The sequence below is a fragment of the Cupressus sempervirens genome, chromosome 7 (assembly GCF_028749045.1).
Source record: "Cupressus sempervirens isolate cs-2001-9-10 chromosome 7, ASM2874904v1, whole genome shotgun sequence".
Taxonomy (NCBI): domain Eukaryota; kingdom Viridiplantae; phylum Streptophyta; class Pinopsida; order Cupressales; family Cupressaceae; genus Cupressus; species Cupressus sempervirens.
Window position 1 is genome coordinate 561,822,750 of NC_143124.1, and position 72,089 is coordinate 561,894,838.

Sequence of the window (72,089 nt, forward strand, 5' to 3'; positions counted from 1 at the left end):
AGATGTATTAAATGACCTGTTAATGATTTCAAAAAGGTCATTCTCATTGCATTTTTTTAGATCTTGAAAAATAATTTTATTTTTTAAAATTTCTTTGACACGTGAAAAAATACAACCCATTTTTTTCTTAAAATTGGCAATTATCATCATACCAATTGTTTCTTGATACTGAAAGATGCCAATGATTATTGTTGACTATTTTCACCCCCATTGAACCCAACATTGATAACTGATCATGTTTTTTTTGTTAGTAGCTAAAATTTTGTGTTAACCTAGTTTTTCTTCTCCCAAGTTGACTAGCTTGCATAGATCAATGAGCCTAACATTTTTGTGTCAAAGCTCAACATCCTCACAAGAATGTGAGATTGCCACATTTCTAATCTTAGGTTGGTTAGTTGATGCTATTTAAATGGGTGGTTGACTTGGCATGTTGTCCTATGTCATGCTGACACACATCCCCATCCCAATGTTTCCTCATACTATAGTGCTTCTTCAAGACTTTGAAGCTTAGAATTATATCATGTTGCCACACGTCTTCATTCCAAAGTTTCTTCATGATGCAACACTTCTTTGAGGCTCTAGAACCTAGAATTATGACACGTGGCTAAGGGTCTCACTTCTTGCATTATCATCAACCCATTATGCATATGCATAGATTGATGATGAAGATTCAACAAAGGATTAAAAGATCACTGTCCATTCTATCAAACAAGAAAAAACATTGAAGACTCATTTTTTTGAGTGCTATTTTCCCATCATCTTGAAAGAAGGAGATGCTACCACACATGCCCATTCCAACATTTCCTCATATTGTAGTGCTTCCTCAAGGCTTCAAAACTTGGAATTGTGCCACATGGTGGGGGTCCCACCCTTCGTGCTATCTATTTACTTCCTTGCTGATATCACCAAATCTGATGACTCTTGTGTTTTTGCATCTCTGCCTCAACCTCTTATGAATATGTGACAATTATTGGATCTAGAAAATATTTGGGATATCCTCACTACATCTCAATCATCCATTGGAATAAAGCTCATATTAATTGATGACTGTGACTTAATCCTTTGTTGGGGGATATTCTTGCAACATCTTCTCTATCTATTTAAAAAGGAAAATCTTCATCAATGACCATGATTCATTTCTAGGAAAACTATATTCCCCTGATGGTCAACTTTGGATTTTTTATTGGGCAATTAACACATCATGTTATCCCTTGTAGTTTTTTGCTAGCGGTGCAAATCAACTTCTTACGGTGATTTCTTACTATCAAGGCTAATGACTTCTAGGGCCTTGTTCCACACTACCAATGCATCTCCATGCCTTTTTAATGCATGTAATGATCAAATATTTGGTGATTTGATCTCTTATAGTTGGGAGTATTATTTTTCCCCTTCCTATCATGTCCATCATTAGATTGCACTTCACGATCATATTTCTTTCTGATTCTTAGTTATTGCTCTCCTCTATAACTCAACTCCACTTGGTTAGGGTTTGAACTCCATGGTTAAATTAGATTTATTCTTGAACTCTTTAAAAGCTAGTCGTAAATTTTTTTTTGGGTTCTTCTCTGCTTGCATTTTGCAACAACATCATACTCTACAACTTTTTCCTCCATTAATTAAATATCTCTACTTCTTACCTCTTCTTTCCATTCATTATTTGTGCATGTTTATTTCCTTTTGTGGATGTTTCCCTTCTATTTTCTTAGATTTACATGTTGTGTTCAATTCGTTGGTGAAGTGTTGTGTTGTGAAGTCTCTCCTTCCTTTTAATAGCCAATCAGTTTCCAACCTACACATGAGTTCTTTGAAGGTAGATTAGAGATTATATCTATGCAATGGATTATTTCATTGATGTTTTGTGTAGTTGTGGGAAGATTTGTAACTATAGTTCTATCTTGGTGCATCACCCCCCTTTTCCCTATCTATATTTTTAATTTATGTTCTCCTTCTCCCATTTACTATTAAGAAATAGTTTAAGTGCACCTTGATAGTAAGGAAGCCAACCTTCTCCAGAGAATCAACCTCAAAGTGAAAGTCCCACACTTGGAGGTCATTTCCATGTTATACAAGATCTCTTGAGGGTTAGACATCAAGAAAGGGTGTAGAATTTTGTGTCAACAATTACCAAGAAAAAACTAAAATTGAGATAAAATCATCTAACTTTTTCTTTTTTGATGTGATTGTTTACAACTCAAATGCTCTTCCATTGGGTAAAAAAAAGTGATCTTGGGCTTGACTAATGGAGTTGGAAAGTAGCACTATCTAAGAACCTACAAAAAAAATCCAACACTACAATAATTTTATTTCAAAAATACTTTTCTTTCATCAGAGAGAGAGTACTAATAGGAGAATGATGATCTCTAAAAAATATTTAGTCAAAAAATTTATATATCTTAAGAAACCTAGAATCTACATTATAACACCTGGTTATCTAAAACCTCTCTCATACATCTTCATTATATATACATAAATTATGAACCTAAGTACAAGAAAGGAAAGAAACAAAAATACAAATTGAAATCAGGCCTAAGCATTGGATTTCATGCATATATTCTTTCTTACTAGAGATGACACTTGCCGTGAGTTTAAGAATTTGATCAAAGTGGACATAGTGTCACTACAACCTTGTCATGACAAGGAGGTGTTACAATTTTGAGCCTAGGTTTGGATGTGGGATGAAGTATATTAATATTAAATACTAATCATTATAGTTAGAAATATATGATATATTTGAGTGGAAGATTATGATATTGATGATGGTATGATGCAATCATTTAATGCAAGTATTTAGATGATATTTTTATTGTTATATTGTAAATTATGAGTAAATATGAAAGGGGTGGCATCATAACATTCAAATACATAATAAAGATTATATTTTTATATTTAGCTTTCAATCAATTCAATTATTGATATTGTACTTTAACTATTTTACATGCATGAGAAGGTATCATATCCATCAACATTTCTCTACCCCTTACTTTCCTCAATCTTGTGGTCAAAATAAGGCTTCTAATAAGGTTATTGAGAAAATACTTTTGAAGACTATCAACAAGCATGCTAAGGATTTACATTCACAATTAACCTATGCTTTATGGGCTTATAGAAAAAGTGTCTGTAGAGTGATTGGGACATCATCGTATAGTCTAGTTTATGGAACAAACGTGGTTATACCTCTAGAGCTATAAATTCATTCTTTAAGAGTTTTGTTCAAAGGTATAATTGATAAGGATACTTTCAAAGAAAAATTACTACAAGAGTTTTCTATGTTAGATGAGAAACATATTAATGACAAATATCTCAACAAAAGATACAATGGTAAATTAATTGAACACTCCTTTTTAGTTGGTGATTGAGTTCTTTATGAAAATAATAGGAATATAATTGCTCCACCTGAAGAAAAAGGAAAGTTTAGATCTAATTAGATATGTCCTTACATTATCACATAAGTATATGGCTTTGGTGCCTATAAAATCACTGATATGAATGTTATGCCTCTTAACAAACTTATTTAATATTATATATTTTCATCATTTTTATGCTTAATCATTCATCCATACTTTATCTTGTGTTCTTGCATTCTCCTTTTAAGTATTGTTATGATTTCTCAAATGTGATGTATAATGTTCATTAAGTATTATACTTTAAAAATGTGAAGTGTATATCTACTTTTTGCCTCATTTCATGTTTCTTCTTTAATTTTTATGCTATTAATGATGCAATAAGATTAATCATAGAAATAGTAAAAAAGAGATAGTAAACATCTAAGTCTATCAAAAACACAACACACACACACACACACACACACACACACACACACACACACACACACACACACACACACACACACACACACACACACACACACACACACACACACACACACACACACACATCATAAAATGGTTTTGGTATACAAAGAATGTAGTTTACAAGATGTGCTTAATTTCAAAATAGTATGTCTTGCATCATCCACATGATGGTATGAGCTGGATCTCTCAGATCTATGGCAAGATGATGGTGCTTCTCTATGAGTAGTCAAGGTGAAGGTATGGTTCTTGGATGAGCTCCTCCCTGACTATCTATGGGACCTACACTATTACTCCCATAACTAGTACTCTAACTGCTTCACCCTCTCTGCCAAAAACTATGGCTCCATTGCTACAAGCATGAAGATATCCCTATGACTCCAAAGATTTCATGTCCCCTCATGGTATACCTATGATGTGAAGGGAATCCTTAATGATACATCCATGCCAATAAGTAAATTTCTCACAAAGGATCTCCACTCCTCTATGCTAGTTTCATATCACATTTTTAGCATAGATCATTTATCAAAACTTCATAAATTTTGCATCTAGTAGCTTTTTAAAAAATTTCTTCATAATCATATTTTCCTCATGAAAGATTAAATCTATGTATTAAAGGGTTTCTATGGATGTTGGTCATATAAACTCTCCTTGCTTCTCTTATCTATTTGGGATGGGGGCATATTGACATAGGCTTGTGCAACTTGGGATTGTAAGGGCTTGGTTGCTACAGGAGATGGTTGTCATATGGTATCTGCCTATTTCCAACATGTCCTTCTCACCTTTAACTCCATGGAAACTCTTCCTAATGGAATCTCCATATCCACCACCACATCCTCCTCATCCTCATCTCCACATTGAAACCTGAAGTACAAAACTAGATCTCAAGTAGGATAATAATTCAAGAATAAGGGTCTCACGCCCTATACATTGATGTACTATAAGTAGTCCCTTGACACTCCTATATCTTTAAATACAAGAGGTACCTCAACATAATTTGGAATCTTTGTGTCCATCATCTTTATATCTTCAATAATGAACCAAGGTGTCATGTTGAGCCTCTCTATATATCTCTTCTTGTGTGTGTATTGAGGTACCTCTGTCAAAGGACCCTATAGGAGATCAAATTGTCACATCACCCTATCTGAATACTAGGGAACCACTATATATTAATTTCTACCACCTAGTAGCTTCTTTCATTTCATTCACCTTTGTTTTTCTACTAAGTCTAGCAATGCTAACATGTGATAGTAAGGCCTCTATACAACCTCTGTACCTGGTAGTTGGTCTGTCCTGATAGTACAATATAACACATCACCAAATTGCAAAGGATGGCCTAATGTATATTCTATTATCATGAATGATGATGATATTCATAAGATGGAGTATATTAGCATTTTTGAAGACATGATTCAAAGCTCATGTGTTGCATTCATGACAATGTTTGTTATTGATGGCAACATACTAGTTATTCTATGATGATTGACAAAGTTAAAGAAGTAGAAGCATTTGGAATGGTTCAAGGATTAAAGATTACCTTATGCAAACTTGGGATTATGTTCTACAATATGTCTAGATGCTATAATTAAGAGTGTGTATGGAAATATGAAATTTGGACATAGTTATAGAGATTTTAGTGAAGGCAACTTTTAGACAATATTTCTGAAAAGTGGGTACTATTGTCTTTATTCTATCTTCTCACAGTGATGGAATTGACATAATAGACCTAAGATAGAGGTTGAATACATGTTAAAGATTCTTTTAAAAAAAAAAAAAAATCTAAAGATCATCGAGTGAAATGTTATGAAGACTATGAATTGATAGTTTGCATGTAATCTTGGTTAAAGTGTAAAATTGTAATGTAACATGTATTGTAATGTCTTAAGATACTCCTACATTATAATTTTAAATTGAGAAAGCCTTAGGGCCAACTCAATAATTTTTTTAGGAAATGGTATAAAGGAAATATGTTTTCCTTGGATGTATTGTATGATATGTAGTCATATCTTTGTAATATCTATTGTGTGAACCTAGTATGCAATTTTGTGAAGATCAGAGTAGAGATTGGTGTAGTTGAGGCTTGCTAAGCTTATAAGGAACTATATTTGAAAAGAAAAGTTGCTGATTAGGTAGTTTTTGTTTCACATTTTTATATATAGAAGGAATAGTACTAAGGCTATTTGGATAGTGGGTTTAATAGTCTTCATTTCAACTCATAATAGGGTTGGCACAACTTGTAATAGGGTTGGAATCTCATATCTGAGATTTAGTGTCTCCTAATAAGAACTCGTATGTATTGATTATATTTCATTGACTCCTAACATGGTCTATCCTCTAACAAGGAACTTTTATATGAGTACACCATTTTGTGGGTACTATCCCCACCAGGTGTTACAACAATGAAGATTTGTGTGTTTCATCCCCACCCTAGTTTCACAATCACATCAAAGTATTTTTGGGTTACCAAATCATGTGTTATGTGTTAAATATTTCATAGATGTGATGTGTTTCATTTTGTATTCAACATTACAATTTTTATTCTAGATCTAAGATATGAGAGATGAATTAGGTGTGAATTCAGTAATTTGGTTTTATGAGTTAAAGTTCAACATCTTGATTCACCCCCCCCTCTCAATATCTTGTTTCCGAATAATCCTTCCAACAATTGGTATTAGAGCCCAATTCTCTTGAAATAGTCTAACAACTTAAGATGATCAAATCATGGGGATGGAGGAATACATGTTGAAAAAATCATTGAGAACTAGATGATTGAAATCTAGATCATATTGCAACAAATTGAAGGTGCAAGAGAAGAGTTAAAAAAATTGATGAAAAAAAGGAGAGATAGCAATACAGTGTAATGCTACTCAATACAAGCAAGTAGACACAGAAGGACTACTTTACAAGGGAAAGACTGGTGTTAATAGTGAAGTAGTAACAAAACTACTGGAAAAGAATAGTCCCTAAAGAAAAGAGGTAAAAGAACTCAATATAGAACAAGAAACTCAATCAATATTACTATGCAAAGTAATAAAAAAAGAAAGAAAGATGAAGAAGGAAAAATCATGGCTGAAGAAGACAAAAGATATATGTTAATCAAACTTGAAGAGAGATCTTTTCAAGTACAAAATCTTACAAAAAATTAGTTGGACATGTTAAATCAATTGATAGTTTCTACTTAGGAAGAAAGCATAAAAAACTTGGAGATCACAAACTTAAGGTCACAAAACAAGCAACTGAGAAGTGAGTTAAGGCATGCAAAGGAATTTATGCAAAGAATGAAAAAAATATATCAAACACTTAGAAGAATTGATGAGATCACCTAGAAAAAAAGACATCTCTGGACTATGATACAACAAACACTTTTCATCTACTAAAAAAGGAGAATCATTAAAGAGTGGAGAACAAAGGAGTGCTAAATTCAAAGGAAAACCTACATGACATCATTGTGGTAAACTTAGACACATAGAAAACATTTGTAGAAGAAAGAATTGTATGCAAACTTCTAAACCTAAGTCTACTAGTAATTGTTCTAAATGCAAGAAGGTAGGACATCAAGCACATGAATGCAAATTAAAGAAAAATGATTCTTTCACTACATTTAAAGGACACTTCTATAATTTCTAGAAATATGGACATAGAACTCATGAGTGCAAATTTAAGACAAAATCCAACTAGACACATGAGAAACAAACACATGCACCAAGAAAAGGCAATTCTTACAATTGGGATTATAATACATGGTATAGTTGTCCATATTGTGGAGAATATGGTCACATCCTAGAAAATTGCATAAAGGCACTTTTCTGAGGAAATTACAAGAAGTGGTTGAATGCAAAAATAATATGTTTTAGTTATCTCAAAGTTGGACATATCAGTAAAAACTACTATACGAGAGCACCAACATCAAATAATGGAAAAGAAAAAATTAAAGGAAAGAAAACATAGATAGAGATAGTGAGAGCTAGAGGCCATCAAGAATGAAAACTAGAGATTAGCCAATCCAATGGATTAGGTCATCACACCACTTCTAACTAAATAAAGAAGGTGTTTAGGAACTATATATTCTATGATATATCTTACATTAGTTCTTAACATAGCTGTGCTAAAAGTTCAAATCAACATAAGAAAAGATACATTAAGAAAAACTCCATAGAAGGGAAGGAAAAATAAAATCATTTTCTACATAATGTACTGAGTATCAATGGTATAGTCTATAGTGACCAAGCTTCATAGTATAGATTGAGTGATAAAGAAAGTTGATGTACTGATCAAATGAATTAGTGTTGGCTAAGTAAGGCAACCATGATCGAGCAAGTATGAAGATCGAGCCAACTGTCATACATCAACCTAGTATGAGAGCATTTATTATAGACCTAGAATGAAAATTTAAATGTATTCATCAAATTTGAGCATACATTTTTATTTACCAAGTGATTCAAAGGAAATCAAGGAAATTTCAATGAAGAAGCAAGAAAATCACAGTGGAGCATTGACAAATTTGTGTACAATAGTAATTGTTACTTTTGGTGCTGAGTAAATTGTTTTCAAAAGATATCATAGAAGAGTTTAATTTTTTGAAACCTTGGTCAAAATAGAATAATCAAGTGAAATGTTGAAGGAAAGAAATGCTCAAATTGTGAGGAATGACCAATGTCCTCCACCAAACTTTAGGGGCAATATAATTGTTGATAAAATTGAAGATGATATTGATGCCCTGTCATCGATTCCACCCAAAGTTTTAGCTATTAAGGATGTAATATCATATTACCTACACAAGGTAGGAGAGATTGGAGACTTTGAAATAAGAACAATGTATGAGAAGTTGTGCAAGAATGGAGTCCTTAAGGATGAGAATAAAGGAGTTGTCGAGAAAGGGATTACCTATACCCTAGGGTTCCCTAAGGTTTTCAAGGTTGAATGAATAAAGGCCATGCTTAGTTGCATCTACAACATGAAGGTATGGTTAAAATGTGGACCTATCAATATTAACAAGGCTATATTACATTGAGTAATTGGTTGCCCTAGCTTGGATTGACCCAAAAGCATAAGGAGTGCAACAAAGAATGAAATTGAAAAATTGACCAAAGCAAAGTGGAAATGCCAATTGATGGGATAGAAGATCCTATAATTTAATTTTCCATTCATGTGATTTCACACAAGTTCTACCAATCTAGTTGACTAAATTTCATGCCATGCATTGCAGTTGATTTGGGATATAAGATTATCAAGAAGGATCATACTTATGACCTTGCTGAGATACAATTGTAACAACTATTAGAGAACCTAGAGGCAATCAAGAAAGAAAAGAATACATCATGTGAGTTAAGATATTTTATAGTATGTATATTTTTCTATGTGTATAATTCATTTCCTACAATTAGAAACTGACCTACTATTGAGAAATGAAATGAGTTGATTAATAGCTCGGGAGACAATTTTGAATCTATAATGGATAAATATTTTTGAAGAGTTCAAAAATAAATTAAAAAATATCTCAAGGATACCTAAGTTAGTTTTTGATAAGTATTATGATGTAGTATATTTTGTAGAGGACACATATTTTGTACATGTTCTGGAAATAATACTAAGAATTGCATGGTTAAGGCCTATGCTTTATGAAGTTAATGTTAATGAGATTACAACATCAAAGACTTCAATTTTAATCAAGGATCTTGATGTGAATGCCAAGAAAATCAACACATATGAAATAATAATGACATGATTAAATGTGAAATCCAACACTCCTAAGGCCGAGAAGAAAAGGAAGAGAAACAATGGCAAGGACAAAAAGAAATGAAGTAGGGGAAGGATCAGGACAATACTCAAGCTGAGGAAGGAAAAGGAAATGAATTGGCTATTGCTGAGCCCAAGGAAACAAAGTAGAGAAAGGTAATAATTGTTGATCGTAAGGTTAAATATGATCTTAGTAGAGTTGTGAAGAAAGTTTTCACACCTCAAAAGCCAAAAGTGAAAATATTAATAGGATCAAAGGCAACCCATCCCCCAGTTGTAAAGAGTAAAGGAAGCCCATCAAAGAAAAGATTGGCCAACTCACCACATAAGAGTATATAAGAGAGGTTGAGGAGAAAACTAATTGTTACAAAGGAGGAGGAAGATGATGAAGAGGCCGAGTCAAATGAATCAAGAAAAATACAAATTGTTAAGAGACTCATTCTAATGACTGTAGATAAGGCATGTGAGAATATCAGAGAATTGGGAAATTTTGTAGGTTTTAAAGATCCTAATTATAATTATCTGAATAATGATGATCAAGTTAATCTTGAAGAAGCTATGATAGATATGATGATTAAATTTAGACATACACCCTTGGAATTGGGAGATGGATTTCCATCAAGTTTGTACAAATGAATAGATGCCAAATGGAAGTGGGACTAATCCATAGAGAAGAAAATAAGAGAGACTACATTGGCACAAGCTATGCCAGATTTGGGGAAGACAAATATGTCTATATCCCTTAAAGATTTAATGAAGAATTTTATGCCAAGAGATAGGGAATATAAAATTTTGAAGAATAAAGCTCATGAAGTTGAGAAGGATAGCATCAAGGTGTGGAAAGAGGTATTTGGAGTGAAAGATCTAATAGTAGAAGCCAAGAAAGGCATAGATGTAATTGAATTTAAGGATGCACATTAGGAATAGGTTGCAAAATTAACTAAAGAGATCAAGCTCAACTAGTGCATAAATATGAACAAAAGGAGGTTGTTACTATCAAAGACATACCTAACACACCTCCATAGAACCTAAATGTGATCATTGAGGAAGATATGAAATCTCTCATGATAGACACAACTCTACCTTGTATAAATCCAATTTTGTTAGAAGAGGTAGATTATCCAAAGATTGAGACTACAAAGACAGATAAAGCAAAAGTTACATCAGTAGTAGAGGATACAAATGCCAACCAATAGGAAAATGAAATAATTATGTTACATAGTTAACTTATATGCCTATCCTTCAAACAAAAGAGGGGAAAGAAGATGATAAAAGCACAAGGATGGTAGTAGAATAGGTAACACCAAAGATGTAAAAAATAAGAACAACTAAGGAGAGAGAAAAAGAAGAAATATATACTACACATTGTAAGAGACATTTTTGTGGATGCATTTGGCATAATTGACTTAGATGGTCAACATCCAATCTTGGATCAATTGGTTTATATAGTTGAAAAAATTTAGGTAGAGGATATAAAGACTAATGATAGGCTAATGTAGTGGTCTGAATGAAGAGTTGAACACAAAGTTTTTGTGAAAGTCTCTCCTAAATAGACAAGTAGAGCTTTCCAAATTAATTACCAAATTAGAAACAATTTTGAAGACCATTCATTCATTGTATATGAAGTTGAGTGATGTTGAGGTATTTACACCAAAAAATCAATGTTCCATTGATTTATTGAATTCAGATATAAGAGAAACAACTATTTCATTGTGCAAGAATTTCAAGTACAAGCTCACTCTTGTATAATAAGTTGACAACTAGTTAGCACCAGTTAATCGAGATTGTGGCTAGGGATAGTGAGATAATAAATAAGTTGATTTTAATTCAATTTCAATTACTACCCCATTTGGAAATAATAAAGAGAGAAGTATCTAATGCACATGATATTTTAAAGAAAGATACACATTTTACACATGTTGAAGGTTTCATTGGTCTAGCTGCTGAGCTATAAGTATAGTTTTAAGTTTTGGAGAAGATAAATGAACAATGGAATAAAGGCTATGAAGACATTCTATCAAGCCATAAATATTTTTTTGATAAGCACCAACTAACCCTAGCAACCCCAAGCCATTAGTGAAAAAAACAAGGGGGAAATTAGAAGAATAAAGGGGGAAATGAAAAGAAAAGGGAAATATAAATGAGAATTAAGGCAAAAATCAAAGATATCAGATGTTACAACATCCAAATTTTACAAATTCACAACACCTAGATTTTAAAAATTCATATTGTAGTCTCGGGGGGAGTGTTTATTTTTAAATGCAATGACTATGCTTGACAAAGTATTTTTTCCATAATGTCAAAGGAGGAGATTATTGATCTCTAAGCCTATGTTTTCTATTAGTGTCTAAACACTTCGTCATCTACTAGGAAAGGATGAACAATCATTACTACAAGAAAGCAATCTAGCAAAGGCCAAGCATATCAAAGGACCTATTTATTTTGCATTACATGCCAAACAAGTTAGTGATAGCTGAGAACCCTAGTTGAGATCGAGCATATATGCAAGTAGAGTTATTTTAGTGGAGACCGAGTAAATTGGGAAGACAATATTTGCCAAGGAAACATAGAATATACGTATATAGAAGCTAAGTGCCAATATGAATGATAATGATGACTGAGTGTCAACATATTTAGATGCCAAGTAGTTCAATTTTTTCATATGAGTATGTCACAAACAATTTTGTAAACCATTTTTGCTGACTTTCATACGAGATTTAATATTTGTAGAGATAGATTATGTGTCATTATAGAAGGTTATAATCCCAAGGAATAAAAATCAACCAATTAGAAAATCAGTAATAAATGATAAAATAGATGAATTATGAACTATCGATTGAGATCTTGAATTTTCACATAACATCTATTTAAGGAGGATTTTAACCCTAGAATCATATGTATGAGTGATAGCATGAAGGAGAGAATGTGAATGTGTATGTAATGAGAAGAAGAAAACAAGGATAAAATAGAGAAAGAAAGCTGAAGTCTGGAATTAGTTCAAAAAAGGGAAATTGAAGTAGTGAAGGACTCAAAGGAGATATGAGATTGAGAGGTCAAATTAGACATTGTACAAAGGAGATCTAAAATTAGCTTGCAGATAAAACTGAGGATCAAGTACTAAAGATAATTTGAATCAATGTAAATCTCTTGACTGAGTGTTCAATATAGGTCTTTGTAAACCTCCTAACTGAGTCCTTACTTAATTGTAAGTGTGAAATCCTTTAATAGGGTAGGACTTAACAATATTGAAGCTTTTAACAAGGCATATCCCTCATAGGATAGATCATATATTATGATCAAACATTGTAACCCTAATAGGTTAACTTTATTGTTGCAATAATGAAGACTTGTGGGTTGAGACCGAGCATATATGCAAGTAGAGTTATTTTAGTGGAGACCGAGTAAATTGGGAAGACAATATTTGCCAAGGAAACATATAATATATGTATATAGAAGTTAAGTGCCAATATGAATGATAATTGATGACTGAGTGTCAACATATTCAGATGCCAAATAGTTCAATTTTTTCATATGAGTTTGTCACAAACAATTTTGTAAACCATTTTGGTCGACTTCCATATGAGATTTAATATTTATAGAGACAGATTATGTGTCATTATAGAAGGTTATAATCCCAAGGAATAAAATTAACCAATTAGAAAATTAGTAATAAATGATAAAATATGATGAATTACGAACGATCGATTGAGATCTTGAACTTTCACATAACATCTATTTAAGGAGGATTTTAACCCTAGAATCATATGTATGAGTGACAACATGAAGGAGAGAATGTGAATGTGTATGTAATGAGAAGAAGTGAAAAAGGACAAAATAGAGACTCAGTTCAAAAAAGGGAAATTGAAGTAGTGAAGGATTCAAAGGAGATATCAGATTGAGAGATCAAATTAGACATTGTACAAAAGAGATCTAAAATTAGCTTGCAGATAAAACTGAGGATCAAGTACTAAAACAAATTTGAATCAATGTAAATCTCTTGATCTAGTGATCAATATAGGTCTTTGTAAACCTCCTAACTGAGTCCTTACTTAATTGTAAGTGTGAAATCCTTTAATAGGGTAGGACTTAACAATATTGAAGCTTTTAACAAGGAATATACCTCATAGGGTAGATCATATATTATTATCAAATATTGTAACCCTAATAGGTTAACTTTTTTGTTGAAATAATGAAGACTTGTGGGTTGAGATCGAGCATATATGCAAGTAGAATTATTTTAGTGGAGATCGAGTAAATTGGGAAAACAATATTTGCCAAGGAAGCATAGAATATATGTATATAGAAGCTGAGTGCCAATATGAATGATAATGATGACCGAGTGTCAACATATTCAGATGCCAAGTAGTTCAATTTTTTCATATGAGTTTGTCACAAACAATTTTGTAAGCCATTTTGGCTAACTTCCATATGAGATTTTATATTTGTAGAGATATATTATGTGTCATTATAGAAGGTTATAATCCAAAGGAATAAAAATTAACCAATTAGAAAATCAGTAATAAATGATAAAATATGATGAATTATGAACCATCGATTAAGATCTTGAACTTTCACATAACATCTATTTAAGGAGGATTTTAACCCTAGAATCATATGTATGAGTGATAGCATGAAGGAGAGAATGTGAATGTGTATGTAATGAGAAGAAGTGAACAAGGAAAAAATAGAGAAAGAAAGGTGAAGTTTAGAATTAGTTCAAAAAAGGGAAATTGAAGTAGTGAAGGACTCAAAGGAGATATCAGATTGAGAGATCAAATTGGACATTGTACGAAGGAGATCTAAAATTAGCTTGCAGATAAAACTAAGGATCAAGTACTAAAGAAAATTTGAATCAATGTAAATCTCTTGATCGAGTGATCAATATAGGTCTTTGTAAACCTCCTAACTGAGTCCTTACTTAATTGTAAGTGTGAAATCCTTTAATAGGGTAAGACTTAATAATATTGAAGCTTTTAACAAGGCATATCACTCATAGGGTAGATCATATATTATTATCAAACATTGTAACCCTAATAAGTAACTTTATTGTTGCAATAATGAAGACTTGTGGGTTGAGATTGAGCATATATGCAAGTAGAGTTATTTTAGTGGAGATCGAGTAAATTGGGAAGACAATATTTGCCAAGGAAACATAGAATATATGTATATAGAAGCTGAGTGCCAATATGAATGATAATGATGACCGAGTGTTAACATATTTAGATGCCAAGTAGTTCAATTTTTTCATATGAGTTTGTCACAAACAATTTTGTAAACCATTTTGGCCGACTTCCATATGAGACTTAATATTTGTAGAGATAGATTATGTGTCATTATAGAAGGTTATAATCCCAAGGAATAAAAATCAACCAATTAGAAAATTAGTATTAAATGATAAAATATGATGAATTATGAACCATCAATTGATATCTTGAACTTTCACATAACATCTATTTAAGGAGGATTTTAACCCTAGAATCATATGTATGAGTGATAGCATGAAGGATAGAATCTGAATGTGTATGTAATGAGAAGTATTAGAATTATGATATATTTGTTATTAGTCACAAGACTTATTCAATTTTGAATGCTTACCGAGCTCATCACCTAGTCTACAGTTCACACTGAGCATTCAGCGGTTACCTTATAAATTTCGCAGGTAAATAGTTGATATCGAGCATTCCTTTGGAAACTGAGCATATGGGAAGTTCAACAGTATTTACCTAGTTCACAGTGGTTACCGAGTAGAATAGTGTTCTCCAAGCAGTTAGTGGTTACCAAGTAGAACAATGTTCCCCAAGAAGTCAGTGCTCACCGAGTCATCAGAAGAACTTAGTGTTTATCAAGTGATCAAGGTAAATGAAGAACTTAGTGTTTACCAAGTGATCAAGGTAAACAAAGAACTTAGTGTTTACTGAGTGATCAAGGTAAAAAAAGAACTTAGTGTTTACCAAGTGACCAAGGTAAACAAAGGAATCAGTGATTATCGAGTAAACAAAGTAAATGAAGGAATCAATGTTTACCAAATGAAGAAGGTTATCAATGGATTCAATTTTTACTGAGTGACACAATATTCACCAAGTCACCAATGGTTACCGAGTTCCAAGCTACTTAGAATGATTAGTATGGATTGTGCCTCTACTCTTATCAAGTGCATGATGATGTAGAGTATTATAGTGGATGCCAAGTATCAGAAGGTCACTGAGTCATTTTTTGGAACCCGAGTTTTCTACCATTTGGTCGACTCAGTAATATTTGTTCACTTGTGTTTGGACGACCTTGCCAGTGTAAATATTAGAATGGTATATATCATTTGAAATGATGAGATGTTGAATATGGATGGTTATGATGTGTTGCAATAATTTGAGAAGAGGGAAAGCGAATCACTAGCAGAACAGAGGAATACATAAGGGTCAACATTGATGTAGAAAAGATATATCCATCACATTAGGTGATCAAAGCACAAAGGATCTTATCAGCATTCAGTTATAATTAGATCCACTGCTTCATCCTAATAGGTGAATTAGTTTGCTAAATCTTTTAACAAGGTAGACTTAACAGTCTTTTGTAAATCTCCTAACAGAGTGCATACTTCATTGTATGTTTGTAAATCCTTTAACAAGGTGGATCTAGCAATCCTACTTGCTCCTAACAGGGCAGATCATTAGAAGTGATCATTGTAAGCCTTAATCGGCCAACTTTATATTGCAGTATTGAAGTTTTGTGGGTATCATCCCCACCCCAGTTTTACTTTCTAATTGGTTTTTGGGTCACCAAATCTGTGTGTTCATGTGTTACAAATGTTTATTTTTTCATGCATACAGTAGATTAGATGGATGAATGGTAAAAATATTATATGCAAAAATTGAATTAAAGTTTTAGAGTTACTAATTCACCCCTCCCCTCTCAGTAACCTTGTTAGTCTTGATTATTTCCAACAGAGAAAAAGCAAACAAGAAAAAAATAGAGAAAGAAAGGTGAAGTCTGGAATTAGTTCAAAAAAGGGAAATTGAAGTAGTGAAGGACTCAAAGGAGATATCAGATTGAGAGATTAGATTAGACATTTTACAAAGGAAATCTAAAATTAGCTTGCAGATAAAACTAAGGATCAAATACTAAAGCAAATTTGAATCAATGTAAATCTCTTGACTGAGTGATCAATACAGGTCTTTTTAAACCTCCTAATTGATTCATTACTTAATTGTAAGTGTGAAAACCTTTAATAGGGTAGGACTTAACAATATTGAGGCTTTTAACAAGGCATATCCATTACAAGGTAGATCATATATTATGATCAAACATTGTAACCCTAACATGTTAACTTTATTGTTGCAATAATGAAGACTTGTGGTTTTCATCCCCACCCTAGTTTTACCTTGACATTGAAGTGTTTCTAGGTTACCAAATCATTTGTGTTATGTGTTAAAATTTTCATGGCTATGATGTGTTTCATTTTCTATTTAGGTGTGAGTTCAATAATTTGTTTTATACGTTAAAGTTTAACATCCTGATTCACCCCCCCTCTCAGTATCTTGTTTCCCAATAATCCTCCCAAAAAGTAGCATCCAAATATGAGATGAATAAGACAAGAGGATTTAAGAAGGGCATAGCCTACTTATAAAGAGGGAACCTAAAGGTAACAAAATTATTGGTTGTTTGACATGTAAAGAATTTAGTCATTATTCCTCTATATAACACCTCTCCCATTTGATTTCTATAAGTCATCCTGATGGATGCAACCTTGATGATCATTCCTTGTGAGTGACCATGATTAGGACCATGAGTGGTCTATACCTTTGGGGAGTTTAGATTTATGTTATTGTATTAGTTGCTTTGATTATACTAATGGCTGATTTATGAGATAATGATGTGTTAGATGGTTTGCTGAAGTTTGTGCCAATGGTTACTAGGATTAATGTGATATCATTGTAATCACCTAAAAATGGTCATCTAGACTATTAGCCCCCTTTTCAATATTTTGGCTAAATTAATTTAATCATTTACCTAGACCAAATTGCTAATAATCAATTTATTTGATTGTAACCTATAGTTTGACTATGCTATCCTAAGTTCATTATTTGATTAAAAGAACATGTCCCCTTTTAATTAAATAAAAGACCCCATTCTTCTAACCCACTTAAAGTGCACACATAACGTCCTTTTTCTATTTTTTAATTAAAAGAAAAGGCTTTGTGACTTTTGTCTTATATGACAAGTCAACTTATATTCTATTGGTTGACTTATGTGTGCACATGGATCACTCCTCTTTTAAAATTCCACTATTGATCATCCACCATATTCATCTTGATCTCTACCATTTGTACGACTTTAAAAGGGAGAGAGATTTACCCCTCAAATCCATCTTTTGAGTATTGTTATGCTGCAAGTTTTCTAACAAGTTTCTTTGGAGCTTTGTGGAGAACTTCTATTTCTTGTCTACATTCTCTCATACCATAGCATTTTAGCTTAGATTCATGTTGCATGTTAGTTTAGCTTCTATTTTGCAATAATCTATCTCACATAGCTTAATATTTGGATTGTAACACTCTCATACATATTTTAGAATAGCTGCATTTTGCATTCTCATCTTAGCTTAGTTTCTATACTTGCATTGCATTCTTGAGGAACTCCTTGAGACATTTGCATTCTTGCATCTTATCTTTGGAACCTCCCATTGCATGGTTTACTAGCAAGAAGAGTATTCCTAAGGCTTACCTAAGAGCCCTTGAACTTGAAATACACTCTCTTGCACCCCATGGATAGGGAGCTCTAAGCTGACATCCAAGCATTCTAAACTCATGGAATTGTTTGGATAGAAGGGTTTAGAGTGGGACACTTTCGAGTGTACATTTTTAGTGCCCACCACGGATCTTGAATCAAGTTTCTAGCTCCATTTGATTTCATTTCTTATCTCTGGTTTTTTATAACAGCATATTGGATATGATCAAGTGCTTTTGTAGAATTACCACTTTGGTTTTAAGGCCAACCCATAAGTAGATTGGTTTGAAGGCCAAAAATCTAGTTGGTTTGAAGATTTGATCATATCTTTTAAACCAGTTGGAGTTTGGTCCTGAATTTTTTTTTTCAAGTTGGGTATTTGTCCAACATGTCTCAATCCTATTTTCAGAGAGTTTTGATGTGATTTATGGAAGTTATGATTTTTTCTTTTGTTTTCATAAAAAGTCATTTCTGATCACAAATCAGTGCATTTTTCAAAAAAATTACATTTTCAGAAAGGTTTTTGAATTATAAGAGGGGTACTATATTTTTGTTTTGACTTTTGAGGTCGTATTAGAGATCAAAAACTCAATTTGATAAATCTAGCCTATTTTGACAAAATGGGTCTCTAGGGCACAAATGAAGAGATTTTTTTGAATTTCTTGCATTCTTGAAATCTCTCTGATTTTTAACATGGGTATCTTCTTTTCATTTCTATTTTTGGATCCAAAATCATAGCAAAAAAGTCTAATGTTGTTGACTAGGTCAAAAGCAAAGAGTAAAAATGAGAGCATTTGTGATTAGTTTGCACTTTCTTTGCATACACTTGATTGGAAGATAACTTGGATATTTGAGGCAACTACACTTTTTATTTTAGTTTTTAATGTTATTTCACACTAACTTGTGGTGCTAACAAGTTGTTATTATAGGTTGCCATCCTTGTGAAAAAAATTGAAACATTGCATAAAAATAATGCATGTGAAAGCTTCAAATGCACAAGGGCTACTAACAATTGTTTGCAAGGTTGCCCAACACATAAAAACCCATTTTTGTTTATTCTTTACTTTTATATGTGTGACATATACTAGTTGTTTATTTTTAGGCACATTAAAACTTACAATTGGGATCTTTTGGTGACAGGAGAGTATGTTCTTCACCCTTATGGTGAATCAGAAATCTTGACTTACCATTTGGTTTTAAGAGTAAGAGGCAACTAAATCTTCTTGGCATGTTTGAGAGAAAATTATTGGAATAGGAGAGTATGCTCTTCACCCTTGTGGTGAATCAGAAATCTTGACTTCTAAAAGTTGATCTACTCTTTGTGTAGTTTAGAATCCTTTAGAGGGCCTGCTCTCAGACAACTTGAGAGGAACGACCCAAGTGGGGACAAGTAGATTACCTGGCTCTTCCAACCCACTATAAACTCAAAGCTATCAAAGACACAAAACCTTGGTAGACGTAGTGTTTGTCTTTGCCTAGTGTGATCGCTTATGGGATTTTGACCATAGGGAGATCACTAGGCAAGAATGCTTAAGGTACTCTTCTGGTCATGAGATTGGTTACTCATCGCAAGGTGAGGTGTCCCATAATTGAGAGAAGGAGTAACACCATGAATGGAAGCCCTATATAAACACCCTAAGTTAGTAACTACCTTTTCTAGTTGCTCAACTTCTTGGTGCAAGGATCGATCCTAGTGGACTACTCGGATCACCCCAAGATTTTACACTCACCATCTATGTTCCCTTGGTTATGGTTATGGAATTTCCATGACAAAGCCAATATCTCTTGTGGGCAACCACTTGGTGTGAGGTGAAGGAGCATCAAGCATGGGCCAAGTTGTTGAGTAATAAACTATGATTTTTAGATAGATATTGCTTGATGTGTTCTCAAATGTGCTAGACCTGTGGAAATCTTTGGAACATACACACGATGATAGTTCTAGGGATTTCTTTTTAGACCTCAAATATTCCTATATCATGCAAGGTTGTTTTGTCCCTTACTTGATTTTTTGAAGACTACTCCATGTGTCACTATCTTTCTTGGAAAGAAATTTCTTTTGAACATCAAATTTGCTATGCTATCAATTATTGTCAAACTTTGTCAACCAAGTCAAAATGTCAAGTGCAAAAATTTTCTTGTGTTACTTACTAAGGGGGGTTTCATCATTTGGCTATGATTTGTTATGTCTCTAGTGCTTAAACATGCTTAAAGTGGCTCTTTGATCTTAGTGCTCTTGGACTTTTTGTCTTCATGGTCTATGTCTTCTTGCTAGTTATCCTTTTGCTGAAATGGTTACCTTGATTTCTTGACTGCACTCTTAGGTTGGGAAAGTTGTTCACTTGTCACCCCACTTGCTCTATCTACTTGGCTATTGGCTTCTTGCCTAGCTCTTGACTTGAGTCACTAGTGTCATAAGTAACTTGGACACTTTCTTGACAAGTCAGTTTAGTGTATCTTTACTATATTTGCAAGTGAATAATCTACCTCTCTAGTTTGGACATCAAGTTATCTTGTGTCACCTTATTAGCTTTCTCTAGTCTCCTTCATGCTTGATTATCTACCACTATGGAATTCAAAGCTTGTGCTACCAAACCTCAACCAAATATAGATGATCATGATATCCTCCATGTCACTAAAAAGTTTCAAGATCTATATGCACAATACAAAGAACTAGAAGAGACAAATGATCTTTCTTACCTTCATCTCTCTAATCGCATGACAAAAATGAAGTCTAAACTTGAGAAAAGGTCAGAGGAGAAGATTGCACCATTACATGAATCTTCCTTAAGGTCTTTACATGCATGTGAGTCACCTTCTTTAAGGTTATCCTCTTCTTCTAGGTCTGCATATTCTACTCCAAGCCATCAAATGTCTTCATCTTCTAGATCTAAAGACCTCCTTAGAGAGAAAGAAAGTGATACCTCATTTGATCCTATGCCGAGTTTTCATGAAAAACCTATCTTTGACCAATATGATGAAGACATGGATGCATGCTATTCACTTGAGAAACAAAAAGAACATCCTAGACATATTTTTGAGAGGACTTTTACTCCCTTGGAGCATTCTTATGATGACATTTTACAAACACTTCTTGGCACTAAGATCATCATGTTGCCTAAGTCTAGCTCCTATGGAAATCCATTCTTGGATACCTATTGTGCCTATCATCGATCTAATGACCATGCTACTTTTGATTGTATAGAGCTGAAACATAAAATCCAAGATCTCATTGATGATGAGATTGTTGATCTTGGAACCTCTAGTGACTCATGTGGTGAAGATACTTCTCTTGAGAAAGATCATATTAATGAACCTATGTCTAGTGATGGTTTCTTTGATACCTCCACTTCTTCTAACACTCATGCATCTCCCAACACCTCAAAGCTTTCCAACATGCCTCCATCAAATAAAGAACCTAATGCTTTCCACATTGACTACATGTATCCTCAAGGGCTACCTCTAAAAGAAACTCAAGCTAACATTCACTTGGCTGCAAACCTTTTCCATGCTACTAATCCTAAATATCCTCAACCTTCATGCACTACTATGCCTAAAGATCCAAGAACTACTCCACTCACTCTTCATTCTCACTTGTCCTTAGAAGTGGCTCCATGTCAAGAGGACTCCCAAAAAGAAAAAGCTACAAATGTCAAGAAAGATCAAGATCAAGCACCCTTTCATCTCCTTTAAAATTTCACCCTTCCGTATCCTATTTCTTTTCCATCTCCTAAGTATGATGAATATACCGCTTCTAATGTCTCCCTTGAGCTTACTAAAAATTATGAGAAAAGTTTTCTTCATATGCTATCTAAAGCTACTTGTCAAGATCAAAGCATCCCCTCATGCTCTACTTCTCCATATCCACTTCAAAATTATGCTCAAGATTCAAGTGCTTCTATTAAAAATGTTGTTCCTATCAAAGGTATTCATGAATCTATTGATGGCTTTGACCATGTTTCTCACTCTAAAGATGTTGATATCCCTTCCCACTATCCCTTTGCATCTTCTAAATCTATCCTTGGTCCTTATCCATCTAAGATAAAGCATTCAAACCTTCCATCCATTTTGGGGCCTCATGTTCCTCCATCTCCTACATTCACTCCTAGCTCATTCCCTAGCTCTCCTATAATACCTAAAGATCAACAAAGACACTCATCCTTGATACATCTAAACTAGTCATATCAGCCTTATTCATCCATTAATGCTAGGTCCTTTGGAAGTGAGAATAAACATAAGAATCCATTGAAAAATGAAGATCACTATGTCCCATCTAATTGACATGTGAATGCTAAGAAGGAAAATGCAAAAAAGAGACCGCAAAGGTCCACTATTAAGAGAGCTAAATCAAAGCAAATGTGGGTTTCTAAATCCATCATTGAAGAAATGCACTCTCAAGAACCCAAAGAAAAAGGAAAATCTAAAGCTATGTGGATTCCCAAGTCTCTTTTAAAAGACTTGAATATTGAAAATACTTCAAAGTTGACATTCAAGCTGCCAAAGGCTTCCATTCCATCTTCTTTCAAAAATCTTCCTAAAAATATTCCAAAGCCTTCCACTCCACTTTTTTCCAAATCTCTTCTACCACCTCATGCATCTAAACCTCAAGCTATTTCATTCATGATTCCTCCATCATTCCAATGCCCTTCAAGGTGTGTGTCAACATTAATCTTGTCCAATATTTCAGCTACCCTCATGAAATCCTCTAAAGCTTACACTTACTTTCTATACATGAACTCTTATCCTCAATATATTCTTCCTCCTACCATTTCTCTTTTATCACCCTATCAACATCTTTGAGCATACCTTTAAATGGTCTTGGCTTATCATGACTTATCTTTTCTATAGTAGTACTATCTACATTCAAAAAGCTTGAGCTCTTTCTAAAATTCAAAAAAATCAAAAAATTCAAAAAAAAAAGGAAAAATTAAAAAAAATGAAAATGTGCCTTGGTGAAAAACACTTCTTGTGGCACCTTGGTAGCAAAAGTAAAGAGAAATAAATTTGTCCTATGGTGAAAACTACATCTTTTTGTACCTTGGATAAGTACCATGATGAAACCCTGATAAATAGGCATCATGTGTAATTCTTCCATCATCCATCTATCCCCTCTTCTCTCTTTGATCTTGACAATGTTGAGCCATCTTTGCATATTGGCTATCTTATCCACAAGATTCTCTATTTGTGCTTTCTCATTCACTCATAGCCTCCATCTTGAGCTTCATTCTTCTTGCTCTATCCCATCGCTATCCTATCTAGTTGACCCCTTGGTCTTGATCACAATAAAATAAATCATGGTTCTCATAGGTTTCTTGACATGGCTACTCTTTTGGACTACATGCTTCATGCTATCTCACTTGTTGGATTTACTGCTTATTCTACATGCTATCTTGCTCATTACTTCCATTGCTTATCCAAAACATACTTCATTTGACTATTTTACCTCTTTCCCTAGCTTGGTTACTCTTGAGGAGTCAGTCCTTGAGGATCACTTTCACTTGCTTCATACTCCTTTCTTATCCATCTTTGTCTATCCACCAACTTTCTGCTCCATCATTTCCTACACCTTGCTAGACATTGGGAGAAAATGATGTGGTCTTTCTTGAGAACTAGTGATCTCTAAATTATTCTAAAAAATCAAAAAAATCATATATGATGCTGAAAAAAAAATCCTAAAAATCAAAAAATGCCCTGAAAAAATGATCATCTTAGTGAAAACCTAGCAATAGGCACTTTGATGTATCACCAAAAAAATAAGAAAAAATCAAACATACAAAAAAATTGAAAAAAGTCCTGAAATAAATCTGTAAAGTGGTGAAAACTTGGAAAAAGGCACTACTTGAAACCCTTGCACCTATGTCTATCAATCTCTATCACCTACTTCGCTACACATTTCCTAGCTTGGAATTGTTTCTTTTCCTAATCTTGGGGGCACAACTAAGCCTATTGAGGTATTCTTGTGCATTAGGGTTTCTTTGACAACTCACAAAATAGTGTTTTTGAACACTTCCCCCACCTTGACATCAAGTGTTTTTCAACACTTTTTAGATAGTTTACCTACGATCTTCGATGTCGTGATATTTCTCACTATTAGAATCAAGTCTTGAAGAAATGGCCAAGTGACTTACACACACACACTTTAACACTTAAATGACTGAGCTATGCTAATCTTTATCTACTTTGTGTGTTATCCATGATGATTTCTTTACTATGTGTTCCCTCCCTAATAGTCTTTCAAGGATGTCATTGACTAGAAGAATGGGGGCATGGGACATGCTTTCTTGATTTTTTCTTGTGGGTATACTTCATTTTTCTATAGTGTTGTAAGCATTCATGCTTGTCCTATTCAACACTTTGACTTATAAATGTATCATCCTTGATTGTTTTGCAAGACCACACTCAAGGTTATCTTGGTGCTTATGCCTTGATACAGGTGTAATCTTGCTAAATCAAACTTAGGGAATCTAATCACATAGTTATCATGACTTACATGTCTTTGATGATTAGATTAGATTTTCACATGACTATTTGATATCGATCATATTCATATCCTCATAGTTATACTAGTGATGGTTGTATGATCTCATGATGTCCATAATAAATGCTCAATGATGAAATAAAGAGTCTAAATGTTATGCGCTTCTTGTTGGTAAACCACTTTGCATATTAGCTTGCATTTTAGGTTCATTTTCTAGCTTAGTCTTGCATTCTTGCAAATGGGGAGAGCTCTCTCTTCATCTTTTCACAGACATATCAGCTAACTCCTTTCATGTATTTCTTTACTTTCTTCTTGTTCATATTTTTTCACCTTCTTAATCTTTCATTTCATCTTTTCTATCTTATCATCAAATTATATAAAGTTTTGACCTCTTAAACAATTTCAACATCTTGGATTCATTTTCGGGATCAAAATCAAAATCTGAGTTCATCTTGATGGTCAAAATTGTCTTTTGAAATTCTACTTTCTTCTGAGTAGTTAGCTAACCTTTTGAGGTCTAATCTTCGAATCATCACTGGGGCATCTTCATTTCTTCATGTCTTCATCATTTTCATACTTCATATCTACTTTAATTCACTGCTTCATGTCTAAAATCACCTTTCTACTCATTTTGACCTAATTTTTATGCTATATCCTTCAAGGTCAACTCTAGTCAAATTGGGGCATTTTATCAGTCTCTTTAATATTCATTCTTGGGTTCTAATAATCTATCTATCATCTTCAACATTTCTATATTCTAATTTTCTCATATCTAGCTTGTTTCTATGTCCTCTTATGTCATTTCAATTTCGATCCTGATGGGTCAGAAATACTCTATCACTACTTAGGAGCATTTGTTTGATCTTCTCACTTGCTATCACTCTATCTTCTTTTCTAGGTGTTAACATTGTTCTTGAATTCTAGCATTGTTCTCTTCCTAGTGTTTAGTACTACCACTATCAGGCTATACATTCAGGACCTGCTATCTTTTTCTACATTTCGTTCTTCAAAATTGGATATCTATATCTATCACCACCTACTTGACTTTCTATTTTATTTGGCATAATGTGTTCCCAGATCGATCATACATTAGTCAAAGAGGGGCAAATTTAATCACCTAAAAATGGTCATCTAGACTATTAGCCCCCTTTTCAACATTTTGGCTAAATTAATTTAATCATTTACCTAGACCAAATTGCTAATAATCAATTTATTTGATTATAACCTATAGTTTGACTATGCTATCCTAAGTTCATTTTTTGATTAAAAGAACATGTCCCCTTTTAATTAAATAAAAGACCCCATTCTTCTAACCCACTTAAAGTGCACACATAAAGTCCTTTTTCTATTTTGCAATTAAAAGAAAAGGCTTTGTGACTTTCATCTTATATGACAAGTCAACTTATATTCTATTGGTTGACTTGTGTGTGCACATGGATCACTCCTCTTTTCAAATTCCACTATTGATCATCTACCATCTTCATCTTGATCTCTACCATCCGTATGACTTTAAAAGGGAGAGAACTTTCTCCCTCAAATCCATCTTTTGAGTATTGTTATGCTGCAGGTTTTCTAATAGGTTTCTTTGGAGCTTTGTGGAGAACTTCTATTTCTTGTCTACATTCTCTCATACCATAGCATTTTAGCTTAGATTCATGTTGCATGTTAGTTTAGCTTTTATTTTGCAATAATCTATCTCACATAGCTTAATATTTGGATTGTAACACTCTCATAAATGTTTTAGAGTAGCTGCATTTTGCATTCTCATCTTAGCTTAGTTTCCATACTTGCATTGCATTCTTGAGGAACTCCTTGAGACATTTGCATTATTGCATCTTATCTTTGGAACCTCCCATTTCATGGTTTACTAGCAAGAAGAATATTCTTAAGGCTTAGTTGAGAGCCCTTGAACTTGAAATACACTCTCTTGCACTCCGTCGATAGTGTAATACCACACTAAACACAAGAAATACATTAACCAACAAAGAACAAGTAATTTTTTTTTTATATAATGCCACATAATCCAAGTACAAGAACAATGAATGAGCCACTCTCAATTCATAAACCTCAAAATAAAAGATGATATCATCCATATAAATTTCTACCATGACTTTTATACATATTGAGTACAAAACAATAATGAAGAATGATATCATTCTCAATGCCTATGTCCAATATATGGACCCTATAAGAAAAAATTCTATTTCAAGATACAACTTTAACAGTAATCCTTTAGCTACTTGTTAATCACCTTGAAGCACCTGAAAATACACAGTGTTGCAACACAACATAAAGAGGGCTCAGTATACAATGAGTTAAAAAGTATAATCCACCTGCATAAATGTTAGGATAAACATATACATAACCATAATGTAGATTTCTGTTCCATTTAACATAGTGCAACTCTAAAACTAATATGCAAGAAGTAAACATTTACTTAACAATGCATAATTAAACTTGCACTAAGAATAACCTATAAATGATTCATATATATACTGAGTTGTCATCACTATGGTGCTAAGGTTCTACATCCATGAACGGTATGCTCGTATTCAGCTCATAGCGGAATTCTCTATATACTCATCAAACGATGTAATAGAGTTTTGCCCTATTCTTTGTACTCAACCGTTAAGGTTCAAGTCATAGGTAAGGCCATTTATCTTTACTTATGTATTTAACCCACCCAGTTCATTTTAATGTTTTCACTGTATTAAATAATTGAATAGGATTAACCAAATTTAGGCACCCTGATATATGTTCATCACAACTATTCTTACAGTTCGCATCAAACAAATATTCTAAGAATGTATATGCAATGGATATCAAATCAGTTAACAACATGATACTACATTCTTCATCTAATTGTAACTCATCTTATTCTACCAATTTCAAAGGTAAATTTTAGGTCATTATAGAAACAAGAATGAAATCTATAATATTAAGATTACATAAATATAATTAAACTGTTATATCAGCTTAATAATACTTACATATCTTAATACGATAAAATCAATTTCAGCTGCCATAATCAACTAGATTTATCTTCCAGAATGACTAAGATTACAAAATTCAAATGCATATGATATATTTGCTTAGAATGAAGTTTCATCATTCATATATCATAAGTACCTCTTTTCCATTTGAAACAGTTTTGAATTGATAAAAATAATAGAATACATCTGAATAATAAAAGAATTCTATATCATGTTATTTTTATTTCAAAATCATAATAAAAATGCTAGTGAAATAATCATAGCAAAATAAAACATAATTGAAAGATTTCCCTATTTCCAAGTTCAATCAATGATTTAATAGAAGATCATTTACAATGATACTGTCTACTTATTTTAAATTTGCAAAATTCTAATCTCTACCCACAATCAAGTTTCAGGCTATTTAAAACCTTTCAATCATAATTCAAATACTTGATCACAAACAAATGAAATCATGTCTTAGCATTAAGATGAATAACCAATTTTAACTAAAACAAACATCATTATTTAACTCACCAATACTTCAGTGTTTCATACTGTAATAGCTAGTATCTTAATTTTGTTATCACAAGAAACCGTTGACAGAATAATATAGTTCTTTTCCATCATAGCATATGATAACTCTAAACTCGTCAATATAAATATCCCCTTTGAAGTTATAAGAGTATTCAATACAAACAGGGAATCGGTTGATGTTAGTTAATATAAATTTGATAATGGTTTTATGCAAACTGATTAACAAAATGTCATTGGTATCGAATAACAATAGCAAATCGAATTTCCACATATCCTAAGAAATACCTATACATTAATGATTGATTGAACCATATTAAATAAGAGCAGATGTCATCTGTTTTCATATGACATTCTCTTCAAATTCATTGACATATTTAAAAAACTTAGGGCGTCTCTATGAATTTCCAATAATGATTCAAAACCTCATTTGCATTTTAGATTCCAAATGACAGTTCGATACACTGTATGCTTTTCTTGCTAATCAAAAACTTATATGTGTTGTTAAGATCCGATATCTCAAATCCAAATTGAAGCTTTGTTTCTCCACACCTAAATATGTTTATTTTTCCAAATCAAATTTGGGTTTCTCATTAAAGCTTTTGTGCATAGTTACCCACAAACTGTTTGACATAATGCTTGAGTCACAATTTCCATGATTATGTGTTTAACACAATGACTATTCTTTTTAACTTTAAACAACAATTTAACATAACGATCATGACTAATTTTCATCTAATCTATATGATATAATACCCTACCCAGTTCATATAAATCATTAGGGATTTATGTTTGTGCCTGTAGATTTCATGCAATTCATTTGACAAAATAACTTACAATAATTAACACAGAGGTATGGTACACACTAAGCTCATCTCTATAGTAATTGATAAAAACATGTTGCTACACATTTCCATAATATGAAGCAAAAACCCAAATGCAAACTTTGTTATTAAAGCAACGTCTCCATACCCACACTTAAGTATGAGAATATACAAAATTCAACAATATACATGTCAAACCTTGCATACTTCCAAGCTCAGGTTTTGATATGAACCGTTTAAATCTGAACAAACTATATTATTCATATATTTCAAAATCAAATGTAGTATAAACAAAAATAAGAGAGTAGGGTAAGAAAATGCCCCTACATGAGATTCAACAGACAAAAAATGCTCAACACAAAGCTCTACAATGAAACTTGATGCGAAAGCCCCAAATGCCAAATCAAAACCACACTTCCCAAATGCTGTAACTAAAAAAAAATAACTCACATGCAACCTTGGCACAAATGAAACTGAATGAAATGCAACAGAATATCTCGTTGTGAGCAACTTAACCGCGTTTATCCTCATAAGAAAGTATCTCCTTCCAACCAAAACCCTTCATAATGCCGAATCTTCAGCAACAGAACACAAGTGTTCTACCAAGCAGTGCAAAAAGGCCAATTCTCGGCATAGCTACTGTAGAAAATTTAATTCACAAATGTAAAGGCCAACAAAACCTTCAGTACATTATTTCATGATAAACATGCATTCAATACACAACACATGTCACAGAGCCATGTATACGACAGTCTCATTGCCACCACCATTTTTGGTTTTTTAAACAATGCAAATTTTACCTTTTTTTAAAGCATTCAAAACCCATTAATAAAACAAAATAATGTGTACGCTCTACCAACTGTGGTTGATTAAACCCTCAATAAAAATAAGTGAACTAAAGTCATGAATCAAAACCAACTTAGGGTGAGATGAAATTAGAGATATTTAAACCCTTTCTATATCATTTGCATACATGTTATGCCAAATTCACCTCCAAGGAAAATAATTGATCTTTTAACAATATATATATATATATATATACACACACACACAAAATGTAAAGTTCAACCTTAGGAAAACATTTGATACCCTAACATCATATATTTCTATATGCAAGTTTTCAAACCTTAAAACTTAAATTTAAATTAAGAACTTTTAAACGTTTAATCCTTCCAAGCAATCTAATTTTTGCAACAAGAAATGTCAGGTATATAAAACCTCTCAATTTAACATAATTATAATAACTATCAAAAATATTAAACCTTGATAGTATTAAAAATAAATAAATAAATCAAAATCATAAGTCATATGTCAAATCTAAATAGAGTAATACTGATACTAAATACATATTCAACAAAAGTTTCATGTTCTGCTAAATAGAATATAACCAAGTTCTAACTATTTAATCAACGTATCAAACTAAAAGAAACTTAATAACAACTAAATCCTAATAAGCAGAAAAATAGTAGTAGTGGTCAGGCATGATAGATAGGGAGCTCTAAGTTGACATCCAAGCATTCCAAACTCATGGAATCATTTGGATAGAAGGGTTTAGAGTGGGACACTTTCGAGTGTACAATCATGATGTTGTTTCATGATTACCTTGAGATGTGTTTAGAGATTGCACTATGTATTATTATCCTGCTATATTTGACTAGGTTCCTATACAAGTGGTTAGTCATGTATTTGACCATGTCCACTTATACATTTTAAGTGCCTTTTTATGTGTTTAACAACTATTATTAATTTGATTATTCAATGATTAAATAATTAGAAATGAATTTTCCATGTTGGATTCATTGGTTATATGCTATACATATTTACCTTGTTCATTTTAGTAATTTATGCAAAATGGACTATTTAAATGAAATTAATTAGATGCTTTCATTACGTGATTTCACATAATTATCACTTTGGCTATTATTATTGGGCATCTACACTTGATTGTGTTTATTTATTGTGCATGACTTATATCCCTGGTAGTGGAACATTGAGTTAGTGATTAGACCTTTTCATGTTGAGCTAATATCATCCCTATATGGGCAATGTATCTTTATGGTTATTTTAATCCTCTAGTAATTGGTAAAACTCAATTCATAATGCATTATGTGATTAGACCTATGAGCTTGTTTGTGCATTTAGGATTTCACATTAGTTAAGGAAAATATTAAATCAAATGATGTTTAATGGGTTAGAGGAATTTTAAATATTTGATTTAATCTTTATTTTAGTTCCAGGTAATTTGCTGTAGTTGGATTCCAATTCAATTGGAATCACCTGATTTAATTTGGGTTAAGGGAGCCAATTAGATTTTTTAATTGAAATAATATAATAAATATGTCACTTTGCAAAAGTGCAAATGTTGGATAAAATTGAGTTTATTCTCACTTCTCACTTGGTTATTTGAGAGTTTTGGAGAAAATTCCTCCTCTTGTGAGAGATCACAGATCATTGTGAGATAAGTCTCATTGGATTCATATCAAGATTGCTCCACTATGTCGATGGTTTCATTTGATTTGATGTCCCTATTATTTTATGATAGTATTTCTCATTTTTCCCTCTTGGTTGTGAGGTAGGGCTTTGGAGTTTTATTAGTTTTACTTTGTTTCAGCTTCTATTTCTTGTTGCTAAATATTAGCAATTGGTGAACACGTGTTCTCCTCTATTTTTATGCATTCATATCACCCAGTTCGATGGGGGTGAGCATTTCCATTTTTTAGGAAATTAGAAATGCAAGTTTAAGCACTATTATGTTGCTGGATTTCTATGAAGTGTTCAGGTCCATAATTTTATTCCAAAAGTGTGATGTTGAGTAGATTTGATTAGTGGGTTTTTGATTTTGTCAAATTCCAAGATGTTTTAGTTTTGGGTGTTTTGGCATTATCTCATTTTGTGTGTCATCAAGGTTTTCACTCATTTCTTTATTTGGCTTATTTAGAGTTTTGATCTCATAGCCATTTCCTTAACAATTAGGATCATGGAATCAGAATGGTTATAGGAAATCTAGAGTATTTTATTTCCTGATTTGAACTCATGTTTCCATAGTGAATTTTGTGGACTTGCATCTTTTGTTGGATTTTCTAGTTTGGGAATCTGAACCTTTTTGGTAAATTTTATTGGACCCTTGGTATTGTAATCATATACTTGAATTGAGGTTTTAGTTTAGTTGTTATTTGAGAACTTTGAGTTTTGGGCTTTTTATTCTTGCCTTGATTTGTGTACTGCCCATACTTTGTTGGGATTTTGGCATTATTTCCTTGTATAGTGGAAATAGATTATAATCCATGTTTCCTTGCATGTTATGTTTACCCTTCATGGACATTGGGATTTATGTAGAATCCATATTCTTGAATTTAGGCTAGTTAAGTGAGTTCGTGATGCTTGGTGATTTATTGTGCATTGGGATTTGTGTAGAATCTATACTCCTGGATATAGGTCAGTTGAGTGATCTTTTTATAATTGTGTTTTATATGTTTCTCATCTATCCCATGTTTGTGATCATCATGTAGTTGGTGTTCCCACACACAAGCATGTGAGTGTGCACTTATTAGGGTCTTGTGAGTTTGCTTGTTGGTTGAATTATGTTCATTGGGGTTGGGTTGGGAAACTAGATTTTCTATGGGAACTCATCATGTGATGAGCATTGGTATGTAGAATAAGGTTAGTGGAGGGGACTCTCTCATAACCCTGGGTTGTGTTCTTGGCAAGGTGTATGTGTAGAAGTTTCTAATACATGACAACTAAATAAATTCATGGGTAATTAAATAATATAAGAAAATACATTGTCCACATGAATCGGTTGGGGACACAACACATCGGCCTCCCAAGAGTATACCGAGGAGAAAAATTTTTGACGAGTTTGGGAGTCCAGAGAAACCTAATCTCTACTAGAGTCCTTATATAGTAGACCCATGGAGTGTTTTACCAGGACCTATTGTATTGGATTGTATCATGCTCTTGGTTTCATCCTTTGTACTATTTTGTGTAAGTGTTTTCCATGGTTGGATGATTATGTTGTGTGCCTTTGGTTGGATCATTATCTCCATTAACATGGTGGGAGTGGTCCTATAGGTACCATGTGGATAGAAGGTGTAGCTACCTATACCACTACTAGAGACCAGTGTACAAAGATGAGGCTGATGCTAGATATCCACTTGGTACTTTAGTGTATTTGGAGTATGTTTCCTTGTGATTTATGTTTTACCTTGGATGCATTTGATATCATGTTTAGATGATAGTAGTTGTTACTTGATGCATTCCTTATTATGGTGTTTTATCTTATGGTTTAGATGAGATTCCTTACCATTCCTTTGGATAGTGTCTCTATTGATAGATTAACATGTTTGGGTGTATTTTTACCTTATGTTATTATTGGTAGTATTGTTAAGAATGGTCTCATTATACAACTCTAACTATCTTGTTGGAAATTTGAGATTCATGTTCGAGGGATGGATAGGGCCTTTGAGGTCTCATGATGCTATTATGGATGAGAGGAAATGAGCATGATTGTTTTTAGTTTGGCTTCATTGTTGGTGATTTCATTCTTGTAATATTTGATTTATGCTCATGTATGTTATTACAATGTTACCTTTCCACATTGTTACTTGATGCAATGGATTAGGTGATTAGATGTTTGATTCATCCCTTTTAGCATGCTTAGTTGTTTTACATTCATTCAAGTGTTTGAGCCTTAATTATTATGGATCCAGTACTCCTTGGTGTGGTGGTTCTAACTCTTTTCCCCTTCTGATTATTCATTGGGCTATTTCTTTGCTATCCTAGGTGATACTAGAAAAGTATCACACACCTTAAGGAAAAATATCCTGTGACACTAGAAAGTATCACAAGACACTAGTAAATTATCACATGGTAGTAGTAAGGTCTATTGCATGCTCCCTAAAAGTGTCACGTGGTAGTAGTAAGTAGTATCATGTGATACTGGAAAAGTATGACCCAGTAGTACTGTGAAATATTGTACAATACAAGAAAAGTATCACCTAATTTTTTATGCAAAAACCTACTTGGTCAAACAATAGGTATCTCCACACTTGTTAGTTGAAATTCAAAGGGTGTTTTGGATACCCTCTGGGGTTGTGCCCCTTCCTAGGTCCCAATAGACTAGAGATTAATGGTTTCTGGTTTGTATAAACTTTCATAGATGGTTTTGGATGCATTGGTAGGTAGTGATGCTTTGAGATCATTGGTTGCTTGGATTGTTGGTTAAAGTCTTCTACTATGAGCTTTGTGATTAATTGCATGTGGATGTTGTATCTATCCATCCTTAATAGCTCTTAAAAAAAATGTATTGGCTTTTATTTATCCTTGTTCCAAGGATCTTTGGGCGAGGCATTACACTCTAAATATCCTAAAAGAGAAAATAAGTTTAAGAAAAATCCCTACAAGTCAAGAGTACCTAAGGATTTCTTTTATTTTAATAAGGATGGTGGATTTGATTTCAAAATAGTAGACTTCTTGAATAATAGTCATAATGATGATGATGAAGAAATTGGATTTGTTCTTATTGAAGAAGAAGAGGGCTCTACAAAAGAAGAAGAAAAAAGAGACGAAAGAGCATTAGTATCACCAGTTGAAAAGAAAAAGTCTAGTTGGATTATAGATAGTGGTTGTTCTCGTCATATGACAGGAGATATGATCAAATTTGTTTAGTTTAATAACTATGATGGTGGAATAGTTAGATTTGGAAATAATACAAGATGCCACATAAAATGGAATAGATCTATTATACTTGATGGAAAGAGTAACACTAAAGATGTTTACTTTGTAGATGGTTTGAAACATAATATTTTGAGTGTTGGAAAACAAGTTTATAAGGGATATCAATTGCAATTCATATAAAAGACTTGTACTATTAAGGATAAGAATGATAGATTAATTGGTACTGGTACAAGAACAAGAGGTAATGTATTTGAGTTGAATCCTACTGAAATGATATGTTTAGTTGCTAAGGTGGATGATAGTTGGCTATGGTATAAGAGATTTTGTCATATCAACTTCAATAACATTGTGAAGGTTAGTACTACATTTTTAATTAGAAAGTTGCCTAAGATTGTGAAACCTACTAACATGATGGCACTACTATAAAAACAACAATATGTGACTGAAAAACCACTAAAATTTGTATATATGTGACTAAACTTAGCCACATGATTAATAGTAGTTAATATCCAGTTATTTTTAACACTATTAAATTTACTACTTAGCAATTTTAGTCATTTATTTGATCACTAATTTTGTTAATTGATTTAGTGGTATATTTAGTAGTACATATAGTGGTATATTTAGTAGTATATTTAGTAATTGAATTAGTAGTATATTTAATCATGTGTCTAGTCACATATTTAGTACTATATTTAATCACATATTTATTTGTATATTTGATAGTTGATTTAGTCACATATTTAGTAGCATATTTAATCATATATTTGGTCACATATTTAATATATTTAGTCACATGTTTAGTGGTATATTTAGTAGTATTTGAGAAAATATAGTAGCATATCTAATAGTGTATTTGGTCATAATGGGGCATGATGAAATCAAACCACCATCCATCTACTTGTAAAGTAGGCGCTCTTCCATTGAGCTAACATCCTTTAAAGAATGACCATACAATGTGTCACTTCCTAGATTGTCTTGGTTCTTATCTTTTGAGTTAATCCCAATAATTTCTTTAATTATTTATACATAGTTTCTTTATGTAATTAGTGTACCTTCATCTTGATTTTTTCTTAGATGGAATTATAATTGATTATTGTATTTAGAAATAGCTAATTTCCCTTTATTTATATGATGTATATTTCCCCTTAAGTTCTACATCATATAGTTAGAAATATCAATTAGCATATTAATTAAACATCACCATTGTCAAATTTTTTTAAAACATCTAATCAAAACTCACAATTAGTCTTAATCAACACTTGATTATAACAATGTTCATTTTTCTCTAGAGTTCAACCTTTAAACCTAATTAGACCTACCAATGACGACTCCATCTTTTGTTGAAAATTCCATATTCCTTTAACACAAAGTCTTTAACCTTTTGTTATTCTAACACCCTAGTCTCTGATCACATTGAAGATTTAGAGTCACATAATATAGATAAAAATATTCAAATGGTACAATATGAGAACTTGCCCATACACATCACACACATTTCTTGATCTTACTCAAATCCTTAGCCATCTCTATAATTACATTAAATCCCTTTTATGCCTTTGGAACATTTCTTCCAAAATAGACCTTGTTAGAACTATAGCTCTTGACCTTTAAGCTAAAATGTATATAAGACTTTGCATTCATAGGTTTTTCTTAGCCCCTTGCAAAAGATTGAAGATGTTGTATTCTACATGTGATATATTTTTATGTAATTTGAATTTATTTATAATATATGTATCTCACATAGTTATTCATACCTATGTGCTCTTAATGCTAAAAAATCTCCACAATCCATGAAATATCTAGCTATTGTTTCTAGATGTTAATGTGTGAATTTTTTTGCATCAACATTTCAAATAATACTCTATGATGCATCATTGAAATAAAGGAGAGCACAAGGAGAATGAAAAAAACCAATAACTAGAATTTATATGCTTTGTATAGGCTTGTACACACACACACATGTATAATACATATACATATACATATACATATACATATACATATACATATACATATACATATACATATACATACATATATATATATATATATATATATATATATATATATATATATATATATATATATATATTACACACACACATGTATATTGCACACACACATATATATTGCAAGTTTGGTGTCCAGATGTGCCCAAGCTTAAAAAAAAATTACCCTACAGGCATACCCAAATTCCCATACCGAAACTAGTAATTTAGTTCTAGTTTTTTACTAGTGACTTCCATGGCGTTCTTTTGAATATGATTCTTCTATAATATTTGTGCTCCCAAAAAATAGTTTGTACTCTTTGAAAACATTGTATTAATATTAAAAAAATAAAATGACATAAGTATAGGAGATAATATCACAACCTACGCTAACAATAATTTCTTGACATAGTGAGAAATAGACTTTAAAATCATATTTATAACCTATTACATTCAACCAAGTAGGCTTACCTTCTCAATACTATCCATCATAACACCCTTCACTTTAGAAACCCAAGCCTTTACTTTTGTAGGCTTGTTGAATGATCCACATAATATTGTATATGTTCCTTTAATTTTGTATGGTAGAATTTGATACAATGTTATTCATAATTGATGGCATATAGTTAAAAGGGGAAAAACACCTTTACTTCTATTATGTATACATTAATATCTATAAAATGAACACTTGAAAAATAAAATATGAGGTTAAAACTTTAGTAAGAACCATGAAAAGAGAAACATACTTTAGTATATGTGTAAAGTCATGTTTCCTTATAACTCGTAAATTGTCACATAAAAGTTTTATTTGAAAATAATTAAGAAAAGAAAATGAAAATTATCCATCAAAATATTTGTGTCTTTAAGTCAAAGAACACAAAAAATTTCTTCACATTCAAAACAAGCAATCAAAATAGGTTTGTTTGAATAAATGAACTACCTCATAAGTTGTCAATGAACGTTCCTTGATGGATGAGCACACTGGATCCTCAAACGAAATGGAAGTAACTAAGCCAAGCATTTCTAAAGGTTTGTCCAACCACATAAAATTTGAAGCAAGGCAAGTCTTTTGTGTTGTTGAAATTACTTCAAATCTACAATCACAACAAAGGTAAGGATAACCATAATAATATGAGAATTTTTGAACTTTGACTCCACTGTTCAAAAATTATGATGGGGTTGAAGGTGGTTTTTTTGATTCTAAATATCTCAAAAAAAATAAAAAATCTAATAATATAGAAATAATATCAAGTCCTATAAATAAAATCTAGTAAAGACAAGAAACTTACAGTACAAACTTAGAAGAAATATTATATTTACCTTTCGTGCTTTTATTTTTGTTTAGTTTCCTTGAGAAAATCCACCACCTAAACAAATAAATAAAGTAATATAAGTTATTATTATAAAAATGAACAATGTTAGTATTGAATATCCTCTAACCAAGGTGACAAAATTTTAGTTGTCATTCTCATATTGATATCTAGAGAAAGAACATTTGTTGAAGAAAGAAGAGAATTTAAAAATTAATAAATCTACATCAAAGAGATAATAAGTTTACCTTTGCTAGCTCAATAACTTGTTGGAAAATATGTTTAATGTTAGGAATGAATCTTAGCTGGTGCTTTATATATTAATCCAACAATATATATTTAAGAAGATGTTGATTGAGTAGCAACTAGTTTTTGTCACTTCTATTTTTTCAAACAACTACATTTAACATTTCAAATATTCAGTAAATGAAGACATGACTTTCATCAAAAGCTTTAAATTAACTAAACATAATATAAAATTGAAATAAAATTAACATGATAATTAACCAAAATTACTTGCTAAGGGGTTATTTCCTAGGTCTCAGGAGAATGCCAATTGTAATCAGCACACCAATTTGGAAGCCATGCTAGTGAAAGCCATAAATGACATTAGTGACAATAGGGTGGATTTTAATAGTAATATTGAACAATCCACTATCAAAGCCTAGGATACCATGCCATTGGACTAGTACAATACTAGAAATAAGGACAAGGAAATGGATAACTTGAAGATTCTTGATATTGCTCAAGCCAGGCATTCTAATTCCCTTTAGTTTGACAACTGTCTTGTTAATGAAATTTAGTCAATTAAAATAGAAATGAAGGATGCTAGTGATGAGAAGAATACTAAATTGAGTAGATTGGTAAAGGGTGTGGAGAACAATACTAAGAATTTGATTAAAAGGATAGAAAAGAATGAAACTATGCTAGTTACTATTTTGCTCCATAATCACTAGTAACTAAAGGTGTCTAGGATGAACCATAAAAAGCTTTGTAAAATGGTTCAAAAATAGAAGGTCATTAATTTGGAGAAGGATGAGGTAGACACTAATGAAATCATGGGTCCTAGCTAGCAAGAGAACGAGGGCCAATATGAGAAAGAAGAGGGAGGAAACTAAAGTGGAAGAGCCTAAAGGGGACTCCATCCTTTAGAATTTATAGAAGCTAGAAGATCTAGAAAATCAAATAGAGCATCTTCTACTAGACTTGGTCTAGTTTCATAGTTTTTTCTATACTAGTATTTTTTGTTTTCTATATCTTTACTGGATTGTTTCACTCTTAGTGCTTCTGTTGTTGATGCTACATAGTTTCTTCTTGTTAGTTGTTTCTATGTTTTTTGTTGGTAACTACATTATGAATATCTTTCTCATGTGTATCTACCTATAAGAGGTTTTTTTTGGAAAGGGTTTCGGGTTCCTTCAAAATATGTTTTTGCCTTTAATCCAAAATATTACAGCTTTCTTGAAACAATAAAGTAGCATATTGTAATCCTAAGATCTAAATGCCTATCACATTTCATAACAAGTAACCTAGCACAAATTGAATAAGGTAACTTCTTTTACCCATCTTGTAGCTTATTAAAATTCCTAGAAAGGACAAAAAAATAAAAACTAAAAACATGAAAGGAACTTATGAAACAAGAATCTTTCTTTTCACTATTCTTGTATCAATGGTCATAAAAATCACAATGAACCAAAAGATTTTGTGTGGCCCATCATACTTCTCACTGCACACTACTAGTAGAGAGAAACCCATCATATCCATTTTATGATTAATATAGGAAGCTACTATGTTGTAAAAGGAATTTATCATCCTTTGAGAATCAAACAAGTTACTCAAAGTTTTGTGCTCATATTTGAGCATTTCATGAACCACATTTCTCAAGCTTCCATTTCAATTAGATAATAGATGAAACTATGATACAAAATAATATATAAAAAGTGTAGTAATTTGGAGATTTTAATGTGATTCATTACATTATAGGCGAATGTGTATTAATATTCATTTATTTGAGATAAGAGTTGTAAACAATATCAAACTTTGGTTAGTGAGATAGATAGAATTGGAAAAATTGCAATTTACTTTAAGTGTTCTACAGAAATTGAGATCACAATTTGCAAGCTCAATATTTTTTGCTAAACTCATGAGACTCACAATTGAAACCACTTACTAGAAACCTTCTGAACAATTCAAAAAAAATTCTTGCCAAAAGCACTAAGTTTTTTTAAGGGATTACATGTTTTACCTTCAACAAGAAAGTTAAAGAAGATCCCCAAGAAATCCCTTTTTTTTTCATTGTCGTCTTTATAAATTAGGATCTCATTTGTATGAACTAATTTTCAAGAGCAATATAATCAAAAAATTGGCATGCACATTGATTGCCTATGTAGCTTTCTCTATTTTCAAGTGCTAAGTAAGCTACTTTTAAAAATCAAAAGAACTTAAGAAATAGACATATCTCTTCTCACTATTCTTGCATCAATTAATCATAAAAATCACAAGGAGTTGAAAGCTTTTGTATGACCCATCATAATTGTCACTACAGACTGGCAATGTAGAGAAACCTATCAAATCCATTTTAATGACTAATGTAGGAAGCCAAAGTAACTTAGGTTGATGTAATCAATTTTGAACATGTGTGAATCAAGTTGCCTGAGCTTCCTTCCCATTTAGTTTTAGATAATTATTATATCAAAAAACTATTATCTAAGAAGTGCACTAACTTGAAAATCATACCAAAAACTCATGATTGTTTAGACATATTGCATTATGTGTATACATTTGAGAAACAATTGCACATTGTCAAAAAAATATGTCAAGGAGATAAATAAATTTGGCACAATTACAAACTTGAGGAGTGTTCTACATTAGTTTAGAAGAGGTTTCCAAGGACACAAATGAATTTAGTAATTATACTAAAATATAACTAGAGATATAGGTTATTGAGGTTGGAGAGTTTTCTTTGAAGGAAGTTGATGAAAAGGAGATAGACCTCAATTCCATAGATCTAAACTTAGGAGAACCCACTAGTGAGTGTTGGAAATCTGATTGAAAAGCTCATCGTTGTTGAAGATTAAAGAGGGATATTGTTGTAAAAGAATGTTTTCAATCATTATTTTTCCATTGATGTCAAACTTGCTATTTGTAGGGATGATATTTACTTATAAGATCCAAGCACTATCACTTAGTTGATTGATGAAGAGGATTTGATCAACAAGATGTAACAAGAGCATATAAAGGAAAGGTTGAGTTATGGTGTTGTAATGAAGTGAAAGGATTAGTTAAGAAAATGGTTAAGTAATTTATGGATGACATAATCAAAGATACAGAGGTTGTTCACACTTAGATACATTGGAAGAAGAAGTTGTAACAAGGTTAACTGCAAAGCTTTGACTGAGATCATCAGTAGGTACCGAGCAAGTTAGTTGAAGCCAAGAAAATTCTTAGTAGAAGCTGAGTAATAGACATTTCTAGTGTGTGAAAAGTGATCTTCAAGTGCCAAGTAAAGATTAGGTGCCAAGAATCATAAAATTTTCAATTGGTGCTGAGTGATCTTCAAGTGTCGAGCATCAGGAAAAACATAGTTGATGCCAAGAAACATAGTATGTGTCGAGCACTAGTATTTCAATACTGCCAAGCTACTGCATTATTTCAAATGATGAAGATTTGCCAAATCTAAGCCAACATAGTGGTTGCATTGAATTTTGTGAATGAGTTGGAAGATAAGGATGATGAGTTGTTGGCACATAATCTAATGTAAACCATTTTTGGGTGAATTCTAAAGGATTATTTAAGAAGTTTTTAGAGGAAACAAAATATGGATTAGATACAATGAATGCTACCTAATCCATGTGAACTAAAATTGAAAAGTGAAAGTATTGAGTGGGAAAAGGAACTCCAAGACTTCTATTTAAGAAGTCATAAACCAAGAAGCAAAGAGCTGCTGATACTATTCTTGCTGAAGTGCCAAATCTATGAAGTGGTTGAAAGGGTGTCAAGAAGGAGACATCTAGGAGAAGGAAGAGCACAGAGGCTCTACATCTATGAGTGGTCATTAAGAGATGATTGCACTAGTACATTGAGTATGGAGACTCAAGGAGACAAAGCTTGAAAGAAAAGGCATGCTATTAAGAGTTGTAGAGATTGAAGGCCAGGCAAAGGTATAAGCTGATAAGTGATCTAAGATCTGCAAGATAAGTTGTATGTTGTAGTTAGGTCAAGATTTTCTAATACTCTCTAGAAATTGTATAAGATCTAAAAATCCTATGGAATTAGGTTGGTCTAATAGCCATTTATAAATTCTTTAACAAGGTGGCTTTCCAAGTGAATGTTCTAAAGTCCTCTAACTAGACCCACTTCTAATAGGATGGTTAAATCCTCTAACAAGGTCACATTTAATAGTGTGTTTTAAGCCTTTAATAGGTTAGGCCTTTCATAGGGCATCACTTCAGAAGGGTGAAAATTAAGTAGCATGTTACTGGTGGTTTTTCTCAAATTGGGTTTCCACGTAAATCACTGTGTCATGTGTTGATTTCTTGTGTGTTATACTTGCATGCTGATTTACAGTAACTTGCTGATTAGATAATTTAAAGCTTGGATGGATGAATGGTTGAATGATTTCACTATACTTAGTGAAAATTTTGAATAGGAAATTTGGACCTTGAATAACTAATTCACTCTCCCTCTCAGTTATTCTAAAGCAATTCTAATAATTGGTATCAGTGCCATCTATTGATTTAGTTTCAAGGTACTAGAACCAGGAAGATCAAGATGTCCAAGAGAGAAGTTCCTAAGCTCAACAAAGACAAATTTGCTACATGGTAGAGCTTGATGAAATTGTACCTTGGATTAATAGGTGACTATGTACAAACCTCAATTAGAATAGATTATGTACCTCCTGCAGGACCCGTCACTGCAGATGACTTAAACAAAAAGGAGCATAACCAAGCAATGTTGGAAATTGAATTTGCACTTAGCTATGCTGAATATGATGAAATCAAAGACTATAAAACTACATTAAAAATGTGGAAAACCTTATCAAATATCTATGGAGGTGATTATAATATCCAGAGAGCAAAGAGAGAAAGCCTAAGAGGGAAGTTTGATGACATGAAGATGAAAATTCTGCTCAATATGCTGCAAGAATAAAAGAAGCGGTGAGTGCAATAAGAAGTCTAGGTGGACAACTAGAAGAAGAAAAATCCATCAGAAAATAATTAAGAACTCTACTCCCTATCTATACTATAAAAGTTTCATCCATCCAAGAGTTGAGGTTCGTACAAGAGAACACACTAACCTTTGAAGGAATAGTTGGAAGACTTACTTCATTTGAGCTATCTAATTTTGACAACTACAGACTTGAGAACCTTAAATCTACTTTCAAGGCCAAGATGACAATAAAATATACTAAGGAGGACACATCAAGAAAGAGAAGAAGAAAAGGAAAACATGCATCTAATGGTAGCAACACAAGTGAGGAAAATGTGGAACAATTAGAAGCACTACTGGCCATGAGATTCCATAGAGGTAAAGACAAATTCAAAGGTAAACTCCCTATCATATGTTTCAATTGTAATGAAGTAGGTCATATAGCTACAAGATGTCCACAGAAGAAAAACTATAAAGAAGGAAACAAGTTCAGGAACAAAAGAGAAGATGACAACAAAAATTACAAGGAGAAAGCCAAGAGATGCTACATTGTTGAAGAAGACTCTGATGAAAATGATGATGAAGTAGTCTATGTAGCCATGAAGGATGAATTAGACAAAGATCAAGATGAAGCAACAACATTAGTTACCTGTGTGAACAAGAATGACAAGTGGATCATAGACAGTGGATGCTCACATCACATGATAGGAGATAAAATTAAGTTCATTACCTTACTCAATATGATGGAAATACTATTAGAAATGGTAATGATGCTCCATGTCAAATCAAAGGAAAAGGCTCTATAAAATTTATAGAAAAAATTTCATGTGATAATGCATACTATGATGAAGGATTGAACTACAACTTGTTGAGTGTATCACAATTAGGCAATGTAGGTTGCAAAGTTGAATTTAGAAACAAAATTGCCAAAATTTATGAAACTGATGGAAATTTGATAGGAAAAGGTGAAAAAACTAGGAGTAATATATTTTACCTAGATATGGAAGAAGCAACATGTCTTGTTGTTAGATTTGATGATGTGTGGTTATGGCATAAAAGGCTGTGTCATATTAACTTTGATAATTTCATTAGTATCAGCAAGAAAAAGAAAGTCAGAGGATTGCCCAAGTTGAAGAAACCTGAAAACACAATGTGTAAACAATGTCAACTAGGGAAAATGACTAAGTCTAGTTCCAAAAGAAAAACATACATTTCCAAAGAAGTACTAGAGTTAGTTCATGCAGACTTATGTGGCCCAATAGAGGTACAAAGCTACCTAGGGGACATATACATAATGCTATTTGTAGATGATTATTCTAGGATGATGACTACTATGTTTTTAAAGAAAAAATCTGATGCATTCCAAATGTTCAAGTGGTATTTGGCTAGAGTTGAGAAGGAAACATGAAAGAACTTGAAATGCCTAAGGTTAGACAGAGGAGGTGAGTTCACATCAAGAGAGTTTGAAAAATTTTGCAATGATAAAGGTATCAAAAGGAAAACATCAACAACAAGAACTCCACCATAGAATGGTATTGCTGAAAGGAGAAATAGGTCAGTGGTTGATTGTGCTAGAACCTTGATGATGGAGAAAAATGTTGCGCTAAAATACTATAGAGAAGCTATAAGTACTATAGTCTACACACTAAATAGAGTTCAAGTCAAGAAAGGTACAAATGTAACACCCTTTGAATTGTGGTATGGTCATTCACCTAATGTTAAACATTTCAAAGTGTTTGGTTGTGAATGCTATATTCTAAAAGACACTAGAAATGGCAAGTTTGATGCAAAAAATGATGAAGGCATATCTCTTGGATACTCCACCAGAAGTAAGGCATATAAGTGTTTGAATACTAACACTAACAAAGTTGTGGAGAGTGAAAATGTAAATTTTGATGAGCATGTAGAAGTTCAAGTTGATGAGTCAAAGAAAATAGAGGATTATAGATCCTTTGTATACTTCTATGAAGGAATGACAGTTGAAGACAATGTTGCAAATCAAGTTGGGAATCAGCAACAAACTTTAGTATTTGTTGAGTCTCAACTAGTGAATGTTGAGTTACTTTCAAAAATCGAGCTGTAGAATGTAGAAAATGCCTATACTAATTTTGAAAACAATATGCAAGAAAGAAATGATGAAATGCTAGATGAAGAAGAACAAAATGACTTTGAAGCTAAAGGATCAAATATGGAAAGAAGAACTGAACCCAAATTAGCCAAGTATGTAAGAAGACATCACCCTATAGATTAAATCATTGGTGATAAGGATGGTAGACCAATGGCAAGGAATAGACTAAGGAATGAATCATGACTACTGAGCAAGGTTGAACCCAAAATAGTCAAAGATGCACTACAAGATGATGACTAGTATAAGGCCATGAAAGAAGAGATAGATCAAATTGAGAAGAACAAAACTTGGTCTCTAGTTCCTAGACCAGCTGATAAGAATGTGATTGGTACCAAATGGGTGTTTAGAAACAAACTTGATGAGAAAGGTGAAATAACAAGAAACAAAGCTAGATTAGTTTGTAAAGGCTATGCACAAGAAGGACTTGATTATGGAGAGACATTCACCCCTGTTACAAGAATGGAAGGAGTAAGAACATTACTTGCATATGCTGCATATAAAGGTTTCAAAGTCTACCAGATGGACATGAAGTATACTTTAATGAATGGTATATTGGAAGAGGAATTCTACATAGAACAAACAGAGGGATTTGTTAATGAGAAGAACAAGGACATGGTTTGCAAGCTGCACAAAACACTTTATAGATTAAAGCAAGCACCTAGAGCATGGTATGAAAGGTTCCACAAATATCTTGTAAGGATAGGATTTGAAATAATAGATGACAAAAAAAATTTTCTACATCAAATCTAAGAAAGGTAAAGACATTTTGATATCAAAAATCTTTGTTGATGACATAATATTTGGAGGAAAAGATGTTTTATGCAAAGATTTTGCTGATCAAATGAAGCATGAATTTGAGATGTCAATGTTTGGAGAAATAAAATTCTTTTTTGGATTAAAAATACATTAGTTGAAGCATGGCATATTTATGGCCCAATCCAAATACATCAAGGAAGTACTCAGAAAATTTGGGCTAGAAGACTTAAAACTAGTTAGCACACCAATGGCAATAGGCCATAAACTATCCAAGAATGATGAATATACTAAAGTAAATTAGATTTTGTATAGGTAAATGATTGGAAAGATGGAATGTGTTGTACATAGTAGACTAGACATTACATTAGCTATTGGAATAGTAGCAAGATTTTCTACCAATCCAAGAGAAAATCACTTAATGGTAGTGAAGAGAATATTAAGATACTTGAAAGGAACTCATGACTTTGGTTTATACTACAAGAGGAATGAGAAGTTTGAACTGAAAGCTTACACTGATGCCAATTGGGGAGGTAACATTGATGATAGAAAAAACACCAGTGGAGGAGCACTTTTCTTAGGAAAGAAGTTGATTACATGGACAAGCAAAAAGAAAAGTTGCACCTCACAGTCTACTGCTGAAGCTGAATATGTGGTAGCTACTATAAATTGCACCAATATTGTGTGGATCAAACATTTTCTGCAAGGTATGAAGGAAGAAGTAATTGAGCCTGTGACACTTTATTGTGATAATACAAGTGCTATCAATATATCAAAGAACCCAATAATGCATGCTAAAACAAAGCATATTGCAATCAAGTATCACTATGTAAGAGAGCTAGTGGAAGACAAACAAGTGAAGATGGAATATGTCAGCTCAAAGGAACATATTGCTGATATCTTCACAAAAGCACTATCTAAAGATGCTTTTGAGTATCTTAGAGGTAAGTTAGGGGTGATACTAGCTAAGGCTACTTGAACCAAAAAGAAAGAATGCCCTACATCAAATAAGTTGAATGTTGAAGATTCTACACATTAATGCAGAGGATTTTTACTTTGGGATCCATGTCTAAAGTAGTAGAAGTGCTAAAACTTCAAATTAGTCACAAGGAAGGTGATAGAGGGAGACAGTAAATGAACCTATAAGAGCTACATCTACATATTAAGATGCTTTTATGTCTTTGGCATTGTTGTCAAAGAGGGAGAAGTGAACAACTAATCAACAACTATTGAAGATAAAGGATCAAAAAAGAAGAGGGAGATAGTAGACAACTAGAATAAAGATAAAGGGAGATTTTAGAGGTTGATCAGAACAGCAAAAGATGAATAATACAGAGGGAGAAAGATAAAGATAAATGATACAACAACAAAGAGGGAGAAGTGAAATGAAACAATTAGAATAGTAGTAGGAGATGTGATGTTACAATTTACTTTTTTTTGGCATTTGACTTACTGTTCTAACATAGTAAGCTTTTGATGGAATAGTTTAGTCTGATGGTTGATCAGTTTGGTTTGCCATCAATGCCAAAGAGGGAGATTGTTGGAAATCTGATTGAAAAGCTCATAGTTGTTGAAGATTAAAGAGGGAATTTGTTGTAAAAGGATGTTTTCAATCATTGTTTTGCCATTGATGTCAAACTTGCTATTTTTAGGGATGATATTTTCTTATAAGATCCAAGCACTATCACTTAGTTGATTGATGAAGAGGATTTGATCAACAAGACGTAACAAGAGCACATAAATGAAAGGTTGATTTATGATGTTGTAATGAAGTGCAAGGATTAGTTAAAACAATGGTTAAGTAATGTATGGATGACATACTCAAAGATATAGAGGTTGGTCACACTTAGATATATTGGAAGAAGAAGTTGTAACAAGGTTGACTGCAAACCTTTAACTAAGATCATCAGTAAGTGCTGAGCAAGTTAGTTGAAGCCAAGAAAATTATTAGTAGAAGATAAGTAATAGACATTTATAGCATGTGCTAAGTGATCTTCAAGTGCTAAGTAAAGATCACGTGCCGAGAATCAAAAAAATTTCAGTTAGTTGCAAGTGATCTTTAGGTGCCGAGCATTAGGAAAAACATAGTTGATGCCAAGCAACACAGTATGTGTCAAGCACTAGTATTACAATAGTGCCAAGCTAATACATTATTTCAAATGATGAAGATTTGCCAAATCTAAGCTGACATAGTGGTTGCATTGAATTTTGTGAATGAGTTTGAAGATAAGGATGATGAGTTGTTGGCATATAATCTTATGTAAACCATTTTTGGGTGAATTCTAAAGGATTATTCAAGAAGTTTCTAGAGGAAACAAAATATGGGTTAGATATAATGAATCCTACCTAATCCATGAAAATTGAAATTGGAAAATGGAAGAATCAAGCAGGAAAAGGAACTCCAAGACTTCTATTTAAGAAGTCATAAACCAAGAAGCAAAGAGCTACTGATATTGTTGCTGCTGAAGTGCCAAATCTATGAAGTGGTTGAAAGGGTGTCAAAAAGGAGACATCTAGGAGAATGAAGAGAACAAAGGCTCTACTTCTATGAGTGGTCATGAAGACATGATTGCACTAGTACATTGAGTATGGAGACTCAAGGAGACAAAGCTTGAAAGAAAAGGCAAGTTGTTAAGAGTTGCAGAGATTGAAGGCTAGGCAAGGGTATGAGCTGAGAAGTGATCCGAGATCTACAAGATAAGCTATATGTTGTAGTAAGGTCAAGATTTTCATATAATCTCTAGCAATTGTATTAGATCTCAAAATCTTATGGACTTAGGTTGGCCTAACAGCCATTTATAAATCATTTAATAGGGTGGCATTCCAAGTGAATGTTCTAAAGTCCTCTAACTAGGCCCACTTCTAATAGGGTGGTTAAATCCTCTAATAAGGTCACATTTAATAGTGTTTTTTAAGCCTTTAATAGGGTAGGACTTTCATAGGGCATCACTTTAGAAGGGTGAAAATTGAGTAGCATGTTACTGGTGGTTTTTCCCAAATTGGGTTTCCACGTAAATCACTGTCATGTGTTGATTTCTTGTGTGTTATACTTGCATCTTGATTTACAATAACTTGTTGATTAGATAATTTAAAGCTTAGATGGATGAATGGTTGAATGATTTCACTATACTTAGTGAAAAGTGTGAATAGGACATTTGGACCTTGAATAACTGATTCACCCCCCCTCTTAGTTATTCTAAAGTAATTCTAACAGTGAGAAGAGTAAACTGCAAGGAGAATCATCAAATATCAAGCATACATGTCTTGATAAAAAGGAAAAAGACACAATATTCAAACAAGAAGGAAAGTGAGAAAGAGGAAGAGGAAAAAGGTGATGAGAGGACAAATAAAAAGCTTTGAAAAAAAAATAACCTGCTTCTATTAAAACATTTCAACAATTTTTGACTACACATAATACTTTCATAGGAATTTTAGGAATTGGATTTTCATGCTCCTATTTTTCCATTGATGCTCAAATAATGTCTTTCAGATTAACCCCAAAGTTTGGTTCTTTTAGTAAATGATCTTCTTTTGGTTTTGCATCCAGTGTAGTGTCTATGGGTGGCACAAGTTCATTTGGGGCAACATTAAGTAGTAATGATTTGGGTCCATCTTCTACTTCTAGGGATATAAGTAATATTTATAGTCCTCTCCATCTATTTGGAATAGTAGGAGCTGATATCATTCCAAGAATTAGAAGTGGGAAGGGAACAAGTCAAGAAATATCTATTGAGACTAGTGAAGAGAAAGAAATCCAAAATTTACCATTGATGTTTCTTTGTTCTAGTATAGAAATGGGGGATAGGAGGAATATGTTAAAGGTAGAATTTGGTTAAACATTCCCACAAAAAATGCTAGAAGAGAAAGGATTGTTATGAGGACAAGAGATAACTATAGATTAATCCTTCACACCAATATATATCCAGACATGAAATTAACTGGAATGGAGATGTTGACACCTAAATTTGTAGGTGTCAAATTTGAAAGGGAAGTAATTTTTATGCTAGAAAGCTTCATTATTTCATTAGAAATTATATTTCTTATATGTTTTTAAAAATTTAAAAATAATAAAATATTTACTCATGTCATGCAATTGAAATCTGTTATTAGGGTAAAGTTCATTCATAAGAGAAAACATACATTTAAATGAAAATGTCAAATATTATGATTTACAATGCATATTTGATCGATTAATTATTCCCTTTTTTAAAATTAAATGAAAAAAAAATGGTTTTTACAAAAAGGATGAGAAGGAGTTGAATACTCAACCTCTTGACGCTATCCTCTTTCCTATCATAACTACACATTTTATTGTAACTAATTGTTATATTGTATTCCTTGAGAATAGTTGTTAGAAAGGAACAATATAATTATAATGTTTTACAAGTAAATAAATGATACAATTAATCTTTCTTATGAGTTAGTTAAAATAATGAAAATTATTTATATTAATAATTGTTTTAAAAGGAAAATAAATAAAAGTTTAATCTAAATGATTAATATGATGTATTTTGCTTAATTTTTATCCAAGTATTATTTCTAGGGAGATATATTGATAAAGTAACATTATTAAAAATTTAAAATCATTTATATATCCCTAGATTTTTAATATAAAATATTTCATTTAATGCTTTATTTATCATATAAAGGAAAGCTTTTAAAGTAAAATCAAAATTCCTTGAAATGAAAAAGAAAAATATTTTCTTGATATGAGGGCATTATGTTTTTACCCTGAGTTGATAAAAATGGACTAACATTAGGGTAAAATTTGTTGACATTATGGTCAAAGTTTGTTTATTAGTGACTCACACTTAGTCAATTGGTTAAATAACTACTGAGCTTATCTTACAATTTCCTGTGTTAATCAAGTAATTTAGATTCTACCAAGTTCTATAGTTGCTACCAAGTTCTAGAATCATTATGTAGTTCATGCTGAGTAGTATTTACCAAGTTGATAAGTGATAATGCTAACCAAGCTTCATAGCATTAATTGAGTTACATAGTGTCACCCGTGTTCTCCAGTGTCTACCAAGCTTGCAATTTTAGTAATGTGAATATAGTGTTAACTGAGTCAAGGAGTATCAACCAAGTGATTTAGTTTATACTGAGGCTATAGTGCTAGTGTTAACCAAACCATACAATTTCAACTAAGTGATTCAATTTATATGCCAAGTTTTGTAGTGCTCACCGAGTCACCAGTACTGACCAAGTTCAAAAAACTTTGAAGTGATTAGTATGAACCAAGCTTCTATGTCTAGAAAGTGCATGATGATGCTGAGTTTTGATAATAGTGATATGTAATTATTGTCATTTATGGAAACACATGATGTACATGCTTACAGGAAACCTCAAAAATAAAGATACTTAGTGTTTGGTAATTAAAAAATTGTCTAGGTATAGAATTTGGTTTACAACAGTGTATTGTTTTGTTTAAGATGTTGCTGACATCATATTTTGACTAGAAAAGTTACATGGAGATAGTATACATGTTGGTGATGATGTGTATAACCTTGGAAGTTAGTATGGACTATACAAAACAAACATATTCATGTTTTGATAAAATAGGACAATGGAATTGAAGGAAAGAATGATTTTGTTTACAAAATAATTACTTGTCCAATTAGGGCTGACATCTTAGATGTTTACTCTAAGTTGGAAAAGTGGATTGTGGTCTTAGATGACCCAACAAAAATTTGTGAAAAGACATGGTATTTATGCAAAGGACGTTTTGCAATAAGAAGTGTGTAAGTGCTATATGAAATTTTTTGTGAAAGCAATATATAAAAAGTTTTATATGAGCTATTTGATGATTTGAGATCAAGTTGAAGATCAAAGATTAGTAAAGGAAGAAGATACAATACCTATTCTAGAAGTTTGGCTACATGTTTGGGTGGTGAGTTCTTCTTGTAATTGGAAGTGCATGTTTGAGCAATGGGCTCATCTTGTATCTACTGTACCACAACTCCTAATAGGGTTGGAATCTCCTAAAAAGGATTCAAAGTCTCCTAATAGGGACTACATATACTTTATTTTCTCATCAAATCCTAATAGGGTCCATCCTCTAACAAGAAACTTATATGTTAGTATATTATCGAGTCGGTATTATCCCCACTAGGGTTTTCCCTTGGCCAAGGTTTCCCTAGTTAACAAAATATGGTGTTATGAGTTATCTTTGTGCATTGTTACTATTACAATTTAGAAATACTTTATTTCTTTGTTATGCACGGTTTAAAGTAAGTAATAATATCCAATTGGTGACTAATGTTTCTAGATTATTGATTCACCCCCCCTCTCAGTAATCCCTATTTATAACAATTGGTATTAGAGTGTAGTTACTTTGAAGAAGATTAACAACTTAAGTAAGATCCCTATGGATATGGAATAGTTGATGCAGAACCTTGAAGAAGGTCTTGAACAAATTGATCTCCTTATTGAAGAAATAGATAAGCTGAAGGACATATACGAAGAATCCAAAGTATGCATTGGTCAATTAAAGGAAAATATTGAACATCTCAAATCCAAGCCTAAATCTACTGAATCTAGAACTAGTGATGATGATTAGTCAAAGTTGAAGATAAAGTACAAGATCTTGAAGCATGAATTGAAGATTACAAATCTGAAGTTGAATTTGAGAAATGATCCTAGCAAAATTGAGTATGATTTGAAAACTAAAAATACACATATGAGAGCAAGTCTATCAAAGAAAACATCTAAATTTGCAACATTGAAAGAAGATCATGAAGAACTCCATAAGTATAATACTATTGTGAAAGGTGAATTAACTTAGTTCAAACAATAGCTTGAGAAGCTTTATTCTAGTAGAGAAAAGCTTAATGATTCAATGTCAATATAGAGACCTACTTATGATAAGACTAGTCTTGGTTATTTAATTAACATGTCTATGAAGAAACTTGAGATTAGTTCAAATACAAAAGAAAAAGGCAATGTGAGGCCTCACCCTGACCCATCGTAGCATAGTTGATAAATTATTATTTTGATACTCATGACTCAATATGTTAGGACATTATTTGATGCACTGAACATTATTATGCTATTTTATTATGCTATCTTATGCTTTACTTTGAAATTTTGAGTGGATTTCATGGGGATTGTTTTGGCATTACTCACCCTTGGATAGGGAAGAAGTGGCCAAGTATGGGGGAAGAGCCTTAGTTGGACCTCAATAGTGTAGAGTCTCCTCTCATGGTGAGAAGAGGGAAAGAGGGTAGGGTGTATGGGCCCCTACTTTTCATCACATACCTTGTATAAAAATTTGAATTCTTGAAGAAATGAAGGAATGAAAACCCTTGTTATATTGGCCTCAAAAGGGAATTTGTAGAAGAATATAAGTTCTTAAGTTTTAGCCCCAAAAGGGCTATATTATGGTATGGTGATTGACGTCTCCTATTGAGAAAATCTACCTCCCACCCTAGTTTGGTTCATTGTTGAACCTATTGTGCAAAAGTGGGTTGGGAATGCATGCTTGAATTGTTCATCATATATGTTGTTTTACCTCTATGTCAATTCTTGTCTTTCCCATGATTCTATTGATGCATTGAAGATATTGGAAAAGACCTCTTGTGAAAGACCTAGAAGAGAATTCAATTGAATTGTAACATTATGTAAAAAAAATGTATTTTAAATTTTGATGTATTTCGCAAAGACATAAGGTTTTCTTACTAGTTCTTTCCCGATGGAGCCTTGAACCAGGTTAATAAATAGAGAGAAAGGATTGAGAAAACCTCCTTACATTGTATCATGTGTTATTTCAATTCATGTATAAGTGTGTGGAAGAATAGTTTAAATGTTGATTTTTTTGAACTATGCAATCCTCAAGTTTCAATTATGTTAAGGAAGAAATTTTGTTATGTTAAAATTTTCAATTTGACTCATGCTTATTGGGAGATAAAACAAACATCACATAATTGATAAATTTTTTTTATTCAACCCTCTTGTTAACAAAAGAATTGGTGTATTCAATTTGAAGAGGAAGTAGATATAAACCTCCTTGTATAAAAAAATCCTTAAGAAACAAAACTATGCCTTGGAGAAATTATGCATGTTAGAAAATATTCTACACTAAAAAAAAATGTACACACCTAGGAGCATTTTTGCTGTTTGGAATTTGTATGGGAGACAAAATTTAATCCTTGGGGAGACAATAGAGTATATTCTAATTGATTCTTTTTCTTTTAATTTTTATTCAAATTCTATATATTTAAAATTATATAAAGTTGGTTGAAGGTAATATTTAGTTATAGATATCCCTTGCTATGAACTCACCTAATAAACTTTTAGTCTTTATTACACCACCCTTCCACTTGGTTCTTAACTCCACCTCACTCACCCTACCCAGGCATGGTTAGGGATTCCTTCATTTCTCAAGCAAATCAAGCCCCCACACATCCAAATCCTTGTGTTAGAGGTACCTACGAATGCTAGTTGGTGGTAGATTGAAATATTCTTGCTCTTTTTACAACTTATGTTTTTGGGCTACCAAGTCAACTAGCAATTAATTGAAATGGTAGCTTGTCCTTGTTTCTAAAAATAACCTTGTCCATGTCCATGTGGATTATCTCCACCAAACAACTTGGGATCATGTGCCATGGTTAGACTGTCATTATAGTCCTATTAACACTTGGGATGGGACCAAGATTTGTTTGAAAAAGTTTAGGAGTGTTTGGCCAACACTCCTTTTTACCTTTATGACCCTCCTTGCAGACTTGGCATACCATTCTTCCATAATCCCTTTTAACCTATGCTTTTTTTGTCTTGGGCAGTGTGGAAGATGTCTTGGAAGGCACCCAAGTGTTAGGAAGGTGAGATGTGACATGTATCACATGGTATATGGGTTAGTCTAGGTAAGTATAGGACAGGTTTAGATTAGTTTTTTGATGGGTTGGTTAAATTGTTAGTGAAGTCCTAGTGTTATATTAAGTTAGAAGCTATAGGGTGGTGGTAATTCTTTGGTTTAAATATATATATTGTTAAATTTAAGTTAGTGGTAGATTAAGGTTAGTTAAATTTAGTTTAGTTTTAGTATTAGATTCATTGAGTACTATTAAAATAGTGGTTAGAATTTGTTTATTAATTCTTTTGTTTTAATTAAATTTTGTTTTAGTATGTTTGATTGTTTAGTGATATAAAAATATCTTTATTTTTTTAGATAAAGTTTATAGTATTTAATATTATATTCCTTTGGGATAATAATTAAGACAATTTTTAAAGGGTTTAAATAAAATTTAGTTTAGGATTTGATTATAAAAAGGTGGTTAGTGATATAAATTTCAGTATCAATAAATGTTAAAACTGTGGTTAATGTCAGTAAGAATTCGGTTAATGGAAATTTAGTTAAGTTGTTAGGAGGTTGATTGATATTTTTTATTTTACATAAATTGTTTTTGTATGATTTAGCTTATTTTAATTTTTGTTATGGTAATAGTTTTCTATTCTTTTAGTAGATCATAAATTTAAGATATAATAAAGTTTGTTGATTTCATGATAGACACTATTTTAATTTGCGAGTTCGTTGAACAATTAGTTTATATTATTTAAATGGTCATTGGAATCAATTCTTCATAATGTTAATTGAAAATTTCTTAATAGATACTTTTATCCATTTATGTTTTGATTTTATATTAATGGTGAAATATGTTAACTAGTAAGCTAAGTCCTAATGTTATATGAATGTAATGTTTCGAGAGCAACTAAGTATATCAAGTGTTAGGTCTTTAATTAATTGAATTTGGTTTATTTTATTTAACTAATTGTTTTAACTTATCAAACTTAGTGAATTTAAATATTTATTATTAATTAAAAAAAATTTGTCTGTGTGTTTTGCCCTTAGTTTTGGGCATGACAGGCAAATCTGATGATAAGATTGAATCCAATAAATCTTCTAAGAAACCTAAAGAAGTTAGACAAGACAAGGATGCTAAAATTTTGGATGAACCAAAGCAAGTGGAATCTCTTAAAGAATTTAGAGGTAAGTGATTTTTATGTAATGAAATAGGTCATATGAAAAGAGATTATACTAATAAGTCATTTAATCATGTTAAGGACTTTTATTGTCATAATTATCATGGTATGGGTCATAATGCAAGATTGTAGGAAACCTAAATATGATAATGATAGAAGAAATAGTAGAATGTCTAGAAATACTAACCCTATAGACAAAAGAAGATCTAATGAAAGAACATCAAAAGAAGGAAGATCTTATGAAGATAGAAGATAGATCATGTGTTATAAGTGTAAGAACTTAGGACACATTGCTCAAAATTGTTATGCACCTGATGATCAATAGAATCCTAGAAGTAGAGGACTAGTATGTCAGTTATGCAACAACTTTAGACAAACAACATAGTAGTACAAGCTGGACAAAAGCTTCAAAGATAGAAGGAACAATGGAAGAAACTTTTGGAATAGGAGTGATGGGAAGAATGTCAAAAATGATAGAAGGAACTGGGAAAGGAACTCCAAAACTAACAAAGCCAATGAGGAGTAAAGAAACATTGTTAGTGAACTTTGAGAAGAACTAATGAAGCATTTGTGAAAGGAGTCGATATCTCAAAAGAAAAGCTAGATGATGATGAGATAGGAAGATCAAAGTTAGTTGTTGAGTTTGATTCAATTAAGTTGAAATAAGCTTGTTTACAACATCAAAATTTGAGAACTTTATTCAGAGATCAAGTTAGAAGTTGCAAAGTTGGGAAAAGGTGTATCCAGTTAAGGTCAAATGATACCTGAGTTCACTTGTAATTTGGATCTCATCTAAACATGTTATGAAGGAATTCAGAGTTATTGGTATTATAGTAAAGGTTAATTCTATAGTAGAAGATGAAAAGTATGTTTTTGTAGAGAATTTTGTGACGCGAAGTTTAGTGGAGCTTTGGCATGATGGAAACTAGCTATGGAAAACCTTGGGTGACATTTGTAGATTAGATAGATGATCTTAAGAAATTATTTGATTATAGAATGTAATTGACAACTTTTTCATATTTGTAAAGTATGCAATTAATGCAAGTTCTAGTTGATAGAATAAATGGAGTACATAATTGATTTTCACTTCATTGCAAACTCATTCAAAGTGAAGAACATTTAGAAGCAACTTGTTAGAGTGATTTAAAAGAAAACCCTATTTTTAAAAAGATGTATTTTATCATTTTTCTACAAATTTGTTCGGTAAAAGTTCATAATTGATAGAATCATGGATATGCTAGTAGTGCACAGTGTTGAGAACAAGGATAGACCTAAGTTAAAGATGTGAATAATGTAGTATATCTTGAAGATGTAGAAAGTTATTTGTATAGTAAGTTTGAATCAATTGGTAGTGAATTCATGAACAAATATATGGAATTAGTTTTCAATAATGACATGACTGTGAAGCCTAAATTTGAAAATCTAAGGGAATTAGACTTATTTAAATATCACTTCTACCATGAGTTAGACATAGATGAGTAGACACAAATCATATTGAGTAGGATACATGATCGTAAGTTATGGATACAAGATAATGTAGTTGACATTTCTGCCGACCTTATTCATGAGGTAACTAGTCTTCGTAAACAAGGTAGTGTACCTATAAGTGAGAAATTGGTCAAGAAGAAAGTTAAAAGTTATACTAAAGAAGTGTATAATAGTAAGGCTATGGTGATTAGCACCATCGAGCAAGATGATGTAAGATTTTTAAGTAGAATTATTGCCTATTCTTTTTGTGCAAGTTCTAAGATTGATGAAATTTTAGTTGGATTCATCAATGTAATATATAAGATATGCATAGACAAAGAACAAGAGAATCTTAGTGAAATTCCAAGAATGCAACTCTTAGAGAACCTAGAAAAGATCAAGAGGACAAACAATGGTGTGTTTAGATTCTAGTCATTGATCAATCACAGATTCTTTCATGTACTTAAAAGATTTCCTTACTTATTAGTCATAGACAAATGAGTAGTGACAGATGCATAATGGAGAAGATTACAAAGGTATGTAGAAGGCATCCTATAGATATGATATTAGATAGTGGCAACCTGATAATGAGAACATTTCAAAATGAAATGAAATAGAGATTCAGAATTACACCTACAATTGTTGACAGATTTAAGGAAGACATTTGTATTTTGGTTGATATAGATTATACCTATATTCAAGTAGTGGAACCTTAGGAAACATTTCTTGATCACTTGACTTATGAATTGAATGATGATATGGCATTTTGTTATATTGATTTATTGTTAAATTCAAATAGAGACAAAGTAGAATATAGATTTGGTACATATGATCAAATCACATAGTCAACTCATCAGTCAACCTTAGAAAAAGGCATCACACAAGAAAGTAGAGTCTATAATGAAGAAGGCATTATTAGAGGCCAACATGATAGTGAGTGAATCTGAGGCTATAAGAAAAATGTTGAAGCAAGGTACATTGAACATTTGACCTTTGTTAGTATTAGTTGTAGAGACATCTTTAGTAAAAAGCATTTTGTGTGTAGCAGTGTTTGATGTTCAGCCTAGTGAACTACAAAGAACATCTGAAAGATTGGTGGAAGTAGTGTCTACTAAGATAAAGGGGGTCAAACAAAAAGCCATAGGACCAGGTAAAAGATAGAAAATATTGTTGACAATTGATTACAATAATGAAGAATTAGAGGAACAAGAAGCCAATCAAGTAGAGAAAGTGATTCCAATAAAGCAAGCAATAGACAAAGCTTAGCAACCTTGGAAGCCAAAGATAGAGAATATCAACACAACTATTGCTAATGAAGGTAACTTTTTTCAAATGATTTTTTTTATGATTTATATAATAGTTTTGAAAAGGAATAGATTGATATATCTACTATGAGATATATCATAGCAAAAAATATGAAATTGAAGGATCTTGAGAGCATTAGTAACTTTAAAGTCTATGAGAGACTCATTCAAAAGAAGGCTCTTGCAAGGGAAGAAGATCTACAACTTCAGAAGTCTATGCTAAGAGCTATTTTCAAGACTAATGATGAAGAATAAACTATAGATTATTGAATAATATTACACCATATTTATGGAATAAATTGAGACCATTTCTATTTATGGTTAGTGAAAAGTATAAACTAAGAAGTGAGACTGTGGTAGCTATCAACCAAATGTTGATAGAGTTAAAGGCAACATATCCTCTAGTAGCTCCAGCCTTAGAAGTGTCAGTAAGTGGTGACACCATGCAAATTGATCAAACTAATGTTACCATTAACATTGATGATACCAATCCATTTGGTGGTCCTAAACTTAATGAACCAAACATCAAGGATATTAAGGACAAGTTGAGACAGATTGAAGAAGAGCAAAGACCACTTGAAGAAGAAAATAAGAAAATAGAAGAAGCCAAGCATAAATTACTTAAGGAAGAAAATAAAAGAAAGGAAGAGGAAGAAGAGAGAAGAATTAAAGAAGAAGAGATGAGAAAGAAAACTAAGGAAGATGAGAAGAAGAAATTGGAAGACAAGAGAGCAAAGGAAAGAGAGGAAAGAGAAAAGAAAGAAGAAGAAGAGAGAAGAGTGAAAGAAGCAACAAAGAAATAAAGGGAGGATGATACTAAACCATCTAGTTCATCCACTTTACTCTCTCTTGCTAGTTTAGCTACTGATGATGATCAAATAGATTTGATGTCATCCCTATCCAAGAAGAATAGGAAAGTGAAGAGTTCACAGAGAACTTGGAAGTTACTGATAGATTGCACAGTACCTTGGTAGTACAACACACTAAATTAGATCCTAAATAGAGGACACAAGCAATGTTCAAATCATTTGATGAAGTGTTTGTTAATTTATTGAATGTTGTAGAGGCAAAGGAACAAATTTCCTATGATGCTAACTTGTTTAGCACCATTTGTCAGAATATCAAGAATGATTTGGTTAATCTTGATACCTGTATAAAGGAACTTCAAAAATTCCAATAGGATGGAAAAATCTATCTATTAAGTGTACCTTATCATACAAACTAACTAAAGACATTGATAATCAGATAGAAGGAAAGATGAGTGAGCTAGAGGCTTTATCTAGCTAGATCCATCATCCATCTTGAAAATTAGATGATTTTAAAGGAAAAGTGGCTAGTATTCACAGTGACATTAGGAAATTGGAACTTTGGAAGGAACATATTTTGAAGAGGATATAAGATTTCAAAGAATTTATTTCTCTGAAATTATCTTTTGTTGAGAAATAGTTAGAGGAATGTGTTAAGGCCAAGGACACATATTCCAACTTCTTGTATTTAGATCTTAACATAGTTGAGATTGCATCATATGCTTTATGTACAATACTCACCTCAATTGAGTCTACCAAGGAAACATGGACTACAGGCATGGATAGTCTAAAGGCTAATTTTGATGATTGCATGAAGATCATATCAGCATAAGGAAGAACAAAAGTTTTTGGACAAATCTTGACATTTTGACCTTTTTCATTAATGTCAATAGGGAAGAGACACAATGTGAAAATTGTAAATAAGGTAAAGAGAAGATAAAAGTGTAAAGTATATTGTAAGGGGGAGCATATGTAAAGATAAAAAAATTGTAATAGATGCTATGTAAGGTGTTATTTATTTTTATTTTGTCACTTAGCCAATTTTCCCTATTTTATTTCCATCAATGCCAAAGGGGGAGATTATTGACAAATGGCTAATAGTGATATGTAATTATTGTCATTTATGTAACCACATGATTTACATGCTTACAAGAAACCTTAGAAATAGAGATACTTAGTGTTTAGTAATTAGAAAATTGTCTAAGTATAGAATTTGGTTTACAATAGTGTATAATTTTGTTTATAACTTGTTACTGTCATATTATAAATAGAGAAGTTACATGTAGATAGTATACATGTTGGTGATGACATGTATAACCTTGGAAGTCAATATAGACTATACAAAATAGAGATATTCATGTTCTGGTAAAACAAGACAACAAAATTGAAGGAAAGAGTTATTTTGTTTACAAAATAATTACTTGTCCAATTAGGGCTAAAATCCTAGATGTTTACTCTAGGTTGGGAAAGTGGATTGTGGTCTTAGCCAACATGACAAAAAATTGTGAAAAGGAATGGTATTTACGCAAAAGAAATTTTGTGATAAGAAGTGTGTAAGTGGTGTGTAAGTGCTATATGAAAATTTTTGTGGAAGTGATAAATACAAAGTTTTATATGAGCTATTTGATGATTTGAGATTGAGCTGAAGATCAAAGATTAGTCAAGGAAGAAGTTACAATACCTATTCTAGAAGTCTGATTACATGTTTGGGTAGTGAGCTCTTCTTGTAATTGAAAATGCATGTTTGGGCAGTGGGATCATCTTGCATCTAATGTACCACAACTACTAATAGGGTCAGAATCTCCTAATAGGGATTTCAATTCTTTTAATAGGGATTTCTTATACTAAATTTTCTCATTGACTCCTAATAGGGTCCATCCTCTAAGAAGGAACTTATATATCACTATATTATCTAGTGGGTATCATTCCCACAAGAGTTTTCCCTTGGCCAAGATTTCCCTAGTTTAAAAAAGAGGGTATTATGAGTTATGTTTGTGCATTGTTACTATTACTACTTAGCATTACTTTATTGCTTTGTTATGCATGGTTTAAGGTAAGTAATAATATCCAATTGGTGACTAAAGTTTGTAGATTACTGATTCACCCCCAAGTAATCCCTATTTCTAACAATATTGATAAAGTAACATTATTAAAAATTTAAATTCATTTATATATCCCTAGATTTTTAATATAAAATGCTTTCATTTTATGCTTAATTCATCATATAAAGGAAAGTTTTTAAAGTAAAACTAAAATTCCTTGAAATGAAAAATAAAAATATTTTCTTGACATGAGGGAATTATGTTTTTACCTTGAGTTGATAAATATGGACTAACATTGGGGTAAAATTTTGTTGACATTATGGTCAAATTTTATTTATTAGTGACTTACACTTAGTGAATTAGTTAAACAACTATTGAGCTTATCTTAGAGTTTGCTGTCTTAATTGAGTAATCCAGTTTCTACCAAGTTCTATAGTTGCTACCAAGTTCTAGAATCATTATGCTATTCACGTTGAGCATTATTTACCGAGTTGATTAGTGACAGTGCTAACCAAGCTTCATAGTGTTAACCAAGTTGCACAGTGTCACCCTTGTTCTCCAGTGTCTACTGAGCTGGTAGTTTCAGTAATGTGAATCTAGTGTTAACTAAGTCAAGGAGTATCAACCAAGTGATTCTTTTTATATTGAGCTTGTAGTGCTAGTGTTGACCAAGCCATGTAGTCTCAACCAAGTGATTCAGTTTATATGCTAAGTTTTACAGTGCTCATTGAGTCACTAGTGCTGATCAAGTTTAGGATACTTTAAAGTGATTAGTATGAACCAAGCTTCTATGTCTACCAAGTACATGATGATGCCAAGTATTGATAATGATTGTTGAGTATTAGAACCTCACTGAGTTTATCTTTAGAACCTAAGTTCTAGCAGTTGGGCAGTCTTTGTGATCTTGATTAAGACTTAAATGTTGTAGTCAAATTTGATGAATTGTAATTTGGATTGGTATATATGTAATGTATTATATCACATCTAAAGGGGTAAGAATAGAAGAATTAATGGTGCAAATATAGAGAGTAGAAGTGCAAAGTGAAATGGCTACAAGTAGTATAAGGGACAACAAAGATTTATCTATAATAACAAGGTAATCATTATATTTCAAAGGAATCTCAACCAAAAAATCAAAGTTGTAGATCAAAGATTAGCCAATGGTTCATCCTAATAGGTTTATTAGCTAAATCCTCTAACTGGGTAGACTTAACAATCTTTGAAAAATCTCTTTATCGAGTGCATACTTTATTATATGTTTTGTAAATCCTTTCATAAGGTGGACCTAGTAGTCCTCATTGCTCTTAATAGGGTAAATCATCTAAAGTAATCAATTGTAAGCTTGTGGGTATCATCCTCACCCTAGTTTTACTTTCTATTTAGAAGGTTTCTAGGTCACCATATCTTGTGTCAATATGTTATGAATGTTTTACTACTTTGATTCTTTCATGCATGCAATTAGATCAGAATATTTTATGAAGGATTAATTGGTGAAATAAGTTGAAGTTTTATTAGCTTCCTGATTCACCCCCCCCTCTTAGTAACCTTGTCTACCTCACATTTCCAACAATTGGTATTAGAGCTTTGTGGTTCTTAGAGTAGATTTTTAATAGCTTGAACAAAGATTAGAGGTAATGGAGGTATACAAGCTAGATAAGACTATTGACAATGAAAAGTTGGATCTTGAATTGGTTATTGAGCATCTAAAGAAAGGAAAGGAGCAACTCTCTCAATCATTGAAAATAAGAAAATATCTTGTAGTACAAATGAATGAAAATCTCTACAATGAAGAAATAATTAAATATATTTGTCTTGAAATAAACTTAGATGAAGCTGATGATGCAATCAAAGATCTACTTGAAAAGAATTCCAATCTTCAAGAAGAAGTTAGAGAGCTAAAAAGAGAACAAGAAATCAAGTCAGTAAGATTATGTAAAGTCATGGAAGAAAAAGATAAAGACAAAGAAGAAATAGAAGAAAAGATCAATAAAATTCAACATCTATCTCTTCAACAGGTAGACTTCATTGATCATCTCACTAATGCAAATGAAAAAATCATGAATCTAAGATTAGAGAATGAAGGATTTCAAAATTATTTAAATAGTAAGAAGTAAACCAATGAAAGAATGTTGAAATCTCAAGCAGACATGAATCAATTGAATGAGCAAAGTTAGTATAGACAGAAAGGGAAAATAATAATATGATATAGAGAAGAAGGTGAATCATCTAAGCAAGGAGTTCAAAATAATAAAAAGTCTACTTGCAATCATTGTGGTAATTTAGGTCATACATCAAATAAATGTTGGAGTAATGGTAAAGAAAAATTCAATGGAAAGTGTTACAATTGCAATAAGCATGGTCATAGAGCAAGTAAATGCAAGGAGAAACCTAAGTTTGAAGGTAAATGTCACAATTGAAAGAAACAAGGACACAAATATTATGAATGCAAAACCAAGATATTTAATTCAATGGAACAAATTGTGAAAGCTATATTCGGTTTGGACTACAAAACATGGTGTAGATGCCACTGCTATGGAGAATTCAGATACATTGGAACAAATTGTGTGAGACATCACATGAGGACAAGAAACAACACTAGAAGATTTTTTGTTTGTACATAATTTGGACATCTTGCGAAGAACTATATCAACATTGGAAGGATTGAAGATGAAAAGAAAGCCAAAGCTAACAATATCAAAAAGTAGATGAGGTAGCAATGGATTCCTAAATCTTTTCAGAATGCAAGTTTGAGTCATGAAGTAGATGTCACTCAAGAGTTGGGTGACTCAAGCATCTCAACTTGAATTCCCATAGAATGATTGGAACTAAGACTTTGAAGAAGACATATTACATTAGTTCCATCTGGCTAGAAGGAAATATCCATATTAGCATTCAAGATGCAAAGGGATCACCAAGTAATTGCAAAAATTCAAGACCTTACCAAGCTAGGTTAGGTTGCAAGACCCTACTGAGCAAGGTCAAGATACACTGAAACTTTATGTGGACATCAAGCTATGAATGACTCTAATATGCATTAAGGTTGAACCAAGTGGAAGATAGTCTATCTTTGAATGAGTGATCATATCAAGTATTTATGGAATTTGAAAGGTGAAAATTGTTAAAAGGAAGGAAATCAAATTCATTTATGATCATAAATGTTTGAAGATCTATTTGCAAAGAGCAATTCCTATGCTTCCAAGTGATCTGTGTGTTTGTTGCTGAAGATTTTTGTGTTTTCATAAACTATACCAAGCATGGCATCTTCTAGCACAAAACTAGGAAAGGATCTGAGATGTTGGTTTGAGGAGTCAATTAGAAGGAACTATATTTCAAGTTGAGTCCAACAATTGTAGAAGTGCTTGACCCAACTAGAGCTAAATCATAGATTCTACCAAGGTATTACTCATTAATGATATCTATTCACATTTTTGTTATTCAATACAAGAACTTAGAACCTTGGAGATGGATGGGTCTCTAAATATGTTATGTGTGAATAATGTGTTGAAATTTGAACATCAACATTTGGAGACCAAAGGTTTAACAAACATTCCGCATATGCCTTGAGACTTTCAGGTAAAATGGATAAGGTTTATCCTTAGTTGTGTACACAATGGGAAGTTATGGTTGCAACAACCTATTCAAATCACAAATAAAATGATTCATAGAATAATGGGGCTCCCAATGTTGAACAAAGCCAAGGCTACCAAAACCCTAAGTTGGGTAGAACTGGAAAATAAGAATCTTCCTGAGTGGGATGGAAGAGGAATTAAGATCAGCAATGTGACTGACATGGAGCTAAAATTTGGAACTCATGTGATTGCTCATAAGATCTATAGCTCTAATCATCTCAACAACATATCATGTGAGGCAGTTGATCTGGCTCTCAAGGTAGTGTAGAACAACATGTCCTTTGGCCTTGTTGAGTTAATGCTAAATTAGTTCAACAAGAACATGGAGAGTATCAACACTTCAAAGAACAATCTGTGTAAGTTTGGTGCACTCTTAACTTGTTTATTCTTCTTTGTGAATTTTTTTTCCCTTCTAAAGGTTTAGTCATATCGAGAAAAGGTGTATCAATTTTATATCATATTAATTAATATATGGTAGAGATGGGTGAAAAATTTGTTAGTATCATGGACAACTATTTTAAATCATTCAAGGAAAATATAAATAGTAGATATAGAATACCAAAGAAACTTGTAGAAGATTATAATGATGATATTTGTTTCATGGTAGATTATGAAAAAGTGTATATTCAAGTAGTTAGACCTAGAGTGGTGTGGGTAAAGTCTCTAAGCTATGAGGTTAACATTGATGAAACTAAGGATATCATTGAGGCATTGTTGAAAGAACCTGTAGATCCCAAGGCCACATATTTTGGTAATTATGATGAAGGCAAGGTGAGGATAGAACTTGAGATTAAGCTTCCTCAAGAAGTTAACCAAGGAAAGAAGAGGATAAAAAAACTAAGGAAAGCAAGTTCTACTCTCCTATTGACTAAAGGAAAAGGAGATAATGTGGAAGAAGATGAAGCAAAGGATGAAAAGAAGAAACAAAGTTTGAAGAAGAATAGTCTATAAAGGAAGAAAGGTAAGGTTATCATAACCAAACCTACCAAGTCATCCATTGCTATATTCACAAGAAGAGCATCTAGATCTAGAAAGAAACTAAAGTTAGGTGAGGAGGATGCTGAGGATGTTATTTTCAAGAAGCCTCAACCTACATTTCAAAAAAAATTAAATGAAATAGAAGGAGGAGCTAGAATGGAAAAGTTCAAATCTCTCAAATATAAAACCAAGAGTGCATATGAGAAGAAGTAGATTGAAGACATGATGATGTCAATACTAGGTAAATGGAAATACTCTCCTAATCAACCTGTACATCAAACTCCAAATGAGCTTATGTAAGCAATCAAGCCAAGATGCAAAAATGCTAAGAAGATTGCAATATATATGTGTGTGTGTGTGTGTGTGTGTGTGTGTGTGTGTGTGTGTGTGTGTATGTTAAAAAATGGTTCACATCTACAACCTCATCACTTCTTCATACTAATTTGTCCCATTTTCTCATTCTAATAACTTTGATCTTTTGGCCAGATTGACCATATTTTGTCATTTGTATCCCCTTTTGTATCAATTTCATATCAACTCGAAATCATATCAAATCAACTCAAAATCATATCAAATCAACTCAGAATCATGCCAAATCAACTCAAAACCACTCAAAATTGGTCCTAATCAACCCAAAACATATCAAACATCTCAAATCAATCATCATTTATCTACTCCTAGGCATTGTTGTGGTTTTCAGTGCCTTGGAAACCTATCAACTTATCAATCTTATCAATTTGACCTTAGTACTATCATGGCTCTCAGTGCTAGGTCAAAATATCATTCATGTCATTCAATCTTTGACATTGTTGAGGCTTTCAATGTTAGATCATGGCATCATCAACCATTTTAATAATATTGACAATGTCCGTCAGTGTTATTATGATCGAACCTTATCAATCAATTTCAATCCTGTAGCATTTACAATGTCGGTTAAATGTTACATATCAATTTATTCATGTCATGTGTCCTTGGAATGTTATCAATTTTGATCTATCAATTAATTTGACCATGGTTTTGGTCTACCTTTTCATCATCTTATTCGATATCCATCATCGTCACATTTTCATCAAAGGATATGGTCACATTCATTTAATCAATTTGGCCAATCATCTGCTAATTTTCTCTATAGGATTAAATAACCCATAATTTAATCCTATTCTTTCTAATTATTCTTCCCAATTATCATCCTCAATTAATTAAATTTATTAATTAATTGATTTATTATCTACAAACCATGGAAATTCTTAATTTCCTAAGTTCCATTTTTCATCATTAAATCCATTTTCTACTAATTCTTATTTTGTGGAATAAGAGGATTTTAAATTCAAACATTCCATAAAATATTGCATCATCATGACACTTGGATGTGACACCTCGTGGATCCTCCTTTGACACTTGGCTGAGATTCATCATAATCAAATATTATTACCTCTTACACATGTCCCTATTTGGCTTATTTGTCATAGATTCTTGGCTTTAAGTGAGTTGAGGAATCTTATGATGCGTCATAGATTCTCTTCCAAATTTGACTCTCATGTGTCATAGAATCTTACTTTTGGCATATTCTGTCATATGCGTCATAGGAATCTCTTGCCACATCTCATGTTTGTGGGTGACAAATCCAATGTTCTCACCCTACATGAAAATTATAAAACAGACACCCTTCCTCTCATTTTGGGATCCGAATGCATGAGTTTTGAAATTCCAAATCTTTGAATCTTTGAGTCTCTACTTCTTTGCATGTTGCATTCTCTCTCTCACATAAAATCACACTTCAAGTATTCTCATGGCATTATCCACATCATAGGCTTTGACTTCAATCTTGTGTGCACTATATGTGAATTGGAGCTACAATCATTTGGAGAAGAAAGAAGAACATGGGAGCTACAAATGGAAAAGAGAGTTTTTGATTATGTTTGCTTTCTTTTGATTAGTTTGGCTTTCATGGTAGACTAGTGGGTGTTAACATATGATTATTGAGTTTTGTGATTTTCTCATAGTATGTTATGCATTTAACCTATTTTATGGTCCTACATTTGGTGAACCCGACGTGAACATGCATATCTAACTTGGGTTTTCTTGTTTTGTGCTTGTAGGTGCAAGGAAGGAGCTCACTTGGAAGGGTATAATGACTATCTGCTCTTCCTTTTCACACCTAGATTAATTAGGGGGTCTAGTAAAATGCTTATGTGCTGTTATTTCATGCATTCTATTAGCTTGCTGTCCTAGGGTGCACTCTGCTCTATTAGGGCGCACTTGGGACCCCTAGGAGCAGTTTTAGGAGCCCAAAAACCACCAAAATATCATTCTACTATTTCCAACTTACCAAATGCACCCATCTAGGCTCCAACTATGTCATTGACATAGTCTGCACTGTTTGGGCGCACTTGGGAATGTAGCTTTGAAAATTTAAATTTTTGGGTCTTGACTAGGCACCCATTTCCCCACACCCTGCACCTAACTTCCCAACTGCACCCTAAAACTACCAACTACACCCAACTAGTCCCCAACTATGTCATTGACACAATCTACACTATCTAGGCACACTTGGGGATGTTTAGAGCCATTTTGGCCTTCTGGGGAGCAATTTGCACTGTCGGAGCACACCTAGGTTCACAGTAAGTACATGCACCAATCAAAATCTGCATTTCAAGCTCCTATCACTCTCTAGGACATAGATTAGGTGATTTTGTGTTATTGATGATCTATTTGTAGCATGTGGTGATCATTGGATGAAGATATGATCATAAAAAACTACTAATGTGTGTCCTTTGCAGGACGTTGTCGAAGACTTTGTGTGTCTTTCAAAACTATGTGTGTGGATTTCCTAGATTAGATAACATTTCATTTGGTGCTTAAAAAGAACCTTTTTCTTTTCTGCCTGCCATGTCTATAGTGTTAAATCCCTAGGAGTTACATTGGATGTATCCACTCCACTCACCATTAATGGATCTTGGGTGTAAGAGAAATCCGTGTAACTTCTATAGGAGGCCTACCTTGGACCAAGATACTCGATATTGGGTATGCCAGGGGATGACCTCAGAGTGGTAACGGGCCAAAGCTAGGTCAATGTTCCAGTTGCTATGTAAAATTTGATTATGGTGAAAGCTGTGTTGGCAGTATTACTGTGTGATAGCTCTCCTCCAGTACCCTTGTGGTGCGTCAAACCCCAGTTCTTGGGGCTAGGAGACCTTCTGTGAAAGTTTATCATTAACTTGCCAAACGGAATGCCCTTACTAAAAACCATGTTTTAGTGGCCAAAATCCTTTCTATCCACTGGCTCAAGGGGTCACCCATGCCTGTGAAGACATCCTACATTCTCGTGGTCCTTAGTAGAGGCAACAGTCCCTTGGGAAGTCATGCCCCTTGGGAAGCAGATCTTGGCAGTCCGAGAAGTGAGTGCATTGTAAGGGGGAGCCTATGGTGCCAAGATCCTAGGTTGTCTACTCTGGATAAGTCCAGATAAGCTCCAGTTCAAGTAGGAATTCAGTGGATATAGTCCTAAAAGCCTAGGTTGTGGTGTGTTTGTTAACTTTTTACAATAGTTATTCTTGTCTTAATGTGTCTTGTGTGTGTGTAAAACATAATCAAGATAAAAGAAAACTTTTAAATTTACACCTTGGATATCATTTTAACTTGTCAAAACACCACACATTGCCAAAATATTTCAACCTTTATCAAACTTTGCAAACATTGGTTCAACACACTCAAACCTTAGAAAACATAGCAACTTGTGCTCTTAAATGTGCTTGGCAAAACGTAGATCTCACACTTGCATAGATTTCATTTGCATTCACCCTAGTCTAGGCTTCATTCTTACATCATATAGACTTCATATTGCACCTTTTAGTCCTCATTTAGTATCTATTACTTTTCATATTGTATCCATTTAGGTTCAGTTTTACTTTCCTTAGTTTTTGCATTCCCATCTCAAAATCAACACTTTGGATTCACCGCCTTGCATCTTTGCATGCCTATTCATCATATTGAACACTTTATCCATCATTTTAGGTGTCCTAATCATCATTTTGAGCATCCAAACTGGCCCTAACACTGTCCTCTACCATTTACCTCTCTGTGACATCAATCCTGAAACTATAGCCTCCAAAATTGCCTTAGTTTTAGCACAGCTTACCAACTGCACCTAGGAACTACCAACTGTGCCCAAATGGGCCCTAACTACATCATTGATGTAGTCTGCACTATCTAGTCACACTTGGTGGTCCTAAGATCTAGTTTTGGGTTCCAAATAACATTTTGAGGCTTTAACAGTGTCCTTAGGTACCTGGTTAGCTCCCCTTGCACTAGCTTGCCCAGATCTACATTCTACAGCACCTAATCATCATCACCTTCACTTAAGACATCATTCTATACATCATAAACTTCATTTTTCATCCCCCAACCCATCCTAACATCAACCCCAACATCCTGGCTTCCTGGCATGCCAGTTTGGTAACCATACCCCTCAGAATCAGCAAACATTCTTCCTAGCTTACCAACTGCGCCTAAAAACTACCAAATATGCCCAAAATAGCTCCAAGTGTGTCAATGATGTATTTGGTACTATTAGGGCACACTTGGGTACCTGCATGACCATTTTGGGCCTCTGAATTGCACTTTAGGACCCCAACACTGCATCTAGGAGCCTCTAGACCTACCCGTTCTGCACTTGACCCAAAATCGTATCTTGCACCCAAAATCCCCTTTTTCATCATAGGAATTGTCCATATCAAATATCTTCTCAACATAACCACCATTTTGAGTCCTCTAAACGTCATTTTGAACCCCCAAAACCTTTGAATTTAGTCAAAATCTAAAATAAAGTATGAGTCTTAGAGTATCTCCTAGTGTTGACGGATAATGGATCTTGACTAGTCTTTTTCTCTTTTCTTATCTTTTTCTTTGGTCAAAATCTGTCTATGTCTTGATATATTTGACCTTTTCATCTTTTATCAATTTGATCTTTTCATCTTTTATTAGTTTTTGGTCAAGATCCAAAGTCCTTTATCACAAGGTTAAACTCCTAGACAAAATACTTTCTAAAAGGTTTTACCTAAGTTCAAAACTTTCCATATACCCTTGTCATAGCATAATCATATCCCTAGTATCCCCAAACATAATTTTGACTTACCCTAGTGGTATATCCCCTTCATATTGCATTGATCAAAATCCTTAGCATCATTTTCACTACCAAACCCTATCAAATTGTCCATCAACCAAATTACCTTCTTGAGCATTTACCCTCATTTTGCATGTCCCAAACGTCATTAAAAACTCTAGAACACCATCCTTTGCATAGTCTACCTTGCACACACCAACCTTTAGCATCCCTAGAAAGTCCAAAACATAACCCTAATTGTCATTTTGCATACCTTAGAGTCATTTTCATACCCTCTAGTCAAACTTTAAAACATCACCTTGCATTTGCATTTGCATAACATCCCTAGGACATTTGCACTTTGCACATCAAAACGATAATTCATCTAGCATTTCCTCACATTGCATAACATTCCTAAACACTTAAAAATCCCAAAAACACTCATATCTTTCATACCCACCACTCTAAAATCACGCAAAACACTCAAAAATTACATTGCATTTGCACTCTTAGGTATCATGCCAACACTTACTAGGAGACAATCAGCTCAGAGACTCGAGGAACTCTATCAACCTTTTTTTTTTGAGACACAAGCACAACCAAAACCTTGTCCAAGACAAAGAACAAGCAAGAAAATCCAACAAACCTTTGACGAAGACCAAATCGAGGCATCACAACCATTACTAGCAAACCCCTTGAACATGTATCCG

General features: G+C 32.7%; 1 pseudogene; it reads left to right on the plus strand.

Annotated features, from left to right (window-relative positions):
- The first annotated feature begins 29,634 nt into the window (after positions 1-29,634).
- Positions 29,635-50,128, plus strand: LOC149547998 (uncharacterized; annotated as a pseudogene).
- Positions 50,129-72,089: the final 21,961 nt, after the last annotated feature.